This window comes from Euphorbia lathyris, chromosome 2 (genome assembly GCF_963576675.1).
Source record: "Euphorbia lathyris chromosome 2, ddEupLath1.1, whole genome shotgun sequence".
NCBI lineage: Eukaryota > Viridiplantae > Streptophyta > Magnoliopsida > Malpighiales > Euphorbiaceae > Euphorbia > Euphorbia lathyris.
The window spans coordinates 86981591-87053679 of NC_088911.1; the positions used below are offsets into that span (position 1 = coordinate 86981591).

A 72089-nucleotide genomic window follows, 5' to 3' on the forward strand; every position below is an offset into this window, starting at 1 on the left:
CAGCGTCACCCACTCCGGACCGGGTCGTTACAACTTCAACAGGGAGACATATAGTATCAGTTGGTGAAGACTCTCGTGTTTATGTGTGGGATTACGATGGATCATCTAAACACACAAAAGCAGTCACATCTTGCGAGCATTTCTTTTTTGAAGCCATATCTGCAGTAGTACCTTGGTTTGGTATCAGAACAGAAACCAGGGGCTTATATAGTCGTACCTTACACAGTGCATGTGCATCCCCAAGGAGACTTGGCAATTGTTTCTTATACAGAGGAAGCTCTGCAACATCGCCCATAGAGTACCAGCACCAGCAGGCTTCTCTACTAGATGCTTGGGGGCTTATGTTTGTTACAGCCGGATTCGATGGAATTATCAGAACTTTCCATAATTACGGGTGCCTTTAGCGGATAAATAGTACTATTCTCTTCATCCAAATTAAAGGAGGTGTTGTGTTGTGTATCGTGTTTCAATTCCATCCCCTATGAGATGAGCCAATCCTATGATTCGACTGGAGACCATATGAAAGTGCACTACACTACCTTAGACCCCATTCCCCATTTTCACCTCTTCCCCTCACTGAAACTCTCTCCTTTATCTCCTCTGTTTCAATGGATCACCCTCTTCTTGTTTAGTATTTTTGGTACGCTCCTTCATCTTCTTCTCCTTTTTGTTGATTTTTCTTGATTTTTAGTAAAAGTTGCTGTTCTGATGTACACATTTCAATTTCTTTCTGGTTTTATTAAAAATGGACAGGATCACATTCAAGAGAATCATAAGGAGTAAGTAAATCAACTCAGCAGTTTCAGGTATCCTATATGTCATAACTTTGCTCAACTGTCTCCTCTCTGCCTGGTATGTTCTTCTTCTTTTCTCACTTTGAAGATGACCTTTCTTTTCCGTGACCTCGCCTGAATTGGTTTCATCTTGGATTAATGGCATGCGGGTATGGTCTACCATTTCTTTTAGAGAACAATCTTTTACTGTCAACGATAAACGGGATAGGAGCAGCAATTGAAACAATATATGTTATCATGTTCATCGTCTAAGCACCAAAAAAGCAAAAGGGAATAATATTAGGGTTAGAGCCTCTCCAATGAATGATACTGTGTATCCAGCTTCAATTCCATCCAAATGTTAAGTCCCCGATGAACCAATCTTATGACGGATATGAGTCGACTAGAGACCATATGGAGAAGTGCCTCAAGGTAATGGAAAGGTTGAAAGTGCAATGACGCCACAGTCCACAAGTGTTTCAATTCCATCCAAATGTTAAGTTCCCGATGAGCCAATCCGGCTATGAGTCGACTGGAGTGCCTCAAGGTAATGGAAAGGTTGAAAGTGCAATGACGCCATAGTCCACAAATGGTTCCACGCTCTCCCCCAACAAATGATCTTGCCTTAATCAACTAGAAGAATGCTTCAATTTGCGAATTTCTCCAAGATGCGTTTCTCTCGGAATACCACTGTTCAAAACCAAGGCCGTCTAGGCACTCGACATCAAGAATCTGCCTGATTTTCTCCTATTAGTCCCTCTAGGCGTTTTTGTGGTCCATAAGCGATTTTAGCCATCTGGACTCCGCCTTGGCCGCCTCAACACTACCTAGACCGCCTAGGCACCGCCTACGCGACAATGAACAAAACTATTTTTCATTATGAATTTGATTTTTTCTTTATTATAATTTACTTTTGAGATGTTTCAATTATATTGTTGTTGAAATGTTAATGTTTGCTAATTTTAAAGATATATATCACAAACATACGTGTTTTTATATATTAAAAAAATTTATATTATTATTATTTTTTAGATACTATAATATATAATTTAATTGAATTTATATAACAAATTGTTGATTAGCAAATAAAATACAAAATTACAAATCCGATCAATCCCCGACTAATCCCCAATTAATCCTCGAAGGCCCTGTCCGTCCGACTAGCGCCTCACATTTTTTACACATTGCGGAATACGTAACGCGAAAGGTGGAAGGCATAGACCTTCAGTCGCTAATGAGATAGGTCGAGGTACCATATGCACAACTAATTACCATGACTCCAAGGATTGAGATCCATCCAACCGCTCTAAATCTCGTGGTTGAAACCGAGCTCTTGATCACTGAGTTCAATAAGGAGAAGCTACAGAAGAACCATGTTTATAGGTTTGTCTTGGATGAGGGAATGATGAGTCAAATAAGCCGCTAAATCTATCAAAGAGGATCCCTCGAAAAGTAATTGGTGGAGAAGATGAGGAAATGGCTCTAGTTGCGGGTATCTTTTGTTGGTCCCGTATAACGTGACAAGGTTAGTTCCAAGGGGGGGGGGGGAATAGGAACTATTTAAAATTTTGTCCGTTAAGGCTGACTTCTTTTCTTTGAGAAAAGGTTTACACAGCGGCACTAAGTAGTTTTAAGACACAAGCTTAGTCAACTGGTGACTAAGTCTGCTTCTTTCCTTGAGTCAGGAGATAACACTTAAGTCTATTCCTGAACTCAGCTTCTTAGTGCACTCAACTCAGCGTGAGTTCGTTACTTAGTCAGTTTTATAGCAAGCAATATATAAAGGAGTTTAAAGGTTAGAAATATGTTACTCAGCAGACATATCCTGGTTCGGCCTCTCCGCCTATGTCTAGTCCCTGGAACTCATTCCGAGCTTTTTGAATCCTCTACTGAGCTCTTTAAAGGTAGAGCACGAAACCTTTTACAATAGAAGCTGAGTATACAAGAGTACCTTCCTCTATACCTCTACTCACTCCTATACCTATTGCTGAGTACTATAACCGAGTACTCAGCTTCTCCTTTCTATTCTTCTAGAAATGATAAGTGTTTGTCCTAAACAACAATTGCTAAGACACTTTAGATGAATGAAATCACTCTAGACTTTTACACAAAGATTGGAATTGGTGTAAGGTTTGCTTTGCTTTTCTCACAGAACTTCAAGTATGAATTTGGTCACGTTTCGACTTGATTGAAGATCTGCATCGAATGAAGCATTTGAAAGGCCTATTTATAGTGACACTTCAAGCACCGGTGATTTCGAATTTTGAAATAACCGTTGGAGGCTAATGGCTTCCTGTCGCTATCATTCTGGACGTGCTCAGTGTCGTTGGCCAATGAAATTCTTGTATCTTCTGTCTATGGCAGTGCTCAGCAGCTTTTCGTCAGATGAACAGAATGTTTTGCCATTTATAGTAAAGTCCTCCAGACAGCTTACTGCGTCTTCTGAGCTTTACCCAAAGTAGAAATACTTTGTCTACAAGTTGGTTCTGTTCTCCCGCTGACTTGTACTTCTTGTCGTTCAACTCAGCAGCTTCATCTTGAAGCAATTGATAGAAGGCTTCTCGATCCTGCTTCACGCTGAGCTAGTGCTTTGTTTAGAACGACTGCGTTTTGTCTTCCTGGGCCGTGAGGTCTTGATCTGTTGACTTGGGCTTGACTTCCACTTATGGGCCTTTAGGCTTAGTGTCTTAATGTCTTATAAATCAAATTAACTCAACATTGAACAAACACATTAGTGTGAATAAATCAAAGCATTTAAATTTAATGTGTTAGAATATTTTTATCAATTACATAAATAATTTTGTCAAATCAAAATCATGTGAAAAGGTCTTTCAACAAACTCCCCCAATTGGATGTTGGCAAAAATATTCAGTAAGGAACTCAGTGTTGAGCTCCCCCATGATAGTTGACCTTGTTTTACTTAAGATACTCCCCCGTAAGGGTTGAGCTATTGACTTAGTTTTACTTTAAACATTTCAAGGTTTAATCAAGTAAGTCTAAGGTCAGTTTTTAGAAATAGGTCAGCTCATGGAACATATTCTATTTAACTCAGTTAAGATGTGCGGAAGATTTAGATATCAGAGTACGCTGAGTATATCTTTCAAGCTATTTTTTTCTTGTAGTTAATTTGGACATCATGCTCTTTAGCTTTTCCCTTTCCCTTGGATTTCTGCTGACTTCCTGATGCTTCTCTTGATTGTTGAGTTCTTTGAGCTTGTTATTTCTCCCCTGTTTTGTCAGCATCGGGAGGAGGAAGAATGAAGGTGTCATTGAGGGCAACACAAGTTAATCGGACAGAGAATGCCTTGAGCTTGCGTGTGCTTTCATTTATGCCATAAAAAATAGGAACACCATCATCCAAGACAGAACGTGGAACCCTGACCGAGGCACTGAGCATACTCAGGATGTATTCTTGAGACTTTCCAACCCAGGTTATAGAATCAGTCAGCATGGCAAAGGCTTGATGAAACATCTTAAGCAGAGCCGAGTCATAATACTGACGTTGAACATTTGAGTGGCGCACATGGTTGAAAGTGACTTGAGAGTACCTCAGAATTTCATTCGTCTTGAGTTGGTCAGTTTCCATCTCTTCCTTACTCAAGTTGAGTAGACGGACAACCTCACTAATTTGCTCAATGGAGCATTGGGAGGAGGAAGAGAGTTGCTTGTTGGTTCTGGCTTGCTCAGATTGAAGCTGGGTGAAGAGTTGATGAACTTCAGCAGAAGTTGCATACATTGAGTTCGCAGCTGACAGGTTATGAAGTTGACCCTGAAGAGAGTTCATGTGATTGACCATTGTCAGCTGGAGTTCGGCCAGCTTTGTTATTGATTCCTGTCTGGGCTGTTGAGACTGAAGTGAAGTCATGACACTCAGAAGATCCTTAAGACCTTTGATTTCCGTGAGAAGCTGAGTGACAGACGAAAGTTGAGTTGGCTCAACAGGAACTGACCCAGCGGCATCGGTATTGGTTTGATGGAGGTCCTGGAGTAGAGCTTGAGCTGAGTCAATGATTCTTCGACCAGACTCAGTAGCATTCAGATAAGCATAGGATCCATCATTGTTTGACCCAGTTGCCGGAATATGAATAAAACCGGATGGAGGAGGTGTTTGGTTCAATTCATTATTTGAATTACCAGCATGATCAGCGGCTGGACTTGAGTTTAGATTGCCAGCAGGAGCTGACTGGTTGATATTTTGGACTTGTGGTTGTGGAAGAGGATGATCGGCAGAATTATCTACTTGCTCAGAGTCAGGCTGAAGCTGACTGGTTTAAGGAGGTTTAGGTGTTTCAGCACTGACCTGAGCAGGTATTTCCTTAGCTAGCTCAACATGTTGAGGAGCAGGAACTTCGAGCACTTGCTCGGTATCACCTTAGCTTAGAGTAGCAATTGAGTCGGCATGTTCCTTAGGCTGAGAAACAGAGGCTTGCTTTTCCTGTTGCTCTGGTGGAGACTCAGTGGGATTTGAGAAGAATTTGAACTGCATATCTGAGAGGTCAGTGATTGGATCCCGCAGTGGTGAGTCATGCATTAGATCAATGATAGGGGATTTATGTGCCTTCTTCTTAAGTCTCCTTAATCTCTTAGTCTTTTGAGGAGAGGGGTCAGCAGGAATGGACTCAATTGAGTCAGTAGGTGAAGTTGCCCCTTGATCAGTGTGATCCTTTACTGTTGGCTCAGCTTCTTCTTCAACCTGCTCAGTGTAGGTTGTTTCATGTTGTTCAACATCTGATGGCTCATGTTGCTCAACATTTGCTGTCTCCTCAGCATCAAACTGACCACCCAATTCTTCTTGATCTTGGTCAGTGGGATTTTTCTCAAGAACAATGTCCTGACTTCTCACAAAATGAGAGTCTTCAGAGACAACTACTCCAAGTGGGAGTACGTCGATGGGACTTAACCCAGAAGAGATTTTCTTATTCTTCCTAAGTGGTTGCTCATCAGGAGTATCCTCTTTTTCTTCTTCTTCCTCAGGCTCAGCTTGCCTTTCGAGGTTTTCTGCTGACTTAGGCTCAGCCTGTTCTTATGCCACTTGAGGCTTTGTTCCTCTAGATACAAACCGAACCTTCTTCAGTGGAGAAACAACATCTTTTGAAGAGGTATGAACAACTTTTCTCTTTCTGTCCTGTTTGTCAGCTTGAACTTTCCTTTTTTTCTTTCCTTCTCTGGTCTGCATCCCCTCGGAACAACGGCCCCTTTTCCTTTCTTAGGCACAATTGGTTGATCATAGAATAAACCAAACAATGCAGCTGCAGTAATTTCTGTACCCCAGGTGTGAATTTCCTCAACCAAGCTCACCCGGTGATCTTTGAGGATTCTGGTAATAATAGAGCCTAACCTAAGGGTTCCAGTACTTCTTTGAAACCCACCGATTATAAAGACTGGCATGTTGATCGACTTATAGGTCAACATGTGCCAGATGAAGCACTGCTCGAAGTTTGACGATGAGTTGGAGTTGACCTTTGGAAAGAGGAAATTGGTCAGTATGTAGTGGGCCATCTTTTAGTGTTGACCCATGGAGGTACTCGAGATTTCCCCAACATGACCTTCAGGTTTACAAAACTCAGCGGGATACTCAATTTTATCTTGGTCACCTGATTTGCGAAGTTTTGCTCCTTCGTTTTTCAGTTTTAGCAGTGAGGCAAGGTAAGAAGGGTTGATGAAGATATCTTTCCCTTTAACCTTGGTGACCATGCAGTCCCGGTCATCATCAGTGGCTCTGAGGTTAGTGTAGAACTCCTTCACTAACTTAGGATAGGTGGCTTCTCGAGTTGAGAACAACTCGGTCCAGCTGTTCTTTGAGATCCACTCACAGAAGATTGCTCAGCTTCCACAAATCCCTTCGAAAACCAGCGAGAGTGGTCAACCTTATACCCCCTTACGCTCTCGTAGACTGGGGAGTAGGTGCGTTCCACCGGTTTCTTTGCCTTGTCATGCTTTTGTTTCCCTTTCGAGGAGGTAGCTTGGTCAGCCTTGGTTTTCTTGCTCGGTGTAGTGACCTTAGAGTGTCACGCTGACTAGTTTCTTAAGACTTGGTGGGAGTCTCGCTATATTCCTGCTGAGCAGGAGATGGAGGATTTTCATTGGAGCGGTTGTCATCGTAACCAGCACCGGAGACATTCTGAGAATCGTTAGACATGATTCTTAGAGAAGTTTGAGAAGTTTGGGATTTTTTTTAGAGAAGAGAGTATTTGAATACCAGAAATTTCTAAGCGTAAAGAGGTAAAAGTGGGAAATCGTCCACTATTTATAGAGGTGTCGAGTTGATCTGAAGCGTTGAGGTGGCCGTTTGACCTCGAGATACTCAATCGACAAAGATTCTGACATTTATGACACATTCGACGCATGTATTTTCTAATTATTGCGCTTACGTCATCCTAGGTGGCTATTTAATTCGCGTGTTTCGGATTAAATTTTGCCACAGATCTTTACTCAGTGTTAAGGATTCCAAACGTTTAAAGTTCTGAGTAGTCAGTGTTACGCAAAGGAATTATTCGTGTGCTTAGTAGCTCAGCTTAAGATAACCACTCAGCGTGTATATCTACTCATCATGTAATAGTTATTGATTTAGCACAAATCATTTAGCATGGTAATTCACTCAGTATGCATATATCACATATTATACTTGGAATTTATTGAAGATGATTAAACATACCAATGGCTTCTCTAAGTATGTTGATTTGCTCATGAGCCGGTGGCTTTGTGAAGATATCAGCAAGCTGCTCATCCGTTGGGACATAGGTCAGCTTGATCTCTCCCTTGAGTACATGATCTCTGATGAAGTGATGTCTTATGCTGACGTGCTTCATCCTGCTGTGCTGGATTGGGTTCTTTGATAGGTCAATGGCACTCTTGTTGTCACATTTGACTTCAATTGTTTTAGTCTGAACGCCATAATCTTCTAGTTGTTGCTTAATTCATAGGACTTGAGCAACACAGCTTCCAGCAGCAATGTACTCAGCTTCAATGGTTGACAGGGCTACTGACGCCTGCTTCTTACTGAACCAGGACACAAGACAGCTTCCAAGGAAGTGGCATCCTCCTGAGGTACTTTTTCGTTCAAGCTTGTCTCATCCGTAGTCAGCGTCAGTGTATCCAATGAGTGTGAAATCATGAGTATTGGGATACCATAAACCTGCATTCACTGAGCCTTGCAAATATCTAAGGATTCTTTTTACAGCTATGTAATGAGATTCCTTAGGGTTAGATTGATATCTAGCACAATAACATACTGAGAACTGAATGTCTGGCCTACTAGCAGTTAAGTAGAGTAGAGAACTAATCATACCTTGGTACAATTTGCTGTCTACTGACTTACCATTTTCGTCAGCACAGAGAACAATGTCAGTGCCCATAGGGGTAGATATTGACTTGCAATTCTCAAGTTCATACTTCTTCAATATCTCCTTAGCATACTTAGTTTGACTGATGAAGATGCCATTTTTCCCTTATTTGATTTGAAGTCCAAGGAAGAAGTTGAGTTCTCCCATCATTGACATTTCAAACTCAGTCTGCATCTGCTTACTAAATTCCTTGCACATGGACTCGTTAGTGGCACAAAAAATAATGTCATCAACATATATCTGAGCCAGTAGGGTATCTTTACCCTTCCTCTTAATGAATAAGGTTGTATCAGCTTTACCTCTGACATAATTTCTAGTCAGCAGGAAACGGGTCAGCCTCTCATACCAAGCACGTGGTGCTTGCTTGAGACCATACAGAGCCTTTTTGAGCTTATAAACGTGGTTTGGGAACTTAGGATCCTCAAACCCTGGAGGCTGATTAACATAGACTTCCTCGTTTATAACTCCATTAAGGAATGCACTCTTAACATCCATTTGAAATAATTTAAAGTTCATATAACTTGCATATGCACATAAAATTCTTATAGCCTCTAGCCTTGCCACTGGGGCGAAGGTCTCACCGTAGTCAATACCTTCTTGCTGACTGTAGCCTTGAGCTACAAGTATTGCTTTGTTCCTGACCACGTTCCCTTGTTCATCTAGCTTGTTGCAGAAGACCCATCTTGTTCCTATGGTCTTCTGGCTTCTTGGATTTGGCACTAAGTCCCATACTTCATTTCTTCTGAACTGACCAAGTTCTTCTTGCATTGAACTCATCCAGAACTCATCGTGCTCAGCTTCAGAGAAGTTCTTTGGTTCCTGAACTGAGATGAATGCTACGTTGCTGAGGTATCTCCTGAGTTGATTTCTTGTCATCAGGGTGTTTTCAGCAGCATCAAGAATAGCACTTTCTGAGTGTCCTCTTGGTATTCTGATCTCTTTTGGAAGAGTGATGTCTTGAGCTGGTTGTGTTTCAACAATCTCTGCAGGTATAGATTGGTTAGTGAAAACAATTTCAGTTTCGCTTTTACCTTTGGTCAGCCCTTGAGGTAGTGACTCAGCGGCTGTTTCTTGGTCACCGGGTGCTGAGTATGGATCATCCTCAGTCAGCTGCTTATCTTTTCCTACAGGGTTAGTTTCATCGAACTCAACGTGTACTGACTCTTCTAGGACCTGAGTTCGTTTATTGAAAACTCTATATGCTTTGCTGTTTGTTGAGTAGCCTAAAAAGATAGCTTCATCAGCTTTTGAATCAAACTTAGCAAGACTGTCTTTAGTATTTAGAATAAAACATTTACAGCCGAAGGCACGAAAGTATCCAATGTTGGGCTTTCGTCCTTTCCAAAGTTCATAGGGAGTCTTCTTTAATATGGGTCTGACTAGAGCCCTATTAAGTATGTAGCAAGCTGTGTTGACAGCTTCTCCCCAAAAGTACTTTGGAAGCCTATGCTCACTCAGCATTGTCCTGGCTATTTCAACCAAGGTTCTGTTTTTCCTTTCAACAACCCCATTCTGTTGAGGCGTTCTAGGAGCAGAAGCTTCACAGAATTCAACAAACTGTTGGTTTTTGAATTCTCCACCATTATCACTTCGGATGTGAGCTAACTTAAGGTCTTTATCATTTTCAAGTTTTCTTACTAAAGTTGAAAACGTCTCAAAGGTTTCATCCTTGCTACTCAGCAAGATGATCCAAGTGTACCGAGAAAAGTCATCTACAATGACCAAGGAAAATCTTCTACCACCCAAGCTCAGCGGCTGGACTGGACCGAAGAGATCCAAGTGTAGCAACTCTAGTGGACGCTTGGTTGAGACAATGTTTTTACTATGAAAAGACGTTTTAGTTTGTTTTCCAGCCTGACAAGCGTAGCATAATTGATCCTTTTCGAACTTAAGTTATGGCAGTCCCTCAACTAATTGCTTTCTTGCTAATTTGGCCAGGAGGTCCATGCTTAAATGACCAAGTCTCCTGTGCCATAGCCATGAATTTTCTTCCTTTGACACTAAGCATACATTTTTTGAAAATTTCTTTTCCAAATTCAGCATAAAGACATTATCAATACGAGGGGCAGTTAAAATTAATTCATTTGTTTTTCCCTCAAGTATTTTACATCCAGTGTCATCAAATATAACTTTTCTCCCATTATCAAATAACTGAGCTATGCTGAGTAAGTTATATTTAAGTCCGCTGACTAGGGAGACTGACTCAATAGTAGGATTACTACCAACGGTTCCTGGCCCTACTATCTTACCCTTTTTGTTGTCTCCGAAACTTACGCTTCCACCTCGTTTACGCACAAGTGTGATGAACTGAGTTTCATCACCAGTCATATGCCTCGAGCATGCGCTGTCAATGTACCACATCTTTGACTTCTCAGCACATCTCAGGCTTACCTGCAATATAGCTAGTTATCTTTAGGTACCCAAGTCTTTTTGGATCCTTGTTTGTTAGGCTCAGCAGGTAAAGCATTATACTTAATCTTATGACGACATACTTGGACAGTTTGTCCATTTTTCCCACAGAAGTCACAGCTGACCTTCCGTTTGGGATATCTCACTGACTGGTCAGCACACCTTTGTGGTGTGTCCCTTTTTCCCACAGAAGTCACACTGGACATTCCATTGAGGATTCCATCTCTGCTGACTAGTACTTCGGTACTGAGTGTTCAGAGGAATATTTCTTTTATTCGGAACCTTGAATTGATTCTGAATAGATGTGACATCCTTTCTCAGTTTCTTAGAATCTGATTGGACCCCAGAGACAAACTTATGCATAGTTTCTACGTTGCTATGCAAAGTTGAGTTGTCTTGGAGAAGATATCGAAGGTCACTTAGTTTGACCTCTTCAATCTCGTCACATCGCCTGCTGAGTGCTCTAACCTTCTTGTTACACTTTTTGATAAGTGTGTAGAGGTCACTCAGGGCATTTATCATTTCATTTCTGAGCAAGGGTAGTGATATTACCTCAGTTGAGTGTGCCTCATCGTCAGATGCAATGGAGGGGTCAACATGCTCAGAAACACAAGGCTCAGCAAGCTCATCTGCCATGAAGCAGATCTTTGCTGACTCAGTGGCATCAGCTCCTGATGATGATGACTCATCACTATCACTCCAGGTTGCCACCATTGCCTTCTTGCTATTCTTCTTTTCCTTCCTCAAGGTAGGACAGCTTGATTTGATATGGCCAGTTTGATGACATTCAAAGCATGTGATGGGCTTTGAGCTGTCCTTCTTGTACTTGCTGTCGCTAGACTCAGCTTTGTACTTGTCAAACTTCTTGTAAGGCTTCTTGGAGTATTTATCATTCTTTCTGAACATCCTTTTCATCTTTATAGTGAACATGGCCATCTCTTCATCGTCTGTTGAGCTCCCATTAGTGGAGTCAGCTTTCATGACAAGAGACTTTTGCTTCTTGTCCTTAAACTTCTCCTTCACCTCAAAATTCTTCATTGAGATCTCATGGGTCAGCAGAGATCCAATGAGTTCATCATACTTGTAGGTGGTCAAGTCTTGAGCTTCCTCAACATCAGTTTTCTTGGCTTGCTAGCTTTTGGGAAGACTCCTCAGTATCTTCTTGACTTGCTCTTCCTCAGTAAAGATCTTGCCAAGTCTTTTGAGCTCGTTGATAATGTTTATGAATCTTGAGTTCATTTCAGAGATTCCTTCATCATCATTCATTTCAAACAGCTCATACAGCCTCATGTGCTGGTTCACCTTGGACTCCTTAACTTTGTTGGTTCCTTCATATGTGACCTCCAGTTTCTTCCAGATCTCCTGCGCTGACTCACAACCTGAAATCTTGTTGTACTCTGCAGCATCTAACGCACAGTGAAGCATGTTTATAGCCGAAGCATGATTTTGTAACTTCTTGAGGTCATCTTCTGACCACTTAGCCTCAGCTTTGACAACCGTTTGGCCGTCAATAGTTTCAACAGGAACACATGGGCCTTGGACTATAGAAAGCCATGCACTCATATTTGTTACCTGAATGAAATTTTTCATTATGTTCTTCCAAAAGGTGTAGTTAGACCCGAAGAACAGAGGAGGCCGAGTAATGGACAGTCCCTCAGGAAGAATCTGAGTTGTCTGATTTCCTAGGAGGAAACGAGTGTTGTTCTCAGCCATTGTGGGGATCAGCTCAAGATAGTTATATCTTGCGCAGTGAGCTTTTAAGCTCTGATACCATTTGTTGGTCCCGTATAACGTGACAAGGTTAGTTCCAAGGGGGGGGGATAGGAACTATTTAAAATTTTTTCCGTTAAGGCTGACTTCTTTTCTTTGAGAAAAGGTTTACACAGCGGCACTAAGTAGTTTTAAGACACAAGCTTAGTCAACTGGTGACTAAGTCTGCTTCTTTCCTTGAGTCAGGAGATAGCACTTAAGTCTATTCCTGAACTCAGCTTCATAGTGCACTCAACTCAGCGTGAGTTCGTTACTTAGTCAGTTTTATAGCAAGCAATATATAAAGGAGTTTAAAGGTTAGAAATATGTTACTCAGCAGACATATCCTGGTTCGGCCTCTCCGCCTACGTCCAGTCCCTGGAACTCATTCCGAGCTTTTTGAATCCTCTACTGAGCTCTTTAAAGGTAGAGCACGAAACCTTTTACAATAGAAGCTGAGTATACAAGAGTACCTTCCTCTATACCTCTACTCACTCCTATACCTACTGCTGAGTACTATAACCGAGTACTCAGCTTCTCCTTTCTATTCTTCTAGAAATGATAAGTGTTTGTCCTAAACAACAATTGCTAAGACACTTTAGATGAATGAAATAACTCTAGACTTTTACACAAAGATTGGAATTGGTGCAAGGTTTGCTTTGCTTTTCTCACAGAACTTCAAGTATGAATTTGGTCAGCATTTCGACTTGATTGAAGATCTGCATCGAATGAAGCATTTGAAAGGCCTATTTATAGTGACACTTCAAGCACCGGTGATTTCGAATTTTGAAATAACCGTTGGAGGCTAACGGCTTCCTGTCGCTATCATTTTGGACGTGCTCAATGTCGTTGGCCAATGAAATTCTTGTATCTTTTGTCTACGGCAGTGCTCAGCAGCTTTTCGTCAGATGAACAGAATGTTTCGCCATTTATAGTAAAGTCCTCCAGACAGCTTAATGCATCTTCTGAGCTTTACCCAAAGTAGAAATACTTTGTCTACAAGTTGGTTCTGTTCTCCCGCTGACTTGTACTTCTTGTCGTTCAACTCAGCAGCTTCATCTTGAAGCAATTGATAGAAGGCTTCTCGATCCTTCTTCACGCTGAGCTAGTGCTTTGTTTAGAACGATTGCGTTTTATCTTCCTGGGCCGTGAGGTCTTGATCTGTTGACTTGGGCTTGACTTCCACTTATGGGCATTTAGGCTTAGTGTCTTAATGTCTTATAAATCAAATTAACTCAACATTGAACAAACACATTAGTGTGAATAAATCAAAGCATTTAAATTTAATGTGTTAGAATATTTTTATCAATTACATAAATAATTTTGTCAAATCAAAATCATGTGGAAAGGTGTTTCAACATCTTTCATGGCTACCTACCGGATGGAGTTGCTAATCTATCCACATACTTAAAGTTTACATTCTAAGTTGATTTTCATAAAATTTTAAAAAAAGTTTATGTGTATTACACTTCAATCAAATTCATGCTCCCTACTCCCTCAATCTTGGCCCACTCCTAATCTTCTCTAACCATTTCCTTAAATGCCATCATATCGGTTCAATCATAACTCCTATGTGAGTAATTTTAGGGTACTCCTATAGTAATTTTAAAATCCCACCAATCAATGCATGACACAAGTATATATATTTTTTTCTTCCACCAATAATGCTCATGCAGTGGGATTAAAAACAATTTTGTTTGGTGGGAAGTATTACTCCAGTAGAACAATAAAATTTCTCCTTCTGAGTTTTACTCATCTCTTCTTTTTGGCACCTAAGATCCTTCATCTCCATCCTCTAACTCCTGGGAAAGCTCTCTCTTCTCGTTTACTCCAATCTTTTTCTCAAGGTTTGTTTTCACCTAATTAACTCTCAATTTGTTAATTTTCTGTAAGTGTTTTTTTATTGGGTTTGTTTACCTTCTATTGCATTCAGGCACTTTGATTCTATTTTGTAGCCGTGTCCTCATCATTCATCACTTCATTCATGTTGTCAACCCTTCTTTCTTATAATTACCTATTGATGTTTGTGTTTGATTATTTTATTTTTATGTTTAATTGATTTATTTTCCAGATTTGATGTAGGAAACAATGCTGAAGTTTATAGTTCTGATTTTGCTTCTATCTTTTAAATATGTTTTGGTTTCGGATTGATTGAGGTTGTCATTTTCATGTTCTTGGTTTACCCCTTTGATGTTGGAGATCGTTATATTAGCAATGGAATACAGGTAAGTCCCTTCCAATCTTGAACTGCACTACAATTATGTCAAACTGTGATTCGTTGTAGAAATTTCGCTTCATTGACGTTTTGATTCATTAAGTGCATATGGTTGTGGACGAGATGAAAATATTGACTAAAACTTTTCTAAGATATGTCAATTAGAAAATATATTGGATTACTAACTAAAACCACAAATGGTTGATCTCTTATGTTCTTTGTTTTCTGTGAAACTGATTTAAATAGCCTATTCCTCTCCTTCTTTTTAGTAGCCTTTGTTTTTCTCACTTCGTTTTCTATAGGTGTTCGCATTACGGGTGAAGGATATCCCTGCTGCTCATTAAAAATGAAAAAAAGGTTAAGTTTCATCTTCAACCATTCAGAAAGGACAATACCTGTTTGATTAAATGCCGACATGGAGTTTGTGTTTTCCTTTCCCTATTGAAAAGTGGCCTTAAGCTTTATTTATATGTATAAATTGGATTGAAATTTTACGAAGAAAGAAAACTTTGAAAAATTTGTTCATTATCCAGGTCGAACCTCATCTTCTAGACTCATGCCGAATGTTGATTTGTGCTAACTGATCTCTGCTGTTGTATGTTTCTTTCATAACTGACACTTTAGGCACCATTGCAAGAAAGAGTTAATCAAGGGTCATACCTATACTTGATCTTTGGATTTAGCACTTTCTTACTCGAAGGATATGAAATAACCTTGATGAGAATGAAGCTCCATCAAAGAAAAGAGTTGAATTTGAAGAAGCTATCAGTTTTGTGAACAAAATAAAGGTAGCAAAATAATTAAATTGTGGTTTTGTTTCATTTTGAAGGGTAGATGTCTTTTCTTGACTCTTGAGTTGTGCTCATTGAATTTTCACTTACAGGAACGTTTCCAAAATGATGAACATGTGTACAAATAATTTTTAGACATTTTGAATATGTATTGGAAAGAGCATAAGGACACAAATGAGGTCTACAGTGACGTAAAGATACACAATTTTTGGTTGTCACCTTTGATTATTTATGTTGATTGGTCTGCATTTCATGGAAGGGTTGTTTTTATTATTATCTGAACACCAAGATATATTTTGTTGTTTTTATTAAATTATCTTTCAGGTTGCTTCTCTCTTTGAGGACCTTCAAAGAAAATTGTTGGATTGTCATTATTTCTTATAATTATGATATTCAGAATGGCCAATTTGTTGGATTAACTCAAACAAATGAAAAGGCATCACCTTTGTTTAACTGATTCTTAATGTTGAGGAAATTATATATTTTCTAGCAATATTGGATAGAATTATTTAAAAGGATGATGACAATGATGAAAGTCCACAAAGAACATAGAAGGGCTATTGAGAAGGAAAACAGAGATAGGAGAAATCATGATCAAGATGATAGGGAGCCTGAACATGATAGCAATAGGGACTTCAGCTCCCAGCGTTTCCCTGACAAAAGGAAAGCTAATGGTTGAAGGTTTTGGAGACTCTCATATTTCTTCTTATGAAGACAAAGACAATTTAAAGAGTAAGCTAAGATTTCTTCTTATTTACATGTTACATTTAGTCGAATTATTCAATCTTTCTTAGTTCTAAGTGGCACCAATCATAATTGCTCGAGCAATCAGGACCTTCTCTACTAGAGGCATAGACCCGCAAAGGTAAGTAACATTGTAACCCCCGTCCCGGGTCGCGTTGAAAATACACAAAAACCCAATCAATTATCATAATTGCGTACAAAGAACAACATATTCAAATAATGTCTCCTTGTTCATTATTGCCTATCAAAAATCAATATTCAAAAGGTTCAATAATCAATAAAACAATTTAATCGATCAATAAAAATTCACTCAATCTAAACAAAGTAATCCAGTTCAACAATATATTAAATCCTAATAAATGCTCATAAAATTTCTAATGGAAATAAGACGCTTGTGCTGGCCAACTTGAATGTAGAGTAAACCTGAAAATCTAGCAAATAGGAGAATCTCTGAACCTAGCCTGAAAATGTCAACGTGGCAAGGGTGAGCTGCCTACTCAATAAGAATAATTACCTACGTTTATATATATAATTTCATGCATCTTAACATTTAATTAATCAAACAATTAACAATCAATCAATCAAGAATACAATATAAACATATAATATCGTATATGACTCGATTTACTTCAAACAATAAAATTATAATTTATTATCTTTATTTTTAAGGGCCCGACTAGACCTAAGTGAAATATACCCAATGGTCTCATGGTTAACAATATTCCAACTGTACGCTATCGCCCCCAGTTTCAGGACACGTACCCTTTCAACCTCATAATGATTATTTCAATAATACAGTACTGCTATCGCCCCCAGTTTCAGGACACAGTATAAGCTCAATTAGAGCAAAAAAACACCCTACCCAGGTGCCTGTGATCACAGTATCAACAAACCTCTAGACCATTGAATATAACCACCCAAGCTAGCTATTTATGTTTTGTTCTCACTCCAAAATAATCCAACACAATTTCATAATTCATAATTGAATTCATATGAATTCTCATTCTACCATGATATAATTTCATAGCTAATTACCTCAATAGATAAATACATAAGAACACCATTTCAAAAGAAACAAAATCATATATCGATAAATAAATTCAACTGTACAAAGAATATTTAAAACTCCACATCTCAAATGATCATATGTATAAATAATCACAAATCAAATGATAACAAAATACTCAACATTTATTTTACTATTCTATGACAATATATCAATAGACACTCACATAAATATAAATAAATATATAATAGACATAAATATATATAAACATAAGCAATTAAGTTTACCTCTCGTCCCAAAAGGCTAATCAAATTATTCGGGTTCTAATTGACTCATTTCTGGTTTCCCGGAGTTTCGCCGGAGCACGGTGGTCGGTCGCCGGAAGTTCGCCGGAGATGCCGGAATCGCAAACCAAGACTATCACGAGATAGCCAACGATCAGGGGAGTCTAAAAGTACACCCCCTTCACAACTAAAACCGCCTAAAATGTCGGGATCTAACACTTTGCCGGTGAGAAATATCCGCTCCGATCACCATACATTTTGCTCAGAAAAATATCAATAGTAATCTCAAAATATTCCTTACGAAATAAGAAATTTAATGGTATGATTTTTGCTTCAAGAGGTGGCCCGAATAAAAAGTTACGAAGGAAAATATAATAGAAGAAAATAAGAAAAAAGAAAGAAAAAGGTGATGCAGTATCTTCTTTCCCCGTAAAACCAAAATCGTCCCCTCCTGTAACCTAAACTCTCCAATAATAATAATAATAATAATAATAATAATAACTTATTAAAAATAATAATAATAAGTAATAATAATAATAAAAATTTGAATAAGTAACTTTAAATATAAAGGTTAATCAAAGGGCACGTATATTAAAAATATTATTAATAATAAAAATAATAATCTAAATTTTAGAAAATAATTGGTTCATGATTATTAAAAATTTAATAACTACTAAAATTATATACTAAAATTTTATTTCAAAACACAGTCTATAAAATTCCGGATGTTACAAACATCATGTTCATTTTATTTCTGAGCTTTTCCATTCTCTCTGCTAGCAACTAAGTTCGTGCACGGCCCTACCTGAGGACGAATGGTTCGTTGAAACAGTACAATCGGCCATCAATAAACTTCTTTTAGGAACATCCGGGTCTGAGACATCTGAGATTGACGAGGATCATATTATTTTGGATGACAAGATTGATGGGTTTTTTTATTCATATAAATCTGCAAGTAATTAGTTTTTGATCATTAAGGTAGTAGTGAGAACATATGGTTTGGGGATTGCAATCGCTACAAATTTAAATGTTTTTAGATGTGTTAAATTGTAGCAAAAAGGAGGATATGTCTTGTGGGATGTTGATTCTTTTCACAATATATTTAAATGTTTTTGGTCTTGTGGGATGTTGATTCTTTTCACAATATATTTAAATGTTTTTGGATGTGTCACCAGTACAGAAATGGCCTATTGCTATGCCTCATTAGCTACGGTTGTATAGATAACTGAGGCTAAAGGGCATTGGGGTCGGTTATTTAAATAACCGACCCAAATAATACCTTATGGGCATCGGTTATTTGATATAACCGACTCTAAAGCCCCTAAATTTTGAGCGCGCCTGTTTTTGAGGGTCATTGGCGTCATTGGCACCACAAACAATAACATTGGATTTGGTTTTTAATTTTTTTTAAAATTTACTTTTAAAATGTTAAAAGTAAGATCATTTTATCTTTATGATTAGTTTTTATCTTTACCTAATAAATATTTGAACGATTAGAATTACCTTTATTTGACTTCCACATAGAAATAAAATAAATGAAAATATTTGCAATAATAAATTGAAAAAAATAAAAATCATTTGATAGTATAAAAAATATTGAAATTTCTAATCAAACAAAAGTTAATTAATATGATCTTAAAATTTATCAAACTGTCTATAGTACGAAACTCCCCAAATGAAATTTCGACTTCTTCATTCATGTTAGACATGTTCACGGGTTACACTGGATAGCACAAGCTTTTGTAAAAAAATGACAAAAAGCATAGGTAACCTCCTGAACTTTGCTTGTTTTCAGGATCAAACTCCTAATCAATTATTTTTCCACATTGAGTCATTGAGCATTGATTCTCTTATGGATTCGGTCGTTATTTAACTTTTCTATCGAGTTTGGGCGGCACACATCGTTAGGGAGATTCGGCTTATTGACGTGGACAAATAAAAAATAAGAATTTATTGACTAGGATTGATAGAGAGTAAAAAATAAGAAGAAATTACAGAAATTAGGTTCTTCCAAACTCAATCTTCACCTCTCCCATTTTGTGATTTTCAGAAATGGAATCGCCAAATTGATCTTCTTCCCTCCCAAACTCGATGGAAAAATTAAATAAGGGACAAATCCATGACAAAATCAATGATCAATATGAAAAAATAATTAACTGTTTGCCTAAAAAAAATTACTTAACCTCGACTAAGCCCAACTCGTTGTTATTTCAGGAAGGCTCGGGTTGGGCTGAGTTTCGACTTAAAAATCCAATCAAAAAACGTAACCCAAATAAACTCATCTAAAAAATATAAATAATTTTTAATAACTTATAATGTATTTTTGAATGAAAATAGGGCTTTGTTGTTGGTTCTATTCTAGGTACTTGCCACTTCTACAAAGCATCAGGTATATATATATATATATATATATATATATATATATATTTCATTTATGTTAAAGACTCTCATTTTATGTTCTTTGGAAACATAATAATATGTAAAATTGGACTTGGACCTCTTTAGAAAATGAGATCGAGTTTGAAGGAGAGATTTGTGTTCGTAGAAAAAAAATCTTTAGGCAATGGAATCACTAGCATACAGGTTGAAACTTGAGACTCTTATTAATGAAGAAAATATGAGCTTACTTTTGTTCATCATTCATTAACATTTGTTTCATTACATGGTGCAGTTTTCCAGTGACAGTGACAGACCTCGAAGAGTTATGATCACCTCTCAAGATTCTTGACTTCGTATATTTGATGGATTTGATGTTGTACAGAAATTTAAAGGTAAATTATGTCTCCTATTGTTGTTGCAATTTAGTTAAAAGTAGCATTTTATTATGTAACTTATTAGAGTAGAGGTGAACATTTTCACTTTATGCATATTATGTAGCTATATCCATGATTTATTTATATTGTTGTTTGATTAATTTACTGTGTTGGGAGTTTTGATTACAGGTCTAGCTAAGTCTGGGAGTCAAAGGTCAGCTTCATTTACTTCAACAGGGAGACATATAGTATCAGTTGGTGAAGACTCTCGTGTTTATGTGTGGGATTACGATGGATCATCTAAACACACAAAATCAGTCACATCTTGCGAGCTTTCTTCTTTGAAGCCGTATCTGCAGTAGTACCTTGGTTTGGTATCAGAACAGAAACCAGGGGCTTATATAGTCGTACCTTACACAGTGCATGTGCATCCCCAAGGAGACTTGGCAATTGTTTCTTATACAGAGGAAGCTCTGCAACATCGTCCATAGAGTACCAGCACCAGCAGGCTTCTCTACTAGATGCTTGGGGGCTTGTGATTGTTACAGCCGGATTCGATGGAACTATCAGAACTTCCCATAATTACGGGTTGCCTTTAGCGGATAAATAGTACTATTCTCTTCATCCAAATTAAAGGAGGTGTTGTGTTGTGTATCGTGTTTCAATTCCATCCCCTATGAGATGAGCCAATCCTATGATTCGACTGGAGACCATATGAAAGTGCACTACACTACCTTAGACCCCATTCCCCCTTTTCACCTCTTCCCCTCACTGAAACTCTCTCCTTATCTCCTATGTTTCTTGGACCGCCCTCTTCTTGTTTAGTATTTTTGGTACGCTCCTTTATCTTCTTCTCCTTTTTGTTGATTTTTCTTGATTTTTAGTAAATGGTGCTGCTCTGACGTACACATTTCAATTTCTTTCTGGTTTTCTTAAAAATGGACAGGATCACATTCAAGAGAATCATAAGGAGTAAGTAAATCAACTCAGCAGTTTCAGGTATCCCATATGTCATGACTTTGCTCAATTGTCTCCTCTCTTCCTGGTATGTTCTTCTTTTCGCACTTTGAAGATGACCTTTCTTTTCTGTGATCTCTCCTGAATTGGTTTCATCTTGGATTAATGGCATGCGGGTATGGTCTACCATTTCTTTTAGAGAATAATCTTTTACTGTCAATGATAAACGGGACAGGAGGAGCAATTGAAACAATATACGTTATCATGTTCATCGTCTAAGCACCAAAAAAGCAAAAGGGAATAATATTAGGGTTAGAGCCTCTCCAATGAATGATGTTGTGTATCCAGCTTCAATTCCATCCAAATGTTAAGTCCCCGATGAGCCAATCCTATGACGGATATGATGTTGGAGTTTAGTGTCCTAAAGACAATTGTTTTAGAATATAAATATCATTGAATAAATAGTTTATTTAATCATTTGTTTAATTAGATGTATAACATTAAAATGTAACTATATATAAAAGCACAAATCTTTCATAAAGAAAGTAATCCTAAGTTTGTTTAAGCAGTTATAAAGTGTTCATACAAGCATGAAGTGAGACTATACTTTATAACAAGATCAATAAACTTAAAGTTAACCCAAGTCAAGTAATATGTTATAGGGGTTGGCATATTACTGTTGAGACTTGCATGTAACAGTGTTTTCTGTCGAGACAGAAAGCTGATCTCACAAGCTTTAGATATTTAGATATCTAGAAAGTTACATGGATCCGGTGAAGGAGTTCATTAGGATTGGGACCCGACTTGAGAGAACAGTATGGATTGATTTATCTAATGTGTCAACTATTCATCTCATTGGTATTAGTAGGTATAACCAATCCTCAGACTCAGACATTCGTTAATTAGTGATTCTGGATTATAGAGTCTAGTACTTTGATTCTGTGCGAGCACGATCCAACAGGTGAGAGCCTGGGGTGTGTCAGAGCAGGGTTGGGTATCACACAAAGTAATTGTAGAATAGTTAATGTCAGATTGAGCATTCGTCACTCCCGATAAGTGGGAGATATATCCAAATGGCCGCTTGTGGTGAATTAACTGAAATCCTTGCAAGGTGATAGAGTTAAGAGTAGAAATGGATATTTCACTTAACTTATCTTTCAGAGTGAATTCAACCTGTACAAGTAAAACTGGACCATTCGTTATATGTAATCTTGACACGTTCCATGGTTATAAGGAATTGAACGACAGGATATAGTTGATGAAGGATCGTACTATACTGTACCTAATGCAGAAAGGTTAACGTCAGTTATCAACCTGACTTCTTAATTGCTTTGAGGGAATATCATAGGTTCTGCTAGTAACAGCTCGCGACGGTATTCCGTTATATATATGTTGAAATTAATCAAGATGAATTAATTTCAAAGGATATATACGGCTAGTGGCAATAAAGGACCTAATGGGTCACATATGAGACTTGGAACCAGAGGACGAAAATGTAATTAGTGAGACACTAATATATGGTCCGAAATTTGTAATTAAATTAGGGATAAATTAATTTGATTAATAATTATAATTGGATTGTAGTTGTGAATTAAATTAAAGGATTATCTAATAATATTAATTAGAGATTTTAATGAGATTGAAACTCTAATTAATTATCCCTAACAATAATTAAATTATTAATTTGATTAATAATATTATCTAGATATAATTAGTTATTATTTAGATAAAAATAAGTGTTTATTTAATTATCTAATTAGTAATCCTATTCCGAATAAGATTCTAATCATTTAATTACCTAACACAACTGGGATTAGGGTTTTGAGAAGTCTATAAATAGACTCCCTAACCCCAATATTTCAACCAACACACAACAAGGGGGCAAGAGGAACCGTTCCGAAACCGTCTCGGCTAATTACAATCTTTCTTACTCTCTCTTTGATCTCGCATCGATTCTGTTAGAGGCATTGCGATTGCTATTTATTAAGGTTGATTACTAATCGTCTTTCTTTTCTATGTTGTTTCTTTTGTTGTTCGTGACACACGGATTAAGAGTTGTGGGCACTTCGTTTGCAACTGTAGATAGTTCTTTAGAAAAGGTATTTTATTGTATCCCTCTTGTAGACACCGAGTCGGAGGACCTATGATGAAAACCTGAAAACAAGACGGTTGAAGCGATTGATTCCGGAAGTTTCGGAAAAAAAATAAAATAAATAAGTTACGGTGGGTCGCTGTTGTTGATCAGATGGCTCGCGAATGCTTAGCGGCATGGTGCGAGTGCTTAGCGGCAGCCGGCGCGCGTTCGACGACAGTCGGACGCCCGCTCGACGACGCAAAGCGCGCGCTCGACGTCCGTCGGACGCACGCATCCAACCACGAATAGCACGCGCTCGACGTCCGAGCAATGCACGAGCTTGGCAGCGCGAAGCGCGCACTCGTCGGCCACAGGGCGTGTGCGCCCGGCGGCGCGGAACACACGTTCGGCGGTCACGACGCGTGGACACCTGACGGCGCGGAACGCGAGCTCGACGGCCGCGGGGCGTGCACGCCCGACGGCGCGAGACGTACCTCGGCGGCCGTTGGGCAAGCGCCCAACCGCGTCGGGCGGACGCCCAACGGCAGTTGGGCGCGCGCGCCCAAGCTCGCGTTGGGCGCTCGCCCAATGCTGTTGGGCGACCGCCCAACAATTGTTGGGCGATCGCCCAACCCCCTTGGGCGACGCCCGATTTTACTCGGGCGTCGCCCATTGGTCCGGGGACCCGTTTGCCTATAAAAGGCACAGATCCCCATGCATTTGGGAGAGGGAGAATTTTTGGAGCTTTCTCACTCTAAACATTTTTAGAGAGAGAAAGTCAATTTTTTGGAGAAAATATTTTTTTCCCAAAAAAATTCCGAATTTCCCAAAGTTAAATTTTTACTAAAAAAAACACAAAAAACCGGAAAATCACGACTCGTGGAATCAATCGGCTTCGTCTGTCAGATACCGAATGTAAGGTATTATCCGAGGACTAGACTCTTTTATTTTATTTTATTTATTCCTTTCCTTTATTTATTTTTATGTTATAGTTTTTTATTTATTTAGTTATTTCTTTTATTTTATCACATTTTATTTAATTTGGCATATTTATTTAATTTTCGTCTCGTGTTGAATAAAATTCGGTTTTGCTTTAAAATAAAAAACCTCGTTTTGATATCCCAATACGAACCGTGATCCGATAAAAAGGTAGTTCGGGTGTTAAAAACGTTGTAATTATAAGTTTTAATTTAAAAGAATTTCCGAATAATGTTTTAAAATAAAAACGTCGTTTTAGGAACTTCCGTTATTAACTATGATCCATTTTTGGGAGTTCGGAAATCCAAAACGATTGAATTAGACTTAATTTAAAGCTTTTGAATAAATCTGGAAACGGTTGGAGTAGTTCTGTAATTTTCCGTTTCTGTCACTAATTGCTATTTACCGACGGATTTTCCGTCGGTAAATCTGCTGGAATGTAAAAAATGCTGTTTTGGTCCCTCCTTCTTAACTTTTGAGCTTTTGATCCTTTAGATATATATGTATAGTTATGTAATATATGTTTTCAAATTATTTTTTTAGACATTTGGTATATATAATTATTTAGGATGTTTGTATATCATTTTTTATTTTATTTTTAAATATAAGTATATGTATATATATCTTTTCTTTTCTTCTTCCTTTACTTAAATGGTAATTAATCTCATTTTAAAAGAATATTTACTTGGGGTTTTGGGAGTGATTTATTAGTGGATAAATATGTATTATTTTTTACATTTAAAATTACATTAGTTATGTATATATATAGTTTTGGGATATTTGGGTTATATTAGTTATTATTAAATAAAACTATTTTGGGAATAAAAGTTATTTTCTTATCTAGGAGTTTTATTTACTATTTTCACATGTTTAAAGTATAAATGTATTATATTCAGTATTTTCATATATGTATTATACAATCTCTTTTCATTAACTTTTATTTCATGTTTCCTTTTTGGATTAAAATGTATATATATATGCTTATATTATTTTCTTTGTTCTTTTGGGCCATTTAGGGGTCCATGTTTCAAATGGGCTTTATTTGGGAGTGAATTTTGGTTTAAATATGTTTATTATTGTAATTATGACTAGTAGAGAATCCATTAAGGAAAAGGGGAAAATAAATCACAAAAAGAGTTTTCAATTTAATTATTTAAATTAATGAATTTTTAGAGGTTCCTAATGTAAATAAATTGAATTTTCTTGACATTTCAAATCGTTTCTCAAAACACCACGTTTTAAAACCTTAGTCCGTTCCAACGACCGATTAAGCGAACATTGTAATTAAAATCGTTTCTTTGTGAATAATAGAGTTTTGAATCGTTTTCTTAAAGGATTTGTACAAAATAAAATTGACTTGTATGTTTAACCACGTTTTCTTATTAAAGGTTTTTATCTCAATGTTTTCAAACACTTGAGTCGTTCCAACGGCGATGCAGGCGGACTTCATCAAACAGGGTTTTGAAACGTACCTAAATCGTTCCAACGACGATTAAGGTACGAACCATGTAAATAAACTCCTTTTGGGGAAATGAGTTAGTATAGAATTAACACGCAACACGACATGTAAATCTCGTGGTAAATAAACCACTTCTTTCTTCCTCCCCTCTCTTTGTATGTATATCAAATTGATGTAAATGGGTGATTCTTTACTAAAGTGGCTTTTCAATAATATATGCTCAAAACGGTTTCTAAAAAGAGAAAGAAAAGGTTTCAAATGAATTTTAAACTTAAAGAAGTATACGATTAGTCCGTTATCGCCTAACATGCTGAGTAGGAGGTCGGTGGTTCATAACCGGGCGATGTCGGGGTGCCTAGTAGCCTTTCTCCAGAAAGGAGCTAGCCTTATCGGCTCGTACCTAAGTTTTCCGAACCCACACCGGTCTCCCGCAAGGGATCGGTGTTCATTTTCCCATTCGTGGGTGGCGACTCTTCCATATCTCCGAGCTCCGGTCCTGCCGAGCAGCTTGATTCCACGATTGGTTGCTTTCGGCGCCAATCACCGCTTACATCGCCATGAGGTGTCCACCCCCTGGTCCGCCCGGGAGATTAGGCCGCGGCACCTCGTCTAACAAGTGGCGACTCTGCTGGGGAAGCGAGAAATTTGATTCCGGAAGGCGTGTATTAAGCCCTTAACGGGGACGGATCGTATTATTTCTTTTCGTATGCATTCATGTGCATTATTGCAAACCTTTTGGGTAATTTCCGCGAAACCTCTAGCGAGAGTCCATTCGTCGATCGAAAGAGGCTAGTGTAAGTTCCCCCTTACAGTAAGGCGCCAAAGGGTCCCCATCCATTCGTTAGGGGCGAATTTGTGCGGTCCTGTGAGGTCCCGCGCTCAGCCGTGTCAGCATATAGTAGCCTTAGAAGTTGCCATAGGATTTCCCGTTACTATTTTTGGCGTGATAAATGAATCAGTTCATGTTTTCAAATCGCCATGATACGTGTCTAAATCCTAAAGTATGTAAAGAAAATGAAATGATGCGTTAATATATACTCTTGAGTCGACATACTAATTACCCTAAAACATCGAAACAATTTAAACTAAAGACGACTTAGTCATCTCGTATGAATGAACATGTGCGGCCCACCTTGTCCCTTTCTGTGTCCCGACGAAGGCACATGTTCAGGAAATGCGTTACGACGTAAGCACGTATTAGTATGAATCGGTTTGGTGTTGAGGATAGTTATACTTCGATTCAAAAGACTATATTAACAGTAGCCGTTATTCACATTCTTTAAATAAATTGGGATAAAGCGAGATCATAACGAAACGAAAATGAAGAACATTTCTGTTTCGAACGACCCTGTTGTAACGTGAAAAGTTTCGCACACGTAGCCCGTCCCTTCCGAATAAAAGACGAGCTTTTACGTTATGCCTCGTGTCGTTCTTAAGAGAAATGGACGTGTCCGCAGAAGTGACTAAGAAAAGAAAAGCGAAAAATGAACTAAACGACCAAAATCATTCCGAATTTACGATATATGTCAATCCCGAGCGTAGTTAAAGAAAATAAACCAATGCCGTTGAATACGTGCCTCGAACGAGTGTATACCCCGTTTAAAATCTCGAAGCCGAATTAAGCCAAACCATATAATTGCGCCATATGGACGAGACTGCGGGTTTTGACTAACGACTCGATCATTTCGATCGTTACCAAAACTGCAAGAAATATGGCCCGATGTACGTGTTTGTTTAATTCGTGCCTAAAGGAAAGAGAACGGTGATATCCTCGCTTTGAATAAGCATGCGATTCAACGAAACGTTGATTTTCTATAACCACACTAAGATGATATATCCCGTGGATTGGGAAGAACAACGAACTGTTGCTAGCCGAAAGGTTACCGTGCGCTCAAAATAAGACTCGCCGTCTTTTCACGTAGCTAAAATGAGCAAACGGATCCTCGACGCTAAGAACAAACGCGTTACGCGATGAGTCCGTTCCCTAAAATAAAATCCAAAAGTGATTCCATCACTAAATAAACACGTGGTTACGTCTCTCGATAAATCCAAAAGATCCCGTTGTAATCTAAAAATCGAGACACGAACCCGCGCGAACAAAAGGGAACGAGTCATTGACAATAACGAATGATTGGACTAGAAGAATAACTCGTACCACGTCTAAAAACTGAGATGCGCTCAAAGGGAGTCAAAACCCGAACTAATGCGTCTCACGAAAGAACGAAAGACGAGTTATTCCGAAAGGACAATCCGACTTGGTCGATTTCTTAGTCACTGAACGTTGATACGTCAAAACGAACTGTATTGTCTGATGACTGATCTACTTTTCCGCAATAATCGACGGCATCACGCGTCCCTTGGACCGCAATGTGAGCCCCAAACCAAAATCCTAGGAAAGAGACTTGGACCATCGAGTGTGTGGAGGAATAAGGGTGGAAGAGAGATGTTGTGATACGTGTAATTAGACTAACGTTTGTTCTTCTTATCTTATATATCCGTAAATAAATAAACGCACACACCACGAATCATGCATATAAAATCATGCATACATACTAATGGATACCGTTCGCGCAGACGTCATCATTAAGCGATTGTGGTACCGAGAGAGCAGTCGGCTAGTTAGGCAGTTTGACCAGTTACAGATTGATAGTTCTGAATCGGCAGTATGTCTGCGACCGACGAAAAAGTGGCCGGATTGGAAAACTCTGTGAACAACATTAATGAGCAATTAGCGGTGATAGCGGCCCAGTTAGCTAAGCTGGCCATGAGAGATGATAAAAGTGGCAGTAAGCACGCTGAGAATGAGGGGAACGATGGACCTCGCTTTGGGAACGAGGATGATTATCAAGATTATATCCGGAAGCAGCTTGAGAAAGAGAAAGCTAAGGAAGAGGAGTGGAAGCAACACATCACGCAGGAGGTGCAGGATCTACGTGGGGGAAGTTCCGGGAGTCAGGACTTTTATAACTTGAAGAATTATTTATCGGCAACAGCTTTGCCTTTGAAATTTCGGCTCCCTGACATGAAAAAGTTCGATGGAATTGGGGATCCCACTGCCCACATGAATCAGTATGTCGCTGTAATGAAGCACACGATCCTGACTGAGGATCAAGTCCTGGGGCTGTTTAACACCTATCTCGAGGGGGCTGCCCTCACATGGTTTCATGCATTGCCGATGGTGACGAAGAGGGATTGGAAAGAGTTAGCGAAGTCATTCATCGCTCAGTATAGCTTTAATACCATGCTTGAGGTCACTTTGAAGGAGCTTGAGAGCACTAAGCAGCAGACGGGGGAATCCTTCTCCGATTTTGTGAAAAGATGGAGGGCCAAGGCCGCGGTTATGAAACAAAAGCCGCTTATAGAAATTTCGCTTCATTGACGTTTTGATGCATTAAGTGCATATGGTTGTGGACGAGATGAACATATTGACTACAACTTTTCTAAGATATGCCAATTAGAAAATATATTGGATTACTAACTAAAACCACAAATGGTTGATCTCTTATGTTTTTTGTTTTCTGTGAAACCGATTTAAATAGCCTATTCCTCTCCTTCTTTTTAGCAGCCTTTGTTTTTCTCACTTCGTTTTCTATAGGTGTTCGCATTATGGGCGAAGGATATCTCTGCTGCTCATTGAAAATGAAAAAAAGGTTAAGTTTCATCTTCAATCATTCAGAAAGGACAATACCTGTTTGATTAAATGCCGACATGGAGTTTGTGTTTTCCTTTCCCTATTGAAAAGTGGCCTTAAGCTTTATTTATATGTATAAATTGGATTGGAATTTTACGAAGAAAGAAAACTTTGAAAACTTTGTTCATTATCCAGGTCGAACTTCATCTTCTAGACTCATGTCGAATGTTGATTTGTGCTAACTGATCTATGCTGCTGTATGTTTCTTTCATAACTGACACTTTAGGTGCCATTGCAAGAGTGAAAGAGATATTCAAGGGTCATAACAACTTGATCTTTGGATTTAGCACTTTCTTACTTGAATAAGCCGCTAAATCTATCAAAGAGGATCCCTTGAAAAGTAATTGGTGGACAAGATGAGGAAATGCCTCTAGTTGCGGGTATCTTTCATGGCTACCTACCGAATGGAGTTGCTAATCTATCCACATACTTAAAGTTTACATTCTAAGTTGATTTTCATAGAATTTTAAAAAAAGTTTATGTGTATTACACTTCAATCAAATTCATGCTCCTTACTCCCTCAATCTTGGCCCACTCCTAATCTTTTCTAACCATTTCCTTAAATGCCATCATATCGGTTCCAATCATAACTCCTATGTGAGTAATTTTAGGGTACTCCTATAGTAATTTTAGAATCCCACCAATCAATGCATGACACATGTATATATATTTTTTTCTTCCACCAATAATGCTCATGCAGTGGGATTAAAAACAATTTTGTTTGGTGGGAAGTATTACTCCAGTAGAATAGTAAAATTTCTCCTTCTGAGTTTTACTCATCTCTTCTTTTTGGCACCTAAGATCCTTCATCTCCATCCTCTAACTCCTGGGAAAGCTCTCTCTTCTCGTTTACTCCAATCTTTTTCTCAAGGTTTGTTTTCACCTAATTAACTCTCAATTTGTTAATTTTCTGTAAGTGTTTTTTTATTGGGTTTGTTTACCTTCTATTGTATTCAGGCACTTTGATTCTATTTTGTAGCCGTGTCCTCATCATTCATCACTTCATTCATGTTGTCAACCCTTCTTTCTTATAATTACCTATTGATGTTTGTGTTTGATTATTTTATTTTTATGCTTAATTGATTTATTTTTCAGATTTGATGTAGGAAACAATGCTGAAGTTTATAGTTCTGATTTTGCTTCTATCTTTTAAATAGGTTTTGGTTTCGGATTGATTGAGGCTGTCATTTTCATGTTCTTGGTTTACCCCTTTGATGTTGGAGATCACTATGTTAGCAATGGAATACAGGTAAGTCCCTTCCAATCTTGAACTGCACTACAATTATATCAAACTGTGATTCGTTGTAGAAATTTCGCTTCATTGACGTTTTGATGCATTAAGTGCATATGGTTGTGGACGAGATGAACATATTGACTACAACTTTTCTAAGATATGCCAATTAGGAAATATATTGGATTACTAACTAAAACCACAAATGATTGATCTCTTATGTTCTTTGTTTTCTGTGAAACTGATTTAAATAGCCTATTCCTCTCCTTCTTTTTAGCAGCCTTTGTTTTTCTCACTTCGTTTTCTATAGGTGTTCGCATTATCGGCGAAGGATATCCCTGCTGCTCATTAAAAATGAAAAAAAAGCTTAAGTTTCATCTTCAACCATTTAGAAAGGACAATACCTGTTTGATTAAATGCCGACATGGAGTTTGTGTTTTCCTTTCCCTATTGAAAAGTGGCCTTAAGCTTTATTTATATGTATAAATTGGATTGAAATTTTACGAAGAAAGAAAACTTTGAAACATTTGTTCATTATCCAGGTCGAACCTCATCTTCTAGACTCATGCCAAATGTTGATTTGTGCTAACTGATCTATGATGTTGTATGTTTCTTTCATAACTGACACTTTAGGCGCCATTGCAAGAGTGAAAGAGTTAATCAAGGGTCATACCTATACTTGATCTTTGGATTTAGCACTTTCTTACTCAAAGGATATGAAATAACCTTGATGAGAATGAAGCTCCATCAAAGAAAAGAGTTGAATTTGAAGAAGCTATCGGTTTTGTGAACAAAATAAAGGTAGCAAAATAATTAAATTGTGGTTTTGTTTCATTTTGAAGGGTATATGTCTTTTCTTGACTCTTGAGTTGTGCTCATTGAATTTTCACTTACAGGAACGTTTCCAAAATGATGAACATGTGTACAAATAATTTTTAGACATTTTGAATATGTATTGGAAAGAGCATAAGGACACAAATGAGGTCTACAGTGAGGTAAAGATACACAATTTTTGGTTGTCACCTTTGATTATTTATGTTGATTGATCTGCATTTCATGGAAGGGTTGTTTTTATTATTATCTGAACACCAAGATATATTTTGTTGTTTTTATTAAATTATCTTTCAAGTTGCTTCTCTCTTTGAGGACCTTCAAAGAAAATTGTTGGATTGTCATTATTTCTTATAATTATGATATTCAGAATGGCCAAATTGTTGGATTAACTCAAACAAATGAAAAGGCATCACCTTTGTTTAACTGATTCTTAATGTTGAGGAAATTATATATTTTCTAGCAATGTTGGATAGAATTATTTAAAAGGATGATGACAATGATGAAAGTCCACAAAGAACATAGAAGGGCTATTGAGAAGGAAAACAGAGATAGGAGAAATCATGATCAAGATGATAGGGAGCCTGAACATGATAGCAATAGGGACTTTAGCTCCCAACGTTTCCCTGACAAAAGGAAAGCTAATGGTTGAAGGTTTTGGAGACTCTCATATTTCTTCTTATGAAGACAAAGACAATTTAAAGAGTAAGCTAAGATTTCTTCTTATTTACATGTTACATTTAGTCGAATTATTCAATCTTTCTTGGTTCTAAGTGGCACCAATCATAATTGCTCGAGCAATCAGGACCTTCTCTACTAGAGGCATAGACCCGCAAAGGTAAGTAACATTGTAACCCCCGTCCCGGGTCGCGTTGAAAATACACAAAAACCCAATCAATTATCATAATTGCGTACAAAGAACAACATATTCAAATAATGTCTCCTTGTTCATTATTGCCTATCAAAAATCAATATTCAAAAGGTTCAATAATCAATAAAACAATTTAATCGATCAATAAAAATTCACTCAATCTAAACAAAGTAATCCAGTTCAATAATATATTAAATCCTAATAAATGCTCATAAAATTTCTAATGGAAATAAGACGCTTGTGCTGGCCAACCTGAATGAATGTAGAGTAAACCTGAAAATCTAGCAAATAGGAGAATCTCTGAACCTAGCCTGAAAATGTCAACGTGGCAAGGGGTGAGCTGCCTACTCAATAAGAATAATTACCTACGTTTATATATATAATTTCATGCATCTTAACATTTAATTAATCAAACAGTTAACAATCAATCAATCAAGAATACAATATAAACATATAATATCGTATATGACTCGATTTACTTCAAACAATAAAATTATAATTTATTATCTTTATTTTTAAGGGCCCGACTAGACCTAAGTGAAATATACCCAATGGTCTCATGGTTAACAATATTCCAACTGTACGCTATCGCCCCTAGTTTCAGGACACGTACCCTTTCAACCTCATAATGATTATTTCAATAATACAGTACTGCTATCGCCCCCAGTTTCAGGACACAGTATAAGCTCAATTAGACCAAAATAACACTCTACCCAGGTGCCTGTGATCACAGTATCAACAAACCTCCAGACCATTGAATATACCCACCCAAGCTAGCTATTTATGTTTTGTTCTCACTCCAAAATAATCCAACACAATTTCATAATTCATAATTGAATTCATATGAATTCTCATTCTACCATGATATAATTTCATAGCTAATTACCTCAATAGGTAAATACATAAGAACACCATTTCAAAAGAAACAAAATCATATATCAATAAATTCAACTGAACAAAGAATATTTAAAACTCCACATCTCAAATGATCATATGTATAAATAAGCACAAATCAATTGATAACAAAATACTCAACATTTATTTTACTATTCTATGACAATATATCAAAAGACACTCACATAAATATAAATAAATATATAATAGACATAAATATATATAAACATAAGCAATTAAGTTTACCTCTCGTCCCAAAAGGCTAATCAAATTATTCGGGTTCTAATTGACTCATTTCTGGTTTCCCGGAGTTTCATCGGAGCGCGGTGGTCGGTCGCCGGAAGTTCGCCGGAGATGTCGAAATCGCAAACCAAGACTATCACGAGATAGCCAACGATCAGGGGAGTCTAAAAGTACACCCCCTTCACAACTAAAACCGCCTAAAATGTCGGGATCTAACACTTTTCCAGTGAGAAATACCCGCTCCGATCACCATACTTTTTGCTCAGAAAAATATCAATAGTGATCTCAAAATATTCCTTACGAAATAAGAAATTTAATGGTATGATTTTTGCTTCAAGAGGTGGCCCGAATAAAAAGTTACGAAGGAAAATATAATAGAAGAAAATAAGAAAAAAGAAAGAAAAAGGTGATGCAGTATCTTCTTTCCCCGTAAAACCAAAATCGTCCCCTCTTGTAACCTAAACTCCCCAATAATAATAATAATAATAATAATAATAATAATAACTTATTGAAGCTATCAGGGTACGCATTGGTTTTGAAGGATGTTTTGTTGTTGATAGGATTGGGAGAAGTGGAGGAATTTGTGCTTTTTTGGAGGAAGGCCAGTATGTGCTCCTTAAGATCATTTTCATCAAATTACATTGATTTGACTGTAAATGATCCTAGGGATGGAGATTGGCGCCTTACTGGTTTTTATGGGTATCCGGAGAGAGCTAGACGAAGGACTTCTTGGGATTTACTAAGGAGCCTTGCTGCCGCCTCTCCTCTCCCATGGTCTATTTTGGGAGATTTTAATGATCTACTTGTTCATAGTGATAAAAAAAGGGTTGAATGAACATCCTGAGTGGTGTTATAAGGGATTTAGAGATGCACTGACTGATTGTGGTCTTACTAATATTCCGTTAAGGATATCCGTATACATGGGTACAACATAGAGGTAAACCAAATGAATTCAAGAGAAGCTTGATCGAAGCCTTTGTACAGAAGCGTGGGGGAGGCGTTTTCCTGGTAATTTTTGTGTTAATTCTATTGCTCCCACTTTAGATCACTCCCCAATAATCTTACAAACCGCAACTGATTTAACTATTCTGAGGAAAAAGCAGTTCAGATTTGAGCAACAATGGCTAAGGGATGAGGATATTTGGAATGTAATTAAGGAGGCATGGGGATCAGATAGGCGAACGGTACTGAGTTCGAGGTTAGCGCATGTGGCAGAAGTGCTTATGAGATGGAGTAGAAGTAGCGATGTCAACTTTCGTCAGAAAATTGAACAATTAAAAGCGAAGTTAATACAACTACGTGATCTGGGAGGACCAAATAATAGTGATGAGTATGAGTCGACCCGAGCTGAGTATGTGAGAATTATGGTTCAAGAGGAAGACCACTGGAAACAGAGAGCAAAAGTCTTATGGTTGCAGGAGGGAGATCTGAATACTCGTTTTTATCACTCTTTTGCTAATGGAAGGAGGAAGCGGAACAGTTTAACAGGGCTCAAGAATAATGCAGGAGACTGGATTGATGATAAGGATGGGATGGGGCAGATTGCAATACAGTATTTTGAAACGGTTTTCTCTGACAGTAACAGTGAATGGAATGAAGTGGTAGATTTGATGCAGCCACGCATCACTGATCGGGACAATGACCAATTACTACGACCACTTACAAAACAGGAATTCAAGAGAGCTTTATTTGATATGCATCCTGATAAGGCTCCAGGACCTGATGGATTTAATCCAGGATTTTACCAAAAATTCTGGGACATAATTGGAGATGATATCTTCATTGCTGGGTCAATATGGTTTGATCAAGGTATGTTCCCCTCTGAGCTTAATAATACTATCATTACTCTTATTCGAAAGTGTGAGAATCCTGTTATTATGATTGAACTTCGTCCAATAGCACTGTGTAATGTTATACTCAGAATTTTCTCCAAAGTCTTAGCAAATCGATTGAAATTGCTTTTACCTGGGATTATCTCTGAAAATCAATCTGCTTTTATTAAAGGGAGGTCTATTCATGACAACGTTTTGATTGCATTTGAACTTATTCATAGCATTAACAATAACGTTGTTAAGAAAGAAGGTAATGTGGCATTAAAGGTTGATATGAGTAAAGCATATGACAGGGTGGATTGGAATTATCTAAGAGAATTGATGCTAAAGTTAGGTTTTGCAGATAAATGGGTGAATTTGATAATGCATTGTGTATCTTCTGTGCAATATATGGTTAAAATAAATGATCAGTTGGTTGGTCCTGTTTGTCCAAAAAGAGGGCTTCGCCAAGGTGATCCACTATCACCGTATTTATTCCTGATTTGTGTTGAAGGATTGACGTCATTATTGATGGCAGCTGAGAACAGGGGGTTATTGCATGGATGCCGAGTTAAGAGAGGGGCGCCAACAATTTCACATTTGCTCTTTGCTGATGATGCATTCTTATTTTGCCAGGCTACCATATCTGAAGCTAGAGTGTTAAAAAAATTACTCAGAACATATGAATTAGCTTCGGGGCAAGCTATAAATTGTCAAAAATCTGGAATCATGTTTAGTAGAAATGTGGCAACTGACCTGGCTATGGGAATTTCTAGCATTTTGGGTATTACTAGTCCATTGAATACGGGAAGGTATCTGGGTCTTCCATCGTTGGTGGGCAGAACAAAACGAGCAATCTTTGCACACTTCAGAGACAGATTATGGCAGCGCCTACAGCGCTGGAGAGGGAAAGGAATATCAAAAGCTGGTAAGGCTACACTTATTCGAGCAGCAGGGCAAGCTATCCCAATCTATTTTATGAGTGTATTCTTGCTCCCTATATCGACGGCTGAGGAATTACAACGAATGCTGAATTCGTTTTGGTGGGGTAATAAAAAGTCAGGTGAGAGAGGACTGAATTGGATGGCATGGGACAGATTATGTGCTCCAAAATTGATGGGAGGACTTAGTTTCCGAAATTTCACAGCCTTTAATCTTGCTATGTTGGGAAAACAGGGATGGCGGTTATTTACCAATCCATCTTCGCTTGTTAGTAAAGTTTTCAAAGCTAAATATTATCCAAGAGGGGATTTTATGGGGGCCTCATTGGGGCATTCACCAACTTTTATATGGCGAAGTATCTGGAGTTCTCAACTAATCATTAGAGAAGGAATCAGATGGAAAATAGGAAACGGTCAATCAATAAATGTGTGGAGTGAGAGATGGTTGCGTAATGAGGATGATGGCTATATACGAACCCCTATGGTGGAAGGGTTGGAGTATTTGAAAGTTAATGATTTGTTTATCCATAATTCCAGGGATTGGGATGAAGAGCTGTTGGAGGAAATTTTCGAGCATAGAGATATTATAGAAATTCATAAACTCTCCATTGGTACTTTAAGTATTGAGGATTGGTTAATATGGAAATTCCATTCTTCGGGACATTACACAGTGAAAAGTGCTTACCGGTTGGCTACAACATTGGAAGCAAGTGAAAGATTTCATGTTCAGGGAGCCTGGAAAAAATTATGGTATGCTGAAATTCCACAAAAAGTCCGGCATTTTGGTTGGCAATTAGCACGCAATTGTCTCCCAACGCGTGTGAATCTTCAATCTCGTGGGTTACAGATATGTAGTACTTGTGTAATTTGTAACGAACCTTGGGAGGATGGATGTCATCTTTTTATTGAGTGTGCAGGAGCTATAAGAGTATGGCAAAAGGCAGGACTTCTGGAACGAATTAATGCAGAGGCGACGGTAGCTGAGAACCTGACAGCATGGTTTCATAATATAATTAGAGCAGCACCGGAACAAATTATAAAAACATTTTTGATGCACCTCTGGAGTTTATGGCAGCCTAGAAATACCCGTCTTTGGTAGTATGAGATTCGCACAACAGATCAAATAGTAGCTCAAGCTTGCACAGTACTTAATGATTGGTCAGAAGCAAATGCCTTGAGGAATCGGACTGGTACGAGGGAACAACGGATCGGGAATACAGTAGTAGGAAATATTTCATCTGCTGGTTGCACGGTTTGGCACCCGCCATCAGAAGGATTTCTCTCGTGTTGTGTTGATGCTGCATGCTTTAACGCTGATGGTCGTGTAGGGATGGGAGCAGCAGTACGAGATGCAAATGGGCAGTTTGTAATGGGGAGATGTGCGGGTTTGTTATGTTGTCCGACAACACGAGAATGTGAGGCCGAAGCTCTATTACATGCTATGCAATGGCTAAAAGCAGATGGAATAAGGAATGTGGTTTTTGAATCTGATGCTAAACAAGTGATTGACGCAATAAATTCTAGTTCTGTTGATGATTCTGAATTTGGGGATAGAATTATTCAAATACGATCGATTCTAACATCAAATGACTGTTACTCAGTCAAATGGATACGACGGCAAGCGAATGGGATGGCACATGTGTTAGCACAGTCTTCTCGTTTATCCACTTGCCCTTCTGTTTTTAATTTATTACCGAGTTATGTTTCTGATTCATTGTTACAATTTTGCCATGATTTGGCTCATTAATTCATTGTTTTTTATTCAAAAAAAAAAAGAATAATAATAAGTAATAATAATAATAAAAATTTGAATAAGTACCTTTAAATATAAAGGTTAATCAAAGGACACGTATATTAAAAATATTAATAATAAAAAAAATAATAATCTAAATTTTAGAAAATAATTGGTTCATGATTATTAAAAATTTAATAACTACTAAAATTTTATTTCAAAACACAGTCTATAAAATTCCGGATGTTACAAACATCATGTTCATTTTATTTCTGAGCTTTTCCATTCTCTCTGCTAGCAACTAAGTTCATGCACGGCCCTACTTGAGGACGAATGGTTCGTTGAAACAGTACAATCGGCCATCAATAAACTTCTTTTAGGAACATCCGGGTCTGAGACATCTGAGATTGACGAGGATCATATTATTTTGGATGACAAGATTGATGGTTTTTTTATTCATATAAATCTGCAAGTAATTATTTTTTGATCATTAAGGTAGTAGTGAGAACATATGGTTTGGGGATTGAAATCGCTACAAATTTAAATGTTTTTAGATGTGTTAAATTGTAGCAAAAAGGAGGATATGTCTTGTGGGATGTTGATTCTTTTCACAATATATTTAAATGTTTTTGGTCTTGTGGGATGTTGATTCTTTTCACAATATATTTAAATGTTTTTGGATGTGTCACCAGTACAGAAATGGCCTATTGATATGCCTCATTAGCTACGGTTGTATAGATAACCGAGGCTAAAGGGCATTGGGGTCGGTTAAAAATAATAATCATAATATAATTATTGTTATAAAATAAGGAAGATAATATCCAATAGAATAAGAACAATAAAGAGTAAGTGTATGCTTGTATTTCACTTGTCTTTATGCTTCGTTCTATCTCCTTTCACATTATAGGACGTCACATTCGCTTCAGGGAATGGAGCAGAACCAGTTGGACGTAATGCATGATTTTTCATCAATAGCTCATTATTTTGCTCAGCCACAAGGAGATAAGATATAAGTTCAGAATATTTCTTAAATTCCTTTTCACGATATTGTGTATATAGGACAACATTATTTCGCATGAAAGGTAGAATATGTTCTCTCTAACATTTCTGCATCAATGATTTTATCTCCACATAATATCAATTGTGAAGTAATTCTAAACATGGCTGAGTTATATTCACTTAATGACTTAAAGTCTTGTAGTCTTAAATTAGACCATTCATGACGAGCTTTAGGTAATATCACATTTTTCTGGTGGTTATACCTATCCTTTAACTGTAAGTGAAGGAAATCAAGAATGTCTTTATGTTATGAATATAATTTCAAGAAAGATATATGGACTAGAAAAATTTAATACTTTGTAATATAATTTGTGTTACACATTTATTAACGTAATTGAAGCAAATCTTATTGGAAACCAGAAGTTTATAGATTTTGATACTTATAAGATTTGACATGATAGACAGGGTCATCCTGGTTTTGTAATGATGAGAACAATTATAGAAAATGCACATGGGTATCCATTGAAGAACCAAAAGATTTTTCAAAGCAATGAATATTTTTGTGTTGCTTATTCGCAAGGAAAATTAATTATAAGGCCCTCAAAGGGTAAGATTGGAATTGAATCACCGACAATTTTACAACGCCTTGAAGGCGATATATGTGGACCATTTAGGTATTTTATGGTTTTAATTGATACTTCTACTCAATGGTCACATGTATGTTTATTATCATCACGCAATATAGATTTCGCAAGATTACTTGCTCAAATGATTAGATTAAGAACACAGTTTTCTGATTATCTAATTAAGACAATTTGTCTTGATAATGTCGGTGAATTCACATCCCAAACATTTAACGATTATTGTATATCAATTGGGATAACTGTTGAACATCATATAGCCTATGTTCATACATAAATGGTCTAGCAGAATCATTTATTAAATGTCTGCAATTAATCGCTAGACCATTACTCATGCGAACCAATCTTCCTACATGTGTATGGGCATATGCAATTTTACATCCAACATCACTTATATGTATTAGATCAACAAGCTATCATGAGTACTCCCCATTACAATTAGCTTTTGGTCATGAGCCCAATATTTCTCATCTAAGAGTTTTTGGATGTGCAGTATATGTTCCTATTGCTCCATCACATCGTACAAAAATGGGTCCTTAAAGGAGATTATGAATTTATTTTGGATATGAATCTCTCTTAATAATTAAATATCTTGAGCCATTAATGGGAGATATGTTTACTGCACATTTTGCAGATTGTCATTTTAATGAATCCACATTCCCTAAATTATGGGGAGAAAATAAAAATGTGGAAAAGACAATAACATGGAAATCTTCATCACTTTCTCACATGGATTCTGAAATAAAGAATTGTGAACAAGAAGTTCAGAAAATAATTCATCTTGAAAATTTAGCAAATCAGTTGCCAGATGCACTTGCTGATCCAAAACGAGTAACAAAAACCAGCAGTTAATGCACCAATTCATATTGAAATTCCTGAAGAAAAACATGATGATCGTTCTTAAGCACGCCTGAAGCGTGGACGACCTATTGGTTCAAAGGATAAAAATCATAGAAAAAGAAATTCGATCGATGATAAGAATGAATCTATTAAAGATGTAGATACTGTACTAACATAAACATAGTTCCTGAAGAAGTGCAAACACCTGAAATTGAGCAAACACTTGGAGTTGTTACAAATGAAGAGATTTTAATGAAATCATTTTTCCAACATTAGGGGGAGAGAATAAAGAGTTGAAAAAAAAATTACTTAGAATGCATTGGCATTATCTCATTTATATCCTCACAATGTGAACTTGAATTTCAAAAGATAATACATTTGCAAAATATTGCAAATCAACTGCCAGATGCATTCACAAATTTAGGAAAATCATTAAGTATCTAGAGCCAGCTACTGGAAATTTATTTAAGGCTCGATTTGCTGACTGACATTTTAATGAGTCAGTTTTTCCAACATTAGAGGGAGAAAATAAACAGCTGGAACATGAAATTAGTTGGAATAAATTATATCTGTCTCATTTTGATCCTCGTACTAAACAATGTGAAATAGAAGTCCAAAAGATAATTCATTTACAAAACTTAGAAAATCAATTGTCAGACACATTTACTGACCCAAAGAGAGTGACCAAGACACATATTCTAGCTGTAAATGCTCCAATTATAATTGATGTCCCTGAAGGACAACATCAAACTGCTAATGAGTCTCACACACGCATGAAGTGTGGTAGACCTATCGGTTCCAGAAATAAGAATTCTTGGAAAAGAAAAGTAGTAGAAATTGGCAATGGATTTTTCGAGGAACCAAAGAACAATGAAGGATCTCCCACAGAGATCATAAACATGACAAAGGAAAAAAATTCAGGTATCTGAGAATGAAGAGATCTCAATTAATTATGTCATGTCTGGAATAAAATGGAACCGCAATAAAATCGACGTCGATGAAATTTTTGCATGCAATGTAGCAGTTGATGTTATGGATAAAAATGAGGACCATGAACCAAAATCCATTGAAGAGTACAAAGTAATAATTGGCAAAATGGAAAGAAGCAATTAAGACAGAATTGAAATCTCTTGAAAAAAAACTTGTAGTCCGTACACCTAAAGGTGTAAAACTGGTGGGATATAAATGGGTCTTTCTGAGAAAAAGGAATGAAAATGGTGATATAAAGCATGTTTAGTTGCACAAGGATTCTCATAAAAACCTATAATTGATTATGAAGAAACATACTCCCCTGTGGCAGATGCAACTACTTTTAGGTTTCTCATAAGTTTGACAATAAGAGAAGGGCTTGATTTACATTTGAGGGATGTAGTCACAACCTACTTATATGGGCCATTGGATAATGACATTTATATGAAAATCTCTGAAGGATTTAAAATGCAAGAAAAATATGAAAAACAAGAACTTTATTTGATAAAGTTACAGATGTCTTTGTATGGACTGAAACAATCTGCATGCATGTAATGTAACCGTCTTTTCATAAAGAGATCGGAAACTGAATTTTCTATCATTTCTATTTATGTAGATGATATGAATATTACTGGAACTCCTGAAGAGATTCCAAAAGTAGTGGATTATTTGAAAAGGAAATTTGAGATGAAAGATCTTGGAAAGACAAAATTTTGTCTTCACTTACAAATTGATCATAGTTAATTATGTATATAGTTCTTTGTTTGCTTATTTACATATTCATCACAATTGAATTTTATGCTTGTAATGAATGTAAGTGGTTAGTTATATGCATAGTTGTATTGTTTATATGCTCACTCTTATCTGATTGCTGAACTTGTAATTGTCATGTTTGGTTGGTTGATGTGTCAAGTTTGCGGTAATAAATGACTAAGTGCCATTAGCATTTATTGTTTTGAATGACAATTGAGATTGAAATGTGATTGATGGTTGGTATGTAATTATTTGATTATTAATTCTATTTAGGTGAATTAATTATTTATAATGGTTGTTCGATCACTTGATGTAAATAAAGATCATTTCCGACCTCAAGAAGGTAGAGAAGAAATTCTTGCTCCTGAAGTACCATATCTTAGTGCAATAGGTGCACTAATGTATCTTGCTAACAATACGAGGCCAGATATTGCTTTTTCTGTCAATTTGTTATCCAGATATAGCTTTGCATCTACACGAAGGCATTGGAATGGAATTAAGCATATATTATGTTATCTTCAAGGAACTATTGATTCAGGATATTTATTCACATATGGAAGTACACCTATATCTTGGCGCTCTAAGAAGCAAACTATTACCGCTACTTCTTCAAATCACGCTGAATTAATAGATATTCATGAAGCAAGTTGGGAATGTGTTTGGCTAAGATCGTTAACTAAGCACATACGAAAGTCATGTGGTAGATCATCAGAATATGAAGATAATGCAGATTGCATTGCTTAACTTAAAGAAGGCTACATTAAAGGAGACAAAATAAAGCACATTTCACCAAAGTTTTTCTTTATGCACGATCTTCAAAAGAATGATGATATCAATATTCAGTAAATTCGATCAAGTGACAATCTGGCAGATTTGTTCACAAAGGCATTACTTTCTACAACTTTCAAGAAGTTGGTTTACGTTATTGGAATGCATCGTCTTAAAGACCTTCAGTAATATTGCGAATAGGGGGAGTAAACACTGTACTTTTTTTCCCTTAACCAATGGTTTTGTCCCACTGGGTTTTACTTGGTAAAGGTTTTTAATGAGGCAGTGCCTTATTCACATGGATGGACATCCAAGAGGGAGTGTTATGAATAAATTGATGGATGTCCATTAGTATAACCATTGTAACTCCTCATTCCTTAATATTGTAACTATTCATTCATTAAGGTTGTAACTTTGTATTCCTTAATATTTTGTAACTTCATAATTTATGTTCTTATGTAACCTATATATTCATAAGCCTATAAATATAGGTTTCTTTCATGTAATAGATACACAAGTAAAAGGACAAGTGAAATACAAGCTTACACTCTCTCCATTGTTCTTATTCTATTGCATATTATCTTCCTTGTTTCATAACAATTATAAATTAGTTTATTGGATTTTTAAACCCTTGCAAAAAAGAAGTATGTGAAAATTCCTGGTGTGTTTGAATTGGTATTGGTTACTTATTTTTTTAAAAGTACTTTAAAGATTTTTTTTTTTTTATGTTTTTGAAAACAAAGGTTCTCCATAGTCACTATTTTGTATGTTGTTAATTGGTTTTCACACGATTTTGCCTCCCAGTACACGAACTTGAAAACCACCTTCTAGTGCCTTGATTACCATTATGAAATTGTCCCTATAACTCCTTTTTCACATGTTATCAGTTCCATTACTCTAATTACCTAATGTTTTTTGTGCTACTAGCCACGATTTCATGTGGCGCACCTATATATATATATATATATATATATATATATGTATATATATATATATGATGGCTCTTGTGAGAACACTCCTCTTGCATGAGAACATACCCTTATGGTGAGAACACTCAAAACTACGCCGTTTTGAGTATAAAATTAAAAAAAATGCAAAATGCTGCTGGTGGAAGTCAAACCTGGACACTGTCCTATAGTGGGATACAAACTTATTGTAAATGAATTGTTCTTTATATCATTTGTTTTAATGAGATATATGTTTTATAACTATATAAAGGCAATCCCTTTTAAGCACTAAATAAAGTCTAATAAAAGGAAATCCGTAAGTTTGTTTAAAGTGATTATAAAGTGTTCATACAAGCATGAAGTGAGACAAAACTTTATAATAAACTAATAAACTTAAAACCACCCCAAGTCAAGTGATATGTTTAGGATTGATATATCACAGTTGAGACTTGTATGTAACAATGTCTTCTGTCCGACAGAAAGATGATCTCACAAGCTTCATATATATAGATATCTGGACAGTTACATAGATCCGGTGAAACGTTGTTCATTAGGATTGGGGATCCGACTTGAGATAACAGGATGGGTAGATTCATCCTTGTCAACTGTTCATCTCATTGGTATTACTAGGTATAACTAATCCTCAGACTCAAAAGAATGTTAATTGGTCATCCTGAATTACTGAATGTGAGACTTTGATCCTGCGGTCCCACGATCCTTAACAGAGATGACTCTGGGGTGTGAACTGCAAAGGTTGGGTGTCACAGGAAGTAATTTCAGGGTAGTTATACATTGGATTGAGCATTTATCACTCCCGATTAATGGGAGATACATCCAAGGATCGCTTGTGGAAGACTCGACTCTAAACCCTTGCAAGGTGATAGCTTAAGAGTAGAAATACAGATTTCACTTAACCTATCTTTTTGAGTTGACTCGGCCAAGAACAAGTAAAACGAACGTCTCGCTATATGTGACTTGACATTACCCATAGTCATAAGATTCAGTTCCAGGATGTAGTTGATAAAGGATCGTATTATACCGTAACTAATACGGAAGGGTTAACGACAGAATCAACCTGTCTTCTTAACGGACTCTGGGGGAATGATTACAGACTTGCTTATAACATACTCAGTACATCATTCCGTTATGCAAGGATTAAATATAATTCTTGAAGAAATTAATTTAATAGTTGCATACGGTCAGAAGTAGTAAGGACCTAATGGATCACACATAAGACTTGGAACCAAAAGAGAGATGGATATGATTAATAGATGGAAGCCCAATTGAGCCCAGTAAGGCCCAAATATATGGAGGGGGCCGAAATTTATATATAGAAATAAGGAATTAATTTTATTCCATTAATCCTAATTTGATTAGGATTATGAATTAAATTAATTAAGAGATAATTAAATTAGGAGTTTTAATTAGATTAATATACTCCTATTATTATCCAATTAGGTTATTTATTATTATCCTAAATATATTAGATATATAGTGAGATAATAATTAGGAATCCTATTCCGAATTGGATTCCTATTAAGTAACCTATTCCTATCTAACTAGGGTTTAGATACAAGCAACTATATATACCCCCTCCCTATAGGAATTTCGACTAAGCCTTTCCCTCCCCCTTATAGTGATTTTCGAAATTGCTAATTAGAGAGAGAAAAAGAATTCCCATCCCCTAGTTCGTGGACAAGAATTCATACGGCATTCCATCGATTGATTAATCTTATTCATCCCTCTTTCTCCTTGATCTTGTGTTGGTTAATTAGAGGCAATCTAATTTGGTTGCATCTCATAAGGGTTGATTTTATCTTAACCTCACCGTATTCTCTTTGCGGTTGGAACCTCGGAGAAGAATTGTGGGCGCTTCTTTAACAACGGTAGATTGTTCATCGAAAGGTATTCCTTCTTATCCCTCTTTATATGAAATAACGATTAACGGATCCTATGGTTAAAAGGAAATAGGCTAAAAATTTTATATTTCCGCTGCTATACCTTAGCCCTAATTTCCTTCAGTGGTATCAGAGCCATCGTTAAATCCGTTATTTCATATATGAAAATATAGAAGTTTTCAATAGGATTGAATAAATATTTATGGTTAGAATTAATTGACAAATAGTTTTGATTAATTAATTCTAAAGATAAATAAAGTTTTGATTAATTGTTAATTAAAACTGATTATGCTTATGTTCCTAATTATTTTGGTTGATAATCATTATAACAAAATCTATTAGTTTTATAGTTAGGTTGATAAAATTAGTTTTATTAATTCTAAATGATAAAACAGAAATCTATTGTAGTTTTTTCTATTTCTGAAAATCGTTTTAGAACTGATATATATACATATATATATATATATATATATTTAATAAAAAAAATTATATATAACGACAGCAGCCGAGTCGCGCCTCGCGGCGCGACTGGCCGCTGTCGCGCGGCTGCTGCCTCGCGGCAGCAGCCGCGTGCGGCGCAGGGGCGCCGCTGCCGCAAGGCAGCAGCGTCCCGCGTGCCCTAAGGGCTGCTGCCAATCGGCAGCAGCCCGCTCTCGGGCCCGGCCCGATACCCACTTGATTTTAAATGGTTTAAAATCGTTTTGTATTAAATGTATATATATATGTTTCAGAAATTAATAGTTTTCTGTTTTGATTATCGAATGAAAAATTCGTTTAAATGTTTGTTTTTACCAATATGTAAATCAAAGTGTCAAATGAATTGAAATCAAAATAGTTGGGACGAGCATAATCAACGTTTTATATGGTTATATTAATCTAAGGATTAATATAAAGATACAAAACGATTAGAAGTAAAATTGGATGAAAGTTAATTTGACGAGTTAATGTGATTAACCTAAATATTACATAAGCCGGTTATGTAATCAACCAATTAAATTTATTTAATTGAGTCTATGCATGTTTGGAGTTATGGACATATTTGGACCCTCTTTTAGTCTTTTGGTATTTTTGAAATAGGGCCTGCGCGTCCTGCCTTTCTACTATCTATTGTAATTTCTTCTCTCATCTGATTCCCTTCAATTCAATTGAAGTTTTCTTATAGTAGTATAGAAATTAATATGTAATTTCAAGGCGCCATGGAGAAGACGGAGGACCTAAAGAGAAATATGTAATAGTTAGTATTTCCTTAGGTCTGGCCTTTTATTCCGTCTCTGGCTCGACGGAATAATTTAGATGATATGTCCATAACGCCAATGTATGTGAATGTATGTATGTCTGATGTATGCTAAAGCAAATCAAGACTAAGTTAGATTATGAGACTTAAATAAAATCCCTCGTTAAAAAGTTAAGTAAATAAGCAAGTTATTAAAATCGGTTGCCCCTCCCTAATATTATAATTCAGCCGGCAGTACTGGGGGCCTTTGGGTTGTTGAGCAAACTCAAGCTCGGGGTCTTATGGTAACACCTGAATTATCGAAAGTTATTCTTTCATGAATATGGGGTAATACTTAAATTAGATTATGATAATTGGATGAGCAAACTCATGTTGTCATAAACTAATGAGCAATATGGTTGGGATTAATATGAGTAACATATTAGTTACTAATGTAGTTAGTAACCCAATAACCTAGGAGTCACATTCAAGATGTGATTGATTACATGAATCTACCTAACAAATGGGACTAGCTTGTTGAGCAAACTCAAGGCGAAATCTCAGGAGTTAGGATCCTAGCTCACTAAAGGATTTGTGAAATTCTTCGAATTAACATGGAGGGTTATTAATTTGGCAAAATAGTGGGAGCAATCTGAAATAAATTAAAAGGCCTATAATTTTAGATTGTTATACTTTAAAGCAAATGAATGACATACGTTTACTCTTTCTCACTCTCAGGTTTTGTTTAAACACACACTCTTAAAATCATGACTAAAACCAATCTGTAAAACATTCTTACCGATAACAAATTGAATGGTTCAAACTTCACCGACTGGTTTCGTAACCTCAAAATTGTTTTGAAGTTCGAAAGAAAAAGGGTATGTACTTGATACACCGATACCCCCTTACCCAATGGATGATGCTCCCTACCAAGAGGTTTATGCTTACTTGAAGCATAAAGCTGATGATGATCAAGTAGGGGACATCATACTTGCATCATTGACACCGGAAGTTAAAAGGCAACTGCATTCAGATATGGATGCCTCTTCTATGGTCAAGCACCTTAAAGAGCTATTTGTGATAGAAACTCGGTGCGAGCGCTTCGAAATAACCAAAGAGTTATATAAAAGCAAGATGCAGGAGGGCACATCTGTGATGGTACATTGTGCCAAGATGATCAGCCTCATAACCAAGTTTTCTAGTATTGGAGATGCGATGGACCATGAACTAAGTGAAAACTTACTTCTACAGTCCCTCCCTGAGAGCTACTCACAGTTCATCATGAACTATCAGATGAGTGGCTAATTTCCTTAGCCCTAATTTCCTTTAGTGGTATCAGAGCCATCGTTTAAATCCGTTATTTCATATATGAAAATATAGAAGTTTTCAATAGGATTGAATAAATATTTATGGTTAGAATTAATTGACAAATAGTTTTGATTAATTAATTCTAAAGATAAATAAAGTTTTGAGTAATTGTTAATTAAAACTGATTATGCTTATGTTCCTAATTATTTTGGTTGATAATCATTATAACAAAATCTATTAGTTTTATAGCTAGGTTGATAAAATTAGTTTTATTAATTCTAAATGATAAAACGGAAATCTGTTGTAGTTTTTTCTGTTTCTGAAAATCGTTTTAAAATTGTTGTAGAACTGATATATATATATATATATATATATATATATATATATATATATATATAGGGGAGGGATCAAGTGAGAACCTCCTCTTAGGTGAGAACCACTAAAACTACGTAGTTTTGAGTCTAAAAATTAAACAAAAAACGCTACTGCCATGGGGGTTCGAACCTTGGACCACTTGTTTACACTCCAAATTATTTACCACTGAGCCAATTACTTTCCTTATGTAATTCGTGCCGCGCTGATTAATATACTATCGCACTGTAGCTTTCATTGTTTAATATTTGACACATGCACTTATTAATATTGATTAAATATGCATAATAATGAATTATTAATAGAAAAAAAAATGTGCATAATAATGAATTATTAATAGAAAAAATTCAAGAACATGCTCCAATTTCTTATTTATTTAATTCCTTTATATTTTGTAATTTATGTTATATAAGAAAATATATTTTTTTAAACATACGTTATAACATATAATTTAACTTTTTTTTTTGAAACAACATATATTTTAACTTTTAAAACGCGAACTATGAAGTTTAGAACGTACGATATATTTTTTAGAACATACGTTATGTTTTTTAGAACATGTGTTATGTTTTTTCGAACATGAGTTATAAATTATATTTTTGGAAAAAATGAAAAAACGATCCAAATATCTACTGATTTTTTTAGAACATTATACTTAATTTTTGGAACACAAACTACAAACTTTAGAACATACGTTATGTTTTTTAGAACATGTGTTATGTTTTTTCGAACATGAGTTATAAATTATATTTTTGGAACAAATGAAAAAACAATCCAGATATCTACTGATTTTTTTAGAACATTATACTTAATTTTTGGAGCACAAACTATAAACTTTAGAACATACGTTATGTTATTTAGAATATGAGTTATAAAATATATTATAGAACAAATGCAAAAATGGTCCATATATTTACTGTTTTTTTAAACAACAATTGTTTTCCTTATCCATTATGGAGCGCGCTGATTAATATACCATTATCCATGTAGCTTCTATTGTTTAATATTAGACATATGCACTTATTAAATATCGATTAAATGTGCATAATAATAAATTATTAATAAAAAAAAAAAGAAATGTGCATAATAACGAATTATTAATAGAACAAAAAAATCCAAAAACATGCTCCAATGTTTTTAAATGTTAAGGACGGAATTCTAAATAATGTTACATAATTCTAAACTTTATAATTTATGTTCTCCAAATTAAGTATAATGTTTAAAAAAATCAGTAAATATCTCGATCATTTTTGCATTTGTTCTATAATATAATTTATAACTCATGTTCGAAAAAACGTAACGCATGTTCTAAAAAACATAACACATGTTCTAAAGTTTATAGTTTATGTTCCAAAAATTAAGTATAATGTTTTAAAAAAATCAGTAGATATCTGGATCGTTTTTTCATTTGTTCTATAATATAATTTATAACTCATGTTCGAAAAAACATAACACATGTTCTAAAAAAACATGACGTATGTTCTAAAAAATATACCGTACGTTCTAAACTTTATAGTTCGTGTTTGTTCTATAATATAATTTATAACTCATGTTCGAAAAAACATAACGTATATTTTCTTATATAACATAAATTACAAAAATATAGAGGAATTAAATAAAAAATTAGAGCATGTTCTTGTATTTTTTTCTATTAATAATTCATTATTATGCATATTTAATCGATATTAATAAGTGCATGCGTCAAATATTAAACAATATTTAGAACATCGTCCTTAACATTTTAAAACATAAATTACAAAAATATGGAGGAATTAAATAAATAAGAAATTAGAGCATGTTCTTGGATTTTTTTCTATTAATAATTAATTATTATGCACGTTTCTTTTTTTTCTATTAATAATTCATTATAATGCACGTTTAATCGATATTAATAAGTGCATGCGTCAAATATTAAATAATAGAAGCTAGAAGTGCAGTGGTATATTAATTAGCGCGCGACACAACACATAAGAAAAATAATTAGCTCAGTGGTAAGTAATAAGGAATGCAAACAAATGGTCCAAGGTTCAAACCCCCATGGCAGCAGCATTTTTTTTAATTTTTAGACTCAAAACTACGTAGTTTTAAGTGGTTCTCACCTAAGCAAGCGTCCTCACCTAAGAAATGGTTCTCACAAGAGCCCTCCTCTATATATATATATATATATATATATATATTTAATAAAAAAAATTATTAAAGTTTTATTGGGACTAACCCGTAAAAAATCCTATTTCGACCCAATAATTAAAGTTTCTTAGAATAATGTTTTACATTTTCTGGAATTTTTTGAGAATTTTCTGGGCACTTTTTTTCTCGCCAGAAAACACCCACCCGGATTCCGTTCACCGGAAATTTTTTTACTTGAGCTTTAGGGATCTTAAAATGACCGTCTAATTTAGACGAGTCTAATAGTATAAAAATTTTCGAAAAACGATGTTAGAGATGTCGGGAAAATGTATTTTAAAGAAAAGAAATAAAACAATTTTCTCTATCATCTCTTTCATTTTATTTACGAATTTGCCACCTTGCCCTTTTTAATTATCATGAAAACTACGTAGTTTTGTTATGTCACAAAATAAGCTCCTTGTCACAACTTAAGCCCTTGTCACGCTGGATCTCACCCCTATATATATATATTTGATTATACAAGTTTTTTTTTTTATTGTTGAGATAATAACCAATATAGATATATTTGGGAAATATTTCAATTTTTGTTGTTGTTGAGGTAAATTTAATGAGAAAATATAGCGATTTTTATTTGTTATTTTTAACTTAATTCGGTTTGTTCGGTTTAAACCGAACCGAACCGCATATTTTGGTTCGGTTTTACCTATTATTCGGTTCGGTGTCGATGCGAATTATTTTGATCATTTCGGTATTCAGTTTTTTCGGTTCGGTTTTATACCGATGCACACCCCTAGCTTCCATTGTTTAATATTTGACGCATTCACTTATTAATATTGATTAAATGTGCATAATAATGAATTATTAATAGAAAGAAAAGAAATGTGCATAATAATGAATTATTAATAGAAAAAAATTCAAGAACATGCTCCAATTTCTTATTTATTTTAATTCCTCTATATTTTTGTAATTTATGTTTTAAAATGTTAAGGACGATGTTCTAAATATTGTTACATATGTTCTAAACTTTATAATTTGTGTTCTAAAAATCAAGTATAATATTTTTAAAAAATCAGTAAATATATGGACCATTTTTGCCTTTATTCTATAATATAATTTATAACTCATATTCTAGATAACATAACGTATGTTCTAAAAAAACATAACGTATATTCTAAAGTTTATAGTTTGTGTTCCAAAAATTAAATATAATGTTCTAAAAAAATCAGTAGATACTGGTGAATTCTCTAAAGGGCCTCCTCCCATCAGAGAGTCTGACAAGCCTAATAACTGTGATTTGCAGATGGTACTTCATAGTTCTGTCAAGATAATAAGTGAGCCGGTTCTTGATTCTTATGGCCCTCGCCTCTCCTTCTCTTGGCTTTCCATCTTATCAACTTGATAAAGAGCTGGGAGTCTTGGGTTGGCAAACCTCTCACCCCATTCCTGAGGATTCTGAATTTCCTAATTTGCAAATCATTGAGCATTCAGAAAACAATGACAGTTTGCAGGTGGTTAATGATACTGAGGAAAAGACTTGGTCTAAAGTCCAGAAAAGGAAGAAGCACAAGGATAACAACATTCCCCTTGAGGTCAGTGGTAACGACATAGCAAGCCGCCTGTGCGGTTTCAATGATTGTGTTATTTTGGAATTGTAGGGGCATCGGTAATGATCACACTCAACGAGCCCTGAAGCTTCTGTGCCATCAACATCGTCCTGATTTTTGTGTCTTGCAGAACCTCTTGTTTGTTTTAGTGACTGCTGACCGATTTTGGAGATCTCTGGGTCTTTCTCTCTTTGCCTGGAATGATAAGGATTCGCCGACTCTTTGGCTTCTCTCTAGGGATGCTTCTTCTCTTTCTCTTCATTCTTCTCATGCCCAACATGTTACTGTTCAACACCAGATGGGTGATAAGTCTTTTCTGCTTTCTTTTGTCTATGGTAGTAACTTGGCTTCGGAAAGAAGGGAGTCGTGGTCCTCTCTTTATAATTGGGCCTTTCCTTATAATAACTGGTTGGTGTTTGGGGATTTCAGTGCTATTACGGGCTTTCATGAGAAGCTTGGTTCCCCTCCTGCTGCTGGATCCTGTAGGGAATTCATGAATTTTATTGATGATTGTGATCTTATTGATATTGATACTTTGGGTCAGAAGTTTACTTGGTCCAATGGTCGGCATGGGGCAGCTATGTTGAATGTCACCTGGATAAAGCTTTAATGTTAGAGGTATTTTTAGATTCTTGGGACTCTATCTCTTGCACGGCTTTAGCAAGGTATAGTTCTGATCATTGCCTGATGCTCCTTCAATGCATAATGAGAACCAAGAATATCTAGGTTCAGATTCCATGCCATGTGGACCACTAATGATTCTTTAAAGGGGGGTAATTGCTAATCACTGGACAACATCCCACATCTTTCTCCCTCCTGCACAACTATTATATCATAAACTTCGCACTCTTAGGCCAATTCTCAGGGATTGGAATAAAAACATGTTTGGTAGAATTGATTCCAATATCCACCTGAAAGAAGTTCATCTTGCCGATATTCAAAAGCAAGTTTCAGAGCAAGGAGATTCTCCGGAGTTGAGTAGTGCTGCTTCTATCGCCTGCTCCAACCTTGATTTACAACTTCTTCGGTAGGAGATGATGTACAAAGAGCAAAGTCGTGTTAAGTGGCTTAAAGAGGGGGATAGGAACACTAGTTTTTTCCAAAAGTCTGCTAAAGTTAGCAAGACTTGGGCCAACATTCATCATTTAAGGATCGACAATGGGGGGTCCCACTTCTGACACGGTAAGATTATCTGATCATGTAATTGAGTATTTCTCTAATCTCTTCCATAGTTCTAGGGAGCATATTCCGGTCCATTGGCTTAAACCTCCTCCGGGCTGGGTTAAAGTCAATGTGGACGGCTCTGCTTTTGGCACTCCTGGCAAGGCAAGAGCAGAAGGTATCTTTCGCAACTATCAAGGCTTTCCCAAAGGTTGTTTTGTTTTTTCTACCCCTCCTTCTTTTGCTTATATGACTGAATTGAGAGCTGTTATTTTCGCAATTGAACTTGCTTAGGAGAAAAATTGGCATCAGCTTTGGGTTGAGTCAGACTCCATTTATGTAGTTAATCTGCTATGACATCATTCTATGGATGTTCATTGGAGTATTAGACAAGAGTGGTTGCATTGTCTTAGCATTTTCTCTAGGATGAACATTCTTTTTACACACATTTTTAGGGAAGGAAATAGAGTTGCTGATACTTTGGCAAAGTTTGGAGTCTCATTCTCAATGATCAATTGGTGGCCTGCAGCTCTTGCTTTTAATATAAGCAAGCATGTTATTATTATTATTTTCGTACACCAAAATGTCTCTGATCTAATTTTCTGTGTAATCGTGTTTCTCTTTCTTTATTTGCTTCTCTCTTATTCTCTGATTCAAGCCCGCAATTCAGTGTAGTGGATCATTTGATGAGGGTCTTAATTTTAAATTATGTCTTTTAGACATACTGTGTTATCAATTACTCAATTTTTGATGTATTTTACTTTCACAAGTTACTTTCTACTGTTCATCTTCAATATACATGCTATGCAATTTTACTTCACTATTTTTGGAAGTATTTTCTGTTATAATTCATACAGTATAAAACATTCTCTTTGTGAAATTTGAAAATCTCCAGCTAAGCTAAGTGGATGAAGCCTCTTATTCTTCGTTAGAAGTCATCATCAAAGTCATAAGGCAGTGATGTTTTGGTAAGATTTTATATCACTATATGACTTTTTTTTTCTTCACTGCATTGCAGCTTTTTCTTGTTCTAATTTAGTCTCTCAATCAAAAATGGCACAACCAATTGTGCCAAAAAGAAAATAAAAACGGTCATGCTAACAGACCCATTCCTAGCCAATCCAAATAAAAAAAATACCAATTTAAAAGAAGAGATAACATATAAAAAATCAAAATAACAACAAATATTGTTAGAAGTTCAGAACATGCAATGGGGAATAGTAAAATGGATATCAAACTTCAATATCTAACCTTTTAGTGTGACTTCTAACAGTACCAGCCACACATTCACCGGTGTGTCGACATCATTATCATCTTCATTTTGCAGATGTGTTGGTCCTCTTGGATCTGACTGCTTGACAGGATGAAAAAATAGTTGCAAGTTAGAGGCAAACCAATTTAACTTCTAAAGATTAATCAAATGCCATACATGTCTTTCAATGCTCTTTATAGAAACCATTAGATGAGCAATTTGTTTCAGCCAACTCTTCCCATGTGTTGTATAACTGTGCTCGATATTCTTCAAGTAAAGGCTCAAAAACCCTGACATACTCTTCAACAGATTCAAACCATCCAAGAACACATTAGAGCGAAAACGAAAATTACCAATTAAAGAATACTCGACGGTTGGAGCAGCCCAAGATACTAATGCTTGCTACGTGAGTGAAAACAAAGGTGTAATTAACACTATCGTCTGAAAGAGTAAATTGAAACAAATAGATGCAAAAGTACGTAAGAAATGTAAAGAAGATACTGTATATATGGAGACATTCATCATCAAAAAGATTGACAAAACAAAATCAAAGGAAATGAACTAAGGATCCGAAAATTTCTTACCTTGAAGATCAAATCAAATATGCAAAAACAAAATTTCCTCATGGACAACCCAACAAAGAATAATTGACCATTGGAGCAGCCCAAGATACTAATGCTTCGATGTTCATTATCTCCACCGAAGAAGGGAGAAGAATGTGAGTACGATGATAAAGAGGAAGGGAGATATGGGTTAGAAATCGTTCAGGAGTTTGAATGAGGAAGCGATTTTGAAGGAGTAGTTGAGGTTAATGGATAAGTTTCAAAATGGTGCGAAAATTCAGAGAATTTTTGAATTTTGATTTTCTTTTTGTTAAACTTTTCAGAGTGGTTTTTTTCTTTTTTAGCAACACACTTTTACAATTTAGAATTTTAAGAAATGGAAACACATCAATCTTATAAAATTACACATCATCATTAAAGTATTCTAGAGATGACACATGTGCTTTTAAGTTACGGAATGGGCCTTAAGGTTAATAAGCAGGGTACTCCCTTCTTTGACATTAAGCCTTGTCATAGTCACATCCGTGGCTTGGTTTATGAAGCTAAATCTGCTAACAAACAATAGACTATCATAACTCGTGATACCTTTAAAACCCTTTGTCAAGACAAGGGCAAGACAGTGCCTTGGTGAGCCTAAACCATTAATGCTAAATGAGGAAGAAGGGCTGGGATTTGAAATATTCAGTGATATAGCAAATTTTGTCAAAAGCGGGGATGGGCCTGTCTAAATGGACTGGAAGAATGCCCCCCTCAAAGAAGTTGAGGTGCCGTGAATAACTATGGAGGAATTAGTCTCCGGTCAGGGGCGGAGACAGAGGGGGCGGGGAGGGTCAGCCGACCCTCCGACTCCGCCGGAAAACCCCAGAGAGCGGTTTTCCTCCCTGGCTCCGCCAGGAGCCGCCATGGCTGGAGCCCCTCCAGCCATGGCGGCTGCTTCATTCGCAGAAAGTATCTTCTGCCTTTTGTTATGTTTTTATACCCAGAAACGAAAATAGATGAGTGGAGAACCATTGTTTCGTATAACTTAAAGATAAAGAGTATATTGTTAGAAAAATGATTGGAGAAGAAAGGAGCATGGAAGAAGGAGGAAGTAATAAAGGAACATGGAAGGAGGAGGAGGAAGCAATAAATGAAGTGTCCCTTCATTTACTCCGTAGCTTATTGGTTAGAATATAAGTGATGATAATGATTTGCTTTGGGAATATTTTTTTATTAATTATGCTATAGCTATTTTAGTTGGAACTTGCAGCATATTTATCTTTTACAAGAAAAATACAATCTCCAAGACTTGCTAATATTAAGTGTTAATTGCTAATATTATTTACTTTTTAAGTCTCTAGCTTTTAATTCGTTGGAAAATAAAAGTATCTAATATATTAGTTAGATAAAATTATTTTTCAAATTGACCAAATTTATCTTTAGGAGTAAAATTACTTTTGGTTTCTAATTTTAGGGGTAAAATTGTACAATTTTAGATATTAGAGATAAAATTGCTCATAACCCAAAATATTAGAGGTATTTTTGTACTTTAACCCAAAAATTTAACTTATCTACATAATATAATTAAATTGTATCAAATTAAATAAATTATTCATTTTAATATATTTTAAGGATTATAGTTTATAAATTAATAGTCTATAATATATACGTATTTTTTAAGGTTTATAATTTATGAAGTGAGGTATAGAATTCTTTAATAAGGGTATAAAAGCATAATTTATTTGTAATATACAGACAATAGTGATATATTGAAAATTAATTTTGATACTATGCTTTAATTGTAATTTTATAATTAATTACGATTTTCATGTAAAATTCCAAAAATTAAATCTTTGATATATTATCTAATAATTCAAATTATAATAAAACAAATACAGTGAAAAAGGTGTTTTTGTGAAACTAACAACAATCAAAATCTTAAGGAGTCATCCAATTTTTTTTTCCTACGAACACTAGAGCCCCTCCCATCATTCGGTGCTGGCTCCGCCACTGTCTCCGGTTCTAAAATAATCTTCATAATTGTAAGTCTAGTAACAAAGATGGCCATTAAGAGTTTGTCCGCATCGGAACATGAATATATTCGCTTGGTAAGGGTCGACTCAATGAAAGCTGAGATAGCATAGATTATAATAGATGTTGAAAATCGAGTAAGGGGTCACCATAAGGGCAAGAACAAAAGAGGCACTCCTCATAGATCATATGAAAGCAAAATATCGGAAGGACTGGAGTTTGATAATGTACTTTTTGCCAAACTTAATGAAATAAAATCATTTTTACTTACTTGTGCGATGTGTACTATGATGGTACTATAGTTGCATTGCATCTAATCCTCTAAGTTGCACATTCAGCAAACATAACACTACATTGCATGAATTAATCTAGGGACAAATGAACAACATATATTAGTTTCTATTTCAAGTGAATTTAATTCACATGAAGAATAGAGATCATAAAAATGTTTAAGAAACATATAGGTGCCTTTGCCTAGTCTTATGACAACATGCCTAGAATAGATCGAGAGATTACTGAGCACAAGATTCTGACTGATCACACTTTCAAGTTAATCAAGTATAAATTGCGAACATCGTGTCTAGAGTGGGCATAATTAGTCAAAGATGAAGACCAATGAGCTACCAACTTCTCAAGAGTGAGTATCTGAAATGACTTTTTATTTATAAAAATAAGGCCTAATACACAAATAACTCCCTGAACTTGTCCAAATGTTGCAACTGCCCCCTCCAACTTTCAATTGTAACAACTTACCCTTTAAACTTGTCCAATTGTAAAACATAACTCCAAATTGGGAATTTTTTTATCTCGTACTTGAAGCAACCGTAAAAACGTTTCTCCGGATTCGTATCACGTCAAAGATCTGATTATCACACTCCACGAGCGTTGCAGCTTTTGTATTTCACGTGTTTCTTCAATTGTAGTCCATGTCAGCAATTTGGGGTTATGTTTTACAATTGAACAAGTTTGAGGGGTTATGTTTTACAATTAGACAACTTTGAGGGGTAAGTTGTTACAATTGAAAGTTCAGGGAGGCAGTTGCAATATTTGGACAAGTTCAGAGGGTTATTTGTGTATTAGGCCTAAAAATAAATATTTTTTTTACTTTTTGTGAGTATATATATATATATAATATTGTGGATAATTTCAATAAAGAAAAAATAAGATTTAATTATTTTCCTTTTCTTTTGAAGATTTATTATCTTTATTGATATCCTAACATTTAAATTATATTTGTGAACATAGTTGCAATCATTAATATTATTCATTACTTATTTATTTGTACATTATTCTGTCATAATCTTATGAATTCGGAATTTGGAGAAAATGTCGACTTTTCAAGTCATTAATAATTAATTCATTGCGTTAGCACTATAGTAATTATTCAGGGATGAAAGTGAAAAATCAAATCCATAAAAGAAACTGATTAAAAAATATTTAAGATATTCAGAATAAGATAAAGTAGGTAGAACATCCACAAACTCGTTCTTTGAATGGTATGGTTGTCCCATTACAACGTCTACTATACCAATTATTCCTGGTAAATAATGGAAACAACGGTTGACGACTCTTACTATTCTCTATAAACAGACATTTTTCCCATCAAAATCGAACCATGCACAATACTAAAATGAATGATCCCGAATGTTGGTCGAAGATTTTAAACCAAATGAAAGCCTTTTCCTGGATCTCTCTTTATAGGGAATCCGTGTTGGGAATAATAAATTATAGACAATTTATATAGAACAACGGAAACTTTAAATTTTTTCTTTCCTTAACCCAATGGATCTTGCTATATTTGATTATTTAATAAACTAAACTTACAAGAAAGTTTACTCGTGTTTACCTCTTAAAGTGATCTATTTTTATTACAGATTGATCCACTAAAGACTGCAACAGTGTTCTTATCAGATTTTCTGAAATGAAAGATAATGTTGTAATGCATAAGCGAGCATCTAAAGTAGGAGTGCCTTTAACACGTCTCAACTTCTAACTAGCTTCAGATTCTTTCCTCTTATATCGTTCCGAATTTCATGACCTGACATGGGAACTAGGAGCATATTTTTGGGATCCGGGACAACCATTGGTCCACATGTCCTCTCAGGCAGCTTCCTGAAGAAGATTTCGTGTAGATGAGATTTCATAATCTCCTATAATATGGGATTTTTTGATTCGGCATATACGCTAGATTCAGCTAGGTCTTTGCCTAAGCCCACTTATTTTATGTTATATCACTCATAAACAGGTCAAAGCATCAGGATATGGCAGTCACAACATCTAAGTAGCAGGGTATAGTCGAAACGTCTAAGTAACAGGACATGGTGATGAAAACGTCTAAGCAGCAGGACATGAGTCATGACAATCACAATATTTAAGTAGCAGGATGCAGTAAAAGCGTTTAAGCAGCAAAGCATGGTGCAATCATCTAAGCGGAAGGATGCTAATCATACACACTCAAACTTGGAGAATGCTCGGTCAAAGCCATTCAACACACTCTCTTTAAACTTTAACTTATAATAAATCCATCAAAATGTGTATCTCAGTCTACTTTGTACACTCCATTTTCAATGGAGATATACAGAAGGGGTAGTTGTAGATACTCATTTTTGTCTAGACTAATTTTTAAGTTTTAATAAATTGTACTCAAAATTTAAACGATTCATAAATTATTCGGAATATGAGATGTTATCTAGAAATAGTTTGTCGAGAAGAAATTCTGTTGTTAAAGCTAGTTCATCATGTTTTGATGTCTATCAGTAAAAATATTGAATTTATTAAAAATATAATTTACTAGAATCAACATGAAATTTCAACTTATTATAAATTTTACTCGATTATTTTGAGTAAAATCGATTCACTTAATTTCAAGTTATAATTTATTAATCAAGTTCAAATTTCATTCATTCGGATTAATATCTCGATTTGTTATTAATTTGTCATAAATGGTATTTAGAAACCCATGTAATCTAAATTATGAATTATAATATAATAACATATGTTAACATTGACATTAACGTTTATTTAGATTTATGTTATAATTAATATTTAGAATATACTTAATTTCTAAATAATTGTTTATGACAAATAAATTCAAAAGTTGAAATATAAACAAATAAATTTCATGTGTTTAAAATGGGTCAAATACATGAATATCATAATTAAGTACAAAATTACAACTAAGTCATATCACCAAACTTAATTCTTAATATGTCATTATTTTCTATATATTACGATTTTACATCATAATTTAAAAAAAAAAATTAGACTCCAATTCATAAATCATAAACCGTAGAAAATATATTCTAGACTTCTAATTTATAAATTCCAATCCTTAAAATATATTAAAAGTACTGATTTTACTAGTTTGACATAATCCAAAATTATGACTAGGCATAGTTGTAAATATTTTTTTAAAAATGAATTTCAGTGTAATTATCCCATTTAAAATTGGTTAGATTATTATAACCCACCAAATTTCAACCTATCCAACCCATGAAAGGTAGCGTTTAGTGGGTTACAATGGGTTAGAAGGGTTGAATGGGTTATAGATCTTATATTTGATGGTTTATCATAACTCAACTAACAATCCGTCTAACCCACTCAACTCATATAATTATCTATATTCTCACTTTGTTATTTATTTATCTCATTTAAATTTTTTAAAAAATATGGTTATTCGATATTTTTAAATTGAAAAAATAAAAATTATAAAACCGAAGAATTGAGAAAACAAACAAAAAAAATTCTAAAAGGGAAAAAAGCATACCTAAATTGGACATGACGTCTGAATCGGTGGTGAATCAGACGAGTCCACCGATTCTGGCGATTCATGTATTCCATTAAAAAAATTGTATTTAAAATTTTAAATATGGATAAAAAAAAACACATTGGTGTAAATAAAGAGAATTTTAAAGAAAACCATGAGACTCGGCTAAAGACTCAACAAATTCTTTTACTTCGAATTTACGGTTCGATAAAAGTAAAAAGAACATAAATATATCTTAAACCATAAAATGTCAATTTAACTTTTTTTTAATATTTAACCTACACTATTTGAGATAAAAAAAATAAAAAAAACAAGAAAAATAGTAAAAAAAACAAAAATAATTTTCAACCCAATATAATCTACTCAAATCATATAACTTAACCTACCCAATCCATCTAAAAACAATTATTCCAATCCGCATAACCAGAAATATTCACATAACCTATCAAATCCATAAAATAATATTTTTATATGGTTGGTTAAAAATCCAATTATAACACCTAATCCAAATTTGAACACCCCTAATTTGAACAGGTAGGCAACCATTTCAATTGGGAAAGATAGCAACAAGCCCATTATTCCAAGCAAAATCATAATTCAAGACCTTTTAATTTGGATCAAGGCCCATTTCAGTATTCAGGTGCAGGACCATTTCAGACGGGCCAGTTTAGAAAAGTTGGCCCGAGCATCTCAAATTCCAGCAGGCCTATTTAGCAAGGCAGATTGGGCCAAACATCTCACTTAACTTATAATATAAAGGCTTAATATAACAAGAGCTTCTTAAATTTGTTCAAAACAAAATTGATTGGTCATGGTGTCTCGTTATCCCATTAACTTGCTTAAAATAATCTATTAACGAGGATTTATTTAAAGTGACATATTGGTTCCATGAACTTGCTTACATTGTCCATTCGTCCTCGTGAACTTGTTTAAAGTGATATTCATTTCAATTTGTTTAAATGTATGAAAAAATTCAAAACTTACAAAATAAAAGCTTAATCCGTGATTCTAAGTCTTTAAAACAAATTAACTTTCTGTTTTGTACATCTTTATAATATTTTTTTCTCATAGATTTAAGACTTAACTATGGCACTTTAAACAAGTTTAGAGGGTTAATATGACACAATGTAAGTTCAGGGGGTCAATCAACTTTTTTTTATAACTTTTTTCCCACCCAGCAGTTTCAAAGCTCGCCCAATTCATTTCACAGCCCGCCTAAAATTAAAACAACAGCCAGCCCAAAAAAAATTTTGCGCCTAAATCTAGAAACCCGGGGTCACCCCGGTTCCCGGTCGGACCGCCGGGTCCCGGGTCTCGCCGGTTTTTTGAACATTCAAAAAACTGGCCAGGCTCGGACCGGCTTCCTCACCAGTTCCCGGTTCGACCAGTCGGACCGGCCGGTCTGGTCCGAGCCTGATAACATTGGTTTATTGAATCCAAAAAACTAATTTTGAAAAAGCTTATTTTAGGAGCTTTTTCAATTAGTTTATCGTTCCATCTCTTTTGAATGACATTTTTACTCCTAATTACTACCTTGTAATTCCAAATAAAGAGTTTATCATGTTCTTATATGTCATTTTACACAAACAACAATGAGCTAAGTTTTACCAAACAAAGTTACACAATCGGCTAGTCAAATCAGCTAACCAAAAAGGTAATCCATTAACAACTAATGTAGTCAGTTAATAGCTAACAGCTATTTACCGGGCAATAGTCGTTCTTGCCTGTATTGTAACACCCGACCCTAGATGACCTCAATCGGCATCGGGCGTGAAATAGAAAGATCATAATCAATACTTATGAGTCTCCAATTTATCCAAATATCATAATATCATATTTATTTTGGCATTCCTCTCCAATATATATTCTAAAATAATTCATATTCCTACTACATTAGTCATTCGAGGACCTCAACATATATTTACCAACTCCATTACATTACAATTGAAATACCAAAGTTCTAACCATAATTCTAACATTAAGCAGCCAACTTCCAAACCTCGCCTAATCGGTCAGTAACCTTCTCTATATCATGTACTTTCTCACCTAAAAACATTAAAACATTTAAAAACGTGAGACAAAAATTTCAGTGAGAAACTATCAACTATAAAAACCAACTTTACTTAACATAACTACATATATACATTTATAAACGGATTTAATCAAAACCTTATAAAATATACTCAAAACTTAAGTTCATATAACTTTATATATATAATGCATCTTATCAAAACGAATCAAAACGAATAAACGTTTCATCAAACCAATTCATAATCAAGTAAATGTTTTATCAAACCATCTTGTAATCAAATAAGTGTTTTATCAAAACAACTCGTATTCAATCAAACGTAAAACCTTATATCAAAATCAATCATAACCGAAAACATAATCCAAATGAACTTAAAACATTGTATCCATTCTCGAGTTTCTCCCCTTAAGTATCAATCCATAACCACATATATAGTCAAGACGTCTCTTAACATTGCCTATCCTATATGGTCTTACCCGACACTTCACTGCCATACCCGATAGGTCTTCAGACTGTGTACACAGGCCATGTCCCTCACTGAATATGGTCTTTAAATATAAAACCACCGATCCGGATAACTCTCGATGGATATAAAATCATAAATCATAATGTGCTCAAATTTCCTTTCACAATCCAATTTCAAACTATTTCATAACCATAAATCATTTGGCTTCAATTATCCCTTTTGTAAACGTAACCACGGTTATTCAAAATATCAATCTTTAATCAATAAAAATTCCAAAGTCAATCAATCAAATTAAGCCTTAAATCAACATAATCAAGTAAAATCTGAAATTCACATAGAAGCATAGTCAATAGCTTCATTTGAACCATAATTTCACAATAAAAAGTAAAATCATTAAAAACCCCAATTTTACAAAATTCATGCATAACCCTGAAATATCAAATTCTGAAAATTCTTTGATTATATATATATATATATATATATATATATATATATATATATATTTACATAAAACTCAAAATATAGTTGATAGTTACTTACTTTGGCTACTAATTGAGGAAAACATTCCCGTTCAATTCTCCTCTAAATTCTGTCTAAGACGTTTCCTTCCAAACACTGCCGAAACTCAAAAACTCTTCTGTTAGGACTTAGATCTATGTATAAGAATGCTATGTTTTAAACTTCGAGTGATTCGAACGGTCAAATGTCCATAAATCAAAGAAACGGTTCAGAGAAAACTGATGAATCTAAAAGGAATAAAAAAAAAGAAAAGAAAAGAAAAGAAGATGACGATCATTCTAGAGAATTTGGTAATATATATCCAAATTTAATAAATATCACGTTTGATCCTTCATTTTTCTATAATCTTTTAACATTATCCTAAACTTTTAATTTACACATAAAACCATCAAATTAACTCCAAACTTTTTCTATAGCACCGAATTAACTTCACACACTCAATAATTATAATATATATTAATATCAAAATATAAATTTTAGAAATTTAGACACGGGCGTAACATGTATCCTATTAATTCCTCATTTTTTAAGAAATATAAATATCACTAACCATTGATAATCATATTCTTATCATATTTAATGGGTGAGTTTATTAATATTCTTATTATACTTTTAATTATTTCTTTTGAGAATTTTACCGTTATTATTTTATCATTTGTATAAAAAAAATTGGGAAGAACCAGTTAAAATTGGTTTGAGTGATTAAAGATCTTAAGTCGTTTAAACTAGAAATTTCGAATTTGAATTTTAGTGTAGTTAAAAAAAATTAATTGAAAGAGTATCTCTTAGTGAAAGAACCAGTCCAGAGTTTGGCCCAACTCCACTGCAACCTTTTGGTGAGTCTCACCCCAACAGAGATGAAAGGTGTCCAATCATAATAGGTCGAGCACCATTATTATTTTTAATTAGGCCCACCCAAAATGACGTTGTGGCGTGTAACCGTAATTAAAAACGTAAATTTGCACATCAAAAACAGAGTTATTAAAAAAAAGAATTGAGGTAAAATCCAAGTCCTTTTACACAGTGGCATTATTGCCATTTTATTCTTCTTCGATAGAGAACAAAAGGTTCTTTCTAAACTTTTTCCTTCTATGTTCTTTATTTTTGTTGGGATAAATGGAGTAAGCGGTCTTGCCCCATTTACTAGTTCATAATTTATGGTTCCTAATTTATTAGGATTAAAGTTAGGGCCAAGTTTAACCTAGCTATAAATAGATAGTTAGGGAGACTAAAACCCTAATACAAGATAATAGAGAAAGAGATTCTCTCTTTCTTACGCATCCCCTCTCTCTCCCCCTTTGTCTTCAAGTTTCGTTCTTAGTTCGTGAATCAACGGTGATTATTCCTTTAGTACGGTAACCTCCTAGATCGGTAATATGGAGTCAAAGTCAATTACTTCTCCTGCTATTCAACGGATCTGCGCTACAAGAGGTAAGCCTAAATCTGTTGATTTACTTATTATTAGATCTGGGTGCATTACCCGTCCCTTAGAGGTTAGAGAAATCCATTAGACTTTTCCACTGAAGCCTACAATTTTCAAATTCAATCCTCCTCCTCCTTGCCTCATTCGTCGTCATGGCGTCAAAGTCTGCCCCTCTTGCCTCCCCACTGCAATGCATGTATGTCATAATAACTCATTTATTCTTTAATTTGCATTTTAAGTATGAGATTATTAAAATTATTAGGGTTTTTCTTTTGACAATTATAAATTTATTTTGTATTTTAAGTATTGAGGTTAATTATAAATTATAAGTATATTAGTCCTCTTTTCTCTAATATGGTGGATTTGTGGTCTATTCTGGAACATAAAAATATCTCTGATTTTGCAATGGCGGTTGTCTAAGTTGGGGGATTTGGCGAAATAGAAATTTGGTGGTTTGATATAACCATCCTTCACCGCTGGGTGTGATTTTTAGTCATGCGACTTTTTTTTTTTTTGTATCGATGATATCTCTACCATTTTTCAATGTCTCCTTCAAGGTCCTCTTCAGCTTCTCCAATTAAATGGTTTCTATCTTATTCTGGCTCATTTAAGTGTAAGTTGACACTGGTCTTTTTTCTGTTTCTCAATGAGTTAGGTACGATTTTTTGTTAATAGACTATGTTGGTTTTATTCACCCTCAAAATGGTAGTTTACCTTTTACGTCTGATGTGCTTATCATTGAGGGCCTCAGTGTCCGGGAAGCTTTAAGTTGGTTGAAGGATAATGGCTTTCAAAATATGACTGTGGAATTAGATTCTCAACTTTTAGTCAATACTATCAACGATCAAGAGAATGTGAATTCTATGTTAGGCCTTATTATTTTCTTATTGTAATTCCCTTATAAGAGAAATTTACAATTGCTATGTTCGATTTGTTAAGAGATATGTGAATCTAGTAGCTCATACTTTAGCTGGGGCAACTGATATTATGTCAGACTATAGAGATTGAGGTGATTTACCCCTTTCCTTTCTTGTATCAGTTTTAAGAAGTGATTAATAAAAAAAAAAATTTCAAAAAAAAAAGTATTTAGGTTATTATTATTTATTAGGGTTTTTGTTTTCGGTTTTTATTAGGGTTATTATTATTTATAAGTTTGATTGATTGAAAATATAATAGATTAGAGTTAAATTGAAAATATTAATGGATAAATTTGAAGATTTAATTGATGACTTAGAGATTTAGTTGGGGATTTACTTGATGACTAAAGGATTTAATTGGGGATTGAATTGTGAATTTAATTGACGACTTAGGGATTTAATTCGAGATTTAATTGATAAAAATATCGAATACTTTAGTCAATTATATATTTTTCAACATATTGCTTTTTTTTTTCATTGTAGAGCCATAAAAAGATGGACAAGTTTGTTATCAAATTAAAGAGAATTCCGACCTACTCATCTTGCTCAACCAATACTAAGCAAGAAAGTGATAAAAGAGTCTGTGTAGATGTACAAATTGCAGATGATCTTATTGGTGATCCGGGAAAGTGTATACCAATTGATTTATATTCTGTTGATACGAAAGATCCGATGAGGAGACGGTACTTGACCAAAGTCCCTTCTTAACCTAGTGGGCACAATTTTCCGATGTCTAAGTTTGGTAAAGGTAATAGAAGGAAGTTTCAACACAAATGGTTTGAAAAATTTTCTTAGTTAGAATATGGTGTATCTAAAGATGTCGTATTTCGTTTATATTGTTATTTATTTGCCAGTGGTAATAAATTAGGGATAATGCTTTTACACAAATTGATTTAGAAAATTGAGAAAGCTTTAGGAAATTTTGTTCTACATGAAGGAGGTACTTCTAGTTCATACCATTATGCTAAAAATAGCTTGACCAATACCAAAATCAAATGGAGAATATGGATCATGTGTTAGTATCAAAATGTTCAACATTAGGGACTGAATATTGTACCAGGTTAACTATAATTGTACATGTTATTCAATATCTTTTGGAGGAAAGTGTGGGGTTTCAGGAACATGATGAGTCGACACACCCAAGTAATTTTCTTTCACTCATCAGATGGTATTGTATGCGAAATGAAGGTGTAAGGAAGGTACTACAATTAAATGTTGCAGGTTATAATCAATTGATTTCTCCTGAAATTCAAAAGGAAATTATAAAAGTTTATGCACCAAAGATAATAAAAGTTATCCTCAATGAAATTGTGGATAAGTTCTCCCGAGATTGTGCAGTTAAAATGCCGATGGTTGTGGTTTTGAGATTTGTAAATGATCATGGAAAAATGATCGAACGACTTTTTGGATTAGTGGCTATTAGTGACACATCTACACAGTGTTTGAAAAAAGCTATCCACAAATTCTTTGTTGTGAATAAATTATCACTTTCGAGGCTTAGAGGTCAAGGTTAAACTGACTCATTTTAAATAAAAACAAGCATGCACATTATATTCATTGTTTTTTTTTTTTATTTCCTAGTATTATGAATATTGTTGTGTCTTCATGTAAAAGAAATCATGCTCTTCAGCAATTACGTCGGGTAAATTTCACCTATGGTGTACAACCTTTACCCTAAATCACACTTTGGTGTACAACCTTCAATTTGTCTCAGTAATATGTACGAACTTATAGGTGACCTCCCACTTTGGTGTATGGCCGGTTAAAATGACCGGTCAATCCAAAGTCAACCCGCCAGCTCATCATTTTTATTTTACCCATTTATAAAAGGAGACCCACACATAATATAATTACAAAAATACCCTTATCTTTAAATAAAAAATACTATGTTTCCCTCCTTCCATTTCTCTGTCTTTCCTTTTTTTTCCTGCAACTCTTTATCTCTCTAACTTCTCTCTCCATCTTTAATCCTTTTTGCAAATCCTTTTCTCTCATCAAATTGCAAAATTTATTCTTATTTTATAAGCATTTTGCTAAAATCTCCAAAGTTTGGAACATTAAAGGGTCATGATGAAAGACTGTCCAAATCCAGTTTTGTTCTGTTGTTGGTGAAACCTTGACGCGATTGAGACGAAGAATCTGTTTTTTTAGTGGTGAGTTTGTTGCGTTGTTTGGTCTTCCCCTCTTTAATTTTCTTCTTGCCTTTTGCTGTCCCGCTCACCCAACATCGCTGGAGGAATTGGTGACTTAATGAGTGCAGATGCATGATTTGTTCTTCTGATTCCAAGCATTTCCTTGAAGTTGCATCTGTACTCAAGTTCTGTTCGTTTGGTTGGGAAAATGGCAAGAAAATTTTGCAGTGTGTGGATTACAGCTAGGGATTGAAAAAATTAGGATTTTAGAAATAAGAACTTTGATAATTAGAACCCAAAAAGCATAAATTAGATTTATAAGCTATAATCCTTCAACTATATCCCTTTGCAAAAATGATTAAAAATGGGGAGAGGAGAGTTGATTTGCTGGACAAAAAAAAGGAAAGAAGAAAAGAGAGAAATTGAAGGATGGAAAGATATCATTTTTTTATTAAAAAAAAGGGTATTTTTGTAATTATCTTATGTGTGGGTCTCATCTTATAAATGTGTAAAATAAAAATGATGAGCTGGCGTGTTGACTATGGGTTGACCGGTCATTTTAACCGGCCATACACCAAAGTGGGAGGTCACCTATAAGTTCGTACATATTACTGAGACAAATTGAAGGTTGTACACCAAAGTGTGATTTAGGGTAAAGGTTGTATACCATGAATGAAATTTACCCCAATTACGTCATGATAAAGTAGCACAACAAATAGAAAACACTGAAATTTCTACAGGAAATGACAAGAATCAATAAATAATTTTAACTCGTCTAGGTGATACACGTTGGGGTTCTCACTATAAAATGATAAACCATCTTTTTAACATGTGATAGAAGTGATAGAAGTGCTTTAAGTCATATCAAAGGATGACAATGATGCAAAATGTCAAGGCATTGCTAATAGTTTGGTTATGAAATTGTTAGATTTTGAATATGTGTTATCCGGAAAGTTGATGGAAATGACAAATCGATTATCACAATTCTTACAAGTTAAGAATCAAAGCATAGTAAGTATTATGAACATGATTAAAGTGGTGAAAAGTGGCTTGTGAGCATATAAGGAAAACGGTTGGGATAAGTTGTTAAAAGAATTTACTAAATTTTCCAAACACGAAATATACATGTGACTATGATGGAAGATATCATTCCAAATCGTGCTGGACATCTTGTTGATGGAGTACAAAAGACTCATCTCCACTGTTTTTCGTATGGATATATTTCTCCAGGTACTTGATTTTCTTTATGTTATCTAATATTATGATTATAAATGACATTAATCGTTTTTGGGAATCAACTTTTGAGTTATTTTTGTGCATATTATATCTTGATCCATCAAATTCATTTGCTAAGTTTGACTGAAAGAGACTACTTTATTTTGCTAAGTATATTTAAAAGATCTAGTTGTGAAATAACTGAGATTAACCATCAACTTAATACCTACATTTATGATATGTGATTCAATGAAACATTCGATGGTCTTCGTAAAATTTGTAGTTTGTAAAAAAAACGGTGGAAAAACAATATCACATTTTTTCCGTTATGTATATGGACTGAGTTGATATTGGTCTTACCTGTTGTAAAAGACATATAAATAAACAAGGGTAAAGCTAGGGTTGTAAATGAGCCGAGCCGCTCATGAGCGGTTCGGTTGTCGGCTCTATAAAAGCTCAGCTCGGCTCGACTCGATTTTTAAATGAGCCACTCGCGAACACGATTTAGAGGCTCGATTCGTAAACGAGCCAAACTTGAGCATGACAAAGCTCGGCTTGAAAGTTTACGAGCAGGCTCGATTATAGACTTGTGAACAAGTTCAATTATAAAGTTAAATTATAATGTTCCCAAATAGATCATCAATAAGCTGATGAATAATATCGAACGTTATTTATATTTAATAATTACAATTTGATATATGGTCCATTCCAAAATAAAATTATTTGATATTATAGTAAAATATAAATTAGATTGGAGAGCATGGAAGGGATTTAGGGTTTTTTTTCCAAATCATCATAAGTTCACTTCATATATTTATCACATTCATTTCTCCTACTCAGATTCCTCTTTTCTTTTCCGCATCCCTCTCCTCACACAATTTTTATTTAATGACTAAAAGAATGTTTTTAATGTTTATGCATATAAAATTGTATTATTTCATTTCATTTGCTAAACATTCTATTGTTTTATTTGATATTATTTCGTTCGCGCACAATGAACGAGCAAATTCATGAACATGTTTAACGAGCTGCTCGTGAGCAAAACTCGTGAACAAAATAAACAAGCAGCTCACGAACTATGCTCGTGAACAAGGTAAATAACGGGCTCATGAATAAACGAACTTCTAAACGAACCGAACTCAAATACAAATTTGAGTTGGAAGCTCAGGTGAGTTGGATTAGAGCCCTAGGTAAAAGTGTGATTTGAGCCTTTAATTGTTATATAATTGAAAAGAGAATGGTGGAGGTGTACGATATTAAACCTTAAATTGCCTTTTGTGTACAGTACACATGTTCATGTCTCATCTCACATCGCACGTGCTGCTGCATCAGTTTAGATGCATTTGTTTTTTCAAAATCAATATGGCATCGCACGTGCTGCAGATGCATTTGTTTTTTCAAAATCAATATATTTTCCTTTTAATATCTGACATTAATTTTTTTGAAATGCTTAAACTAATACGCTTATTAAATGGACCCAGAAAACATAAAGCAATTAGATTCCTCATTCTGAACTAATTTCATTATTTAAGAAATTATCTTCTGATCTAAATTCTGATATATAGATTAGGTTTTGTCTCGCTATCTCATATATATATATATAAAAGAATACAATCTGCTAAAATTGACTTGCAAATCGACAATGATAATACATATTACCTTTTTTTTTCATCACCACCTTTTTAAAACAATAAGAAGTTTCAAAATTTATTTCGCAGTGTCTCTCTTGAAAATAACATATGAGGATAAGTTAGCACTGTAATCATTGAGGGATAGAGGTCGAAGGGTATTCAAAATATGAATTACATATGGAAAAGAATTGATCTTGCATTAATAAGACTTTAAATTAAACCGTCTTGTAAACATTAAGCTTAAAATTGCATGTACACAGATGCGAAATGTGTTCTTCCTCAATAACTATAGAGATAAATTTTTACCTTCTCCCATAATAATATAGTGGCTAATTTTATTCTTTATAAATTGACTTAAAATTATAATTTTTATTTTGTTCTTCTGAATCCAGTCAAGAATTAATTAAATTTTATATTTATTAAATTTAAATTTATAAAGAAAATGGAATGGTGAGACTTCCAAAATAATGGAGCCAAATTTTTTTTTGCTAATACAAAAAATTATATGTACTATTTTGTAAAAAAAAAGTTCATAATTCTCAAAATATTAAAACACATTTTATTTATCTTTTCTCAGCTTTTTTCTTTAGCTTTGTTTGAATTTAATTTAATATTTGGTTTTAGAGTTGATGAATACTCTGGATGTGTTAGACTTGTTTATTATAGGGTGGGTACGGCCGGGTTCAGGCCGGACTAATCAAATTTTACATCAAACTATCTTGTCCAAATCCAATTTAGTCTATATTATATTTACATCGGGCTCAGGTCTGATGAAACCAAGATAAA

The 72089-nt window shown here is 35.1% G+C and overlaps 2 long non-coding RNA genes across 2 annotated transcripts; both read right to left on the bottom strand.

Annotated features, from left to right (window-relative positions):
• Positions 1-16281: 16281 nt before the first annotated feature.
• Positions 16282-17755, bottom strand: LOC136220773 (uncharacterized). Its single transcript, XR_010684713.1, has 2 exons — positions 17318-17755; positions 16282-16485 (listed from the first exon to the last, which is right to left on the bottom strand). It is a non-coding gene; the product is annotated as an uncharacterized lncRNA (long non-coding RNA).
• Positions 17756-54631: 36876 nt separating this feature from the next.
• On the bottom strand, positions 54632-55322 carry LOC136218448 (uncharacterized). The gene is made up of 3 exons (XR_010683797.1): positions 55217-55322; positions 54810-54932; positions 54632-54731 (listed from the first exon to the last, which is right to left on the bottom strand). It is a non-coding gene; the product is annotated as an uncharacterized lncRNA (long non-coding RNA).
• Positions 55323-72089: the final 16767 nt, after the last annotated feature.